The following is a 72089-nucleotide window of genomic DNA, read 5'->3' on the forward strand; positions in this document are numbered from 1 at the left end:
AGTGACCATGCTGTACATCAGGTTTCTGGAAATCTCTCATCTTACAACTGAAAGTTTCTACCCTTTGACCAACATCTCACCCAGCCAACCCCAGTAACTAGCCTTCTACTCTTTGTTTCTATAAAACAGACCTTTTTAGATTTAACATATACTCGGCATAACATCCTCCAGATTCATCTCTCTTGTTCCAAATGGCTGAATTGCCTTCTTTTTCAAGGCAGAATAATATCTCATTGCAAATATGTATACACACACAAACACATACATACATTTTATATATATATATATATATATATATCATAATTTATTAATCCATCAATAGGCATTTAGGTTATTTTCCATATCTTGGCTATCACAAATAGCACTGCAATAAAAATGGGAATGCAGATATCTCTTCGAGATAGTGATTTTACTGCCTTTGGATGTACACCCAGAAGTAAAATTGCTGAATCAGGAATTACTCTTGCAAATGTTTCTTTTAAAATGATATGAACATAGCTTTTGAGCCATAATATATAACACATATTTTACATAGCAAATCAATAAAGACTAAAGTTCTCTTTTAATATGTCTATTTTTTTCTCTTTAATACTAAATTTGGTAAGTGAAATACTTTTATATAATAGCTTTCAGTTAACTGGCATTTAGTGAATGCAAAGATAAACTGTAAAAAAAATTTTTTCTTCCTTTTTATAAGGTGAAGGAGCAAATCTTTGAATTATGTAATTAATAAATTAGAATTATGATGTGTACATTGTCATAATTACTATCCAGATAAAGTGCATTAAGCTTAAAGCTAAATGTAAAAGCTGCAAATTCATTTATTTATATAGTTGTATATTTGTATATGTCTACCTAAATATATAAGGTGTGGTAAGATTAGTTAAAAAGCTTATGGAAAATTAAATTAATTTTCCCAAAGAAAATTTGAGACATAAAAAAAGTCTTCTTAATATGCGGATTCTGAATATGAGGATTGAGTTTTAGAAAAGAAAGATTAAGGAGAAAATACTTGAAAATAAATTAGAATTTTTAAAGATTAGTAAATAATTAAATGCAACATTTGAAAAACAAACAATTAATAAAACTGATTATTACCCTTTCTTTCAAAAATGAGGAAACATTGAAATGATTCAAGACACTATGAGAAATAGAGAGTTAACATATTTTGAAAATAAAAACTTTTGTTGTCTGGGTACAGAATAACTTGGTTGCCTCACAAAAGACAAATGCAAATTCAATTTCTTCCCATTTTATATATAACCACGTACAATTTAAAGAAATAATTTATCATTAAATATTTTCCTTATGAATAGACTTTTTATATTGAGTTGATTTTATTAAGAATTTTAAGATATTTTATTTTTTAACTTTATTTTTATTATTCATAAGCTTTTGAGCTAACCTTACCACACCTTATACATGTAGATAGACATATACAAAAGTACAACTACATAAATAAATAATAAAATTAGAGTTTTTACATTTAGTTTAATTACCTTTATCTGCATAGTAAATAAGACAATGAACATATTACATTTAAATTTACAATTTTATATGTAGCGAATCTCTAAACAAACTGATATATGGTATTTGTTACCTTGTATCAAAAATCATATTTTTCTGTAATTATTATACCTAGCATATTGTTAATCATTATGTAATCACTTTTAACCAAAGTGACCATCTCTTGTTATCTCTTGACACAAAGAAAAGTAGAAGACAGGAAACCAATAAATATCTAGCTGTTTTTTTTCGATGAGCACACATTTCATGTTAGCTTTCCAAATTTAAAAATGGCAAAAACTCCCACATAACTAACATTATCCAAAATCATTTGCACATCACCTGATTGCTAACCATTTAAAAATGTAGAACTAATTTAATTACAAAGTTATATATCAAACTTATTTAAATATTTATAAATCTATTAAATTTAAAATGTGTAATGATATTAAAGTGAACTAAAGATCTACAAATTACAAATGCATTCAATTAAACACAATTTTGTTTTTATCATTTTAATTTGTAAGACCAATAATAACTTGATAACATAAAGCTGATATAGACGTTTAGAATTCTTAAAGAAATAGGAGTTTGACTCTACTTCTTCAAAACCTAGAATGTTATGTGGACTTTAGATATATACAATTAAATGAAAGAGAAGACAGATAAGATTTTGGTCAAATTAATTACCTCACTGTAAATTTTCAAAACTTCCTCTATTTATCATGGATAACAAATAAAAATTTCTAACAAAATTAATAAGCTTTAACCCTGGTCTTTAATTTTTAATTCTTTAAATATTGTTTAAAATATCTCCTTATCATCTAATCTTAGAATTAGTAGTCTTATAACGAGCAAATATATTACTTAATTATATTTCTTAGTGAAATTTTAGAATGAACAATTTCTTGCAGAGCAAACATTTTTAAAGATCAAAACTAAAACTATTTATTTTTACTTACTCCTTTTATAAATTTTTAACACTGTCTTGATCATTTCTAGCATGTACAAATATTGACAGTCTTTCATTTGATTAATCTTCAGTTTTCTAAGAAATAGGAGTAGAAGATAGAGAGGAAGAATACAGGTGATATAGATATATATATATAGAGAGAGAGATATGGAGGAAAAGGGAGAAGACAGTGACAGAGAGAGAGAATGGAGGAAAAGGGAAGGAAAGTGGAAGAGGGAGAAGGAGAAAGGAACAATCAATTACAGCTAGGTTAAATAATGTCCCAGGGCCTTGACAATTTTATCAAACCACAAGATTACAAAGTCATTGTTTATTCATCGAGAAAGTATAGAACCTGAGGAAAGAGAAATTCCCATAACAAGCAGTGTCTTAGATGGACAACCATCTCCCCATGAAAGTTTCTTTCTTCTTTTTGTTTTTTCGGCCTAAGGTATGATAATTGTTAACGTCAAAAGTGTTCACAAAATGGCCACACTATAATGGCTCTTCATTTTTCTTGGTGATATTGTACCCAAGTTCAAATATTTGATACCATTATTTCCGTGACAAGTGAGGACATGTATAACCAGATACCTTCCAGAAGACATTAGAAAATTGTGTGGGCCTTTCTTTCTCCCTCCCTCCCTCCCTTCCTCCTCCTCCTTCTTCTTTTCTTTCTTTCTTTCTTGCTTGCTTGCTTGCTTGATGGGAGTTTCACTCTTGTCACCCAGACTACAGAGCAATGGTGCAATCTCCAATCACTGCAATCTCTACCTCTTGGGTTCAAAAGATTCTCCAGTCTCAGCCTCCTAAGTAGCTGGAAATACAGGTGCCCACTACCATGCCCAGCCAATTTTTTTATTTTTAGTAGAGATGGGGTTCAGTTGTGTTGGCCAGGCTGCTCTCAAACTCCTGACCTCAGGTGATCCACCTGCCTTGGCCTCCAAAAGTGCTGGCATTACAGGCGTGAGCCACTGTATCTGGCCCATTATTTCTAAAGAAGCTGCAAAACAAATAATCAGATCTCACAAATGCTGTATCTCACCCTACACTTTATTAAGGAGCTCTGAGAGATAAAAGAAAGTAAAAAAATAAACCATAAAGGTATCAGCAAGGAAAAATAGAATTAATTGACATTTTTCAGTGCTCAAACAAAACAAGTCAAAGCTCAGATACAGAGCAAGATTTGCTTCAGAGGCTGAATAAAAGAATCTTGAGAAGAGGAGGTAACAAAGAACCTCTGGCATTCACAACCTTTTCAAAGTTCCCTGGCTCAAACAGTGGGAGGGTCTAGACTATTTCTGGGGAAAATGCAGATGCAGACATTGTACTTGTTAGATATCCTAGAATAAGAGCACCAGAATGTAGGTGAGAAAAGGGTTTTATATTTATTCTAATTGGAAAGTGGATTCGTCTGTTTTCACATGGCTGATAAAGACAAACCCAAGACTGTGAAGAAAAAAAAGGTTTCATAGACTTACAGTTTCATGTGGCTGAGGAGGCCTCACAATCACGGCAGAAGGTGAGAGGCACATCTCATATGGTAGCAGACAAGAGAAGAGAGCTTGTTCAGGGAAACTCCCCCTTATGTAGTCATCAGATCTCATGAGACTTATTCGCTATCATGAGAACAGCACAGTAAAGGCCTGTCCCCATGATTCAATCACCTCCCACCAGGTCCCTCCCACAACACATGGGAATTCAAGATGAGATATGGGTGGGGACACAGCCAAATTACATCATTCCGCCCCTAGCCCCTTCCAAATCTCATGTCCTCACATTGATAAACCAATCATGCCTTCCCAACAGTCCCCCAAAATCTTAACTCATTTCAGCATTAACTCAAAAGTCCACAGTCCAAAGTCTCATTCAAGACAAGACAAGTCCCTGCTGCCTGTGAGCCTGTACAATGAAAAGCAAGTTAGTTATTTCCTAGACAAAATGGGAGTACAGGCATTGTGTAAATACAACCATTGCAAATGGGAGAAATTGGGCTAAACAAAGGGCATAAAAGCCCCATGTGAGTCCAAAATCCAGCAGGGCAGTCACATCTTAAACCTGCAAAATGATTTCCTTTTACTCTGTGTCTCATGTTCAGGTCACATTGATGCAGGAGTTGGGCTCCCATGGCCAGAAGCAGGTCTGTCCCTGGAATTTGCAGGGTACAGCCCCCTGACTGTTTTCACGGGCTTGTGTTGAGTGTCTGCAGCTTTTCCAGGCACACAGTGCAAGCCGTCAGTGGCTATATCATTCTGGGGTCTGGAGGACAGTGGCCCTTTTCTCACAGTTCTACTAGGCAGCGCCCCAGTAGGGACGCTCTGTGGGAGCTCCAACCCCACATTTCCCTTCTACACTGCCCTAGCAGAGGTTCCTCATAAGGGCCCCGCCCCTGCAGCAAACTTCTGCTTGGACACCCAGGCATCTGAAATCTATGCGGAGGTTCCCAAATCTCAGTTGTTGACTTCTGTGCACTTGCAGGCCCAACACCATGTGGAAGCCATTAAGGCTTGGGGCTTGCACCCTCTGAAGCCAGGCCCAAGCTCTACATTGGCTCCTTTCAATCCTGGCTGGAGCAGCTGGGACACAGGACACCAAGTCTTTAGGCTGCACAGAGTACAGGGATCCTGGGCCCAGCCCACAAAACGAGTTTTTTCTCCTAGCACTCTGGGCCTGTGATGTGAGGGGCTGCTGTGAAGACCTCTGAAATGCCTTGGAGACATTTTCCTCATTGTCTTGGGGAATTAACATTTGACTCCTAGTTACTTATGCAAATTTCTGCAGCTGGCTTGAATTTCTCCTTCGAAAATGGGATTTCTTTTTTATTGCATTGTCAGGCTACAAATTTTCCAAACTTTTATGCTGGTTACATTTTAAAACTGAATGCCTTTAACAGCACACAAGTCACCTCTTGAATGCTTTACTGCTTAGAAAGTTTTTCTGCCAGATAACCTAAATCATCTCTCTCAAGTTTGAGGTTCCACAAATCTCGAGGTTGGGGCAAAATTCTGCCACTCTTTTTGCTAAAACATAACAAGAGTCACCTTTGCTCCTGTTCCCAACAGGTTCCTTATCTCCATTTGAGACTGCCTCAGCCTAGATTTCAGTGTCCATATTATTATCAGCATTTTGGTCAAAGCCATTCAACAAGTCTCTAGGGAGTCCCAAACTTTCCCAAATTTTCTTGTCTTCTTCTAAGCCCTCCAAACTGTTCCAACCTCTGTTACCCAGTTCCAAAGTCGCTTCCACATTTTTGGGTATTTTCTCAGCAGTGCCCCACTCTGTCATGAATATTTCCTCCTTATTTTGTTAAAAACATGTTTGTGCATGAATACACTTGTACTAATAAATTATCTTCATTTTATTTCTTTTTTCCTTCATCACATGACATAACTTTATTGAGTTCATATCAAAATTAAAATATTATTAGCTTTATGTAACAGCATTTGGCTTGAGGATTGGTGGGTTTCCAGTTGTACGAAGGATAGTTAGTTGTATTATGTTAGGCATAATTAGGACCTTATTATTGTCTTTATTTGAAGAGTATGTAGAATCTCAAGAGATGTGTATGGATTCAAGTTGACAAGGGGTGGACTTGTGATGGTTAATACAGAGTGTCAATTTGATTGCATTGAAGGATGCAAAGTACTGATTCTGCTTGTGTCTGTAAGGGTGTTACCAAAGGAGATTAACGTTCCAGTCAGTGGGCTGGGAAGACAGGTCCACCCTTAATCTGTGTGGCCATCATCTAATAAGCTGCTGGCACATATAAAGCAGGCAGAAAATCCTGTAAAGGCTAGCCTGGCCTAGCCTCCCAGCCTACATCTTTCTCCCATGCTGGCTGTTTCTTGCCCCCAAACATTGAACTCCCAGTTTTTCACCTTTCAGACTTGTATTACATTCCTTGGAGACTCGGACTGGCTTCCTTGCTCCTCAGCTTGCAGATGGTCTATTGTGGGACCTTGTGATTGTGTGAGTTAATACTACTTAATAAACTACAATATATACATGTATTAATCAGGGTTCTATCCCTCTAGAGAACCCTGACTAATACAGAAAGACATTACGAAAATCGGACTGCTCTAGATTTTTGACATTTGGCAGAGATTTTAAATAATTACGACAACAGCAATTAGGTAAGCAACTAAATGATGGGAAAGAGGAAAACAAAAACTGGAAATGTGGGTGGGGAAGCAATAAGTTACACTACTTGAAAAGATGGTTTATGTCCAGGGAAGCGTATTGATGAGATTTGTTAAGCATTCTCAGTTCTAGAAGATGACACTCTAAGAGATAAGTCTAGGAAAAGTATCTTCTCTTTTTCAAGAAACCGTGTCTTCGTTTTCTTAAGAAAATTGGCTATAAAAAGTTCAAAAGCTATCTCACTCCAGTTAGAATGGCAAACATAAAAAGAAAGGAAAAAACAGATGCTGGAGAGGATGTGGAGAAATAGGAACAGTTTTACACTGTTGGTGGGAGTGTAAATTAGTTCAACAGTTGTGGACACAGTGTGGTAATTCCTCAAGGATCTAGAAACAGAAATACCATTTGACCCAACAATCCCATTACTGGGTATATACCCAAAGGATTATAAATCATTCTACTATAAAAACACATGCACACATATGTTTATTGCAGTGCTGCTCACAATAATGAAGACTTGGAACCAACCCAAATGCCCATTGATGGTAGACTGGATAAAGAAAATGTGACATATATACACCTTGGAATACTATGCAGCCATACAAGAGGATGAGTTCATGTCCTTCGCAGGGACATGGATGAAATTGGAAACCATCATTCTCAGCAAATTAACACAGGTACAGAAAACCAAATACCACATGTTCTCACTCATAAGATGGAGTTGAACAATGATAACACATGGACACAGGGAGGGGAACATCACACCAGAGCCTGTCGGAGGTAGGGGGCTAGGGGAGGGATAGCATTAGAAGAAATACCTAATGTAGATTATGGGTTGATGGGTGCAGCAAACCACCATGGTACATGTATGCCTAGGTAACAAACCTGCATGTTCTACATATGTATCCCAGAACTTAAAGTATATATATAAGAGAAAAAAAAAAAGTTCAAAAGCAAAAGACAATTGATGACAGCAGCATAGCATGGCATATTAGACTGTGAGAAGTTGGGTCATCAATGCAAAAGAAAATATAGGTCAATACAAGCTGTGCTGTAACACTATTTTAGTGCAATTAGAGTAGTGATATAAATTGGAGCAAAACTGGACCAGAGGTTCTCTTAGAATTTATTTGTCAACTCAGTCCCAATATGTGGAAATTGTTTACAGTTTCTGCAATCACTGTTATTACTCTAATGCAAGAACATAGGCACAATAATTCTGAGGATAGATATCTTTAATCCTGGGAGAGTTTCATAAAAATTTTTAGGGCCAGCAAGCTTGAATTCAATACCAAGAAAGGAGATAAATCTGAAGAAAGTAAACCAGCAAAGTAAGAAAGGGCCAAGTCTTTCTAATTTGACAAGGATATATGGAAGTTTCAGTGCCTGGGTACTATGGGCTGAATTGTGTCCTTCTAAAGTTTATGTCCCGAAACCCTAACCCCTAGTTCCTCAAAAGTTGACTATTTGTGAGGATACAGCCTGTCAAGGGAAGGACTAAGTTAAAATGAGGCTGTTTAGAGTGGGGCCTAATCTAATCTGATTGGTGTCTTTATAAGAAGAGGAAATTTGCCCACGCATGCGGGAATGAGAGAGAGAGAGAGAGACAGAGAGAGAGAGAGAGAGAGAGAGAAAAACTAGGTATATTTGTGCACAGAGGAAATATCATGTGAGGAAACCAAACCTGCTGATGTCTCGATCTTGAACTTTTAGTCTCTAGAGCTATGGGAAAATAATGTTTTGTTGCTTAAACCACCCAGTCTATGGTATTTCCTTATGACAATCCTAGCAAACTAATAAACTGGGTGACTCATATTGCACCAGCACTAACATGCCATTATTGTTTTTTCTTATTATTATTTTCATGATTCTCCAGATCAGCAGTTTCTTTGTATAGATAAATAGTATCAGATAAACTTGTATAAAGTTTAGCTTCCTAGACCCAGTCCCAGAAATATTATATGTCTGGAGTAATGCCCAGAAATCTGAAAATTTGCAAGCACCCAGCAGTGATTCTGATGTTGGAGTATTAAAAGCAAACTTTGAGACAAACTTCTTTAGATGTATGTGAGGAATACTCACATCTTTGGAAAGCTATGCACGAAGGTTTCTCTAATCAGTTTGAACTATTGAACAGGAGAATTAGTAATGCAGGGATGTCTTTGTACTCATCCTTTAAAATAATAGTTGTAGAGTGTTCGAGATAATTTTTCATGATTTTATGATCCCTCAGTGTGATTCATTTAATAAATTAATACATTATACTTTTTTATTAGGTAACAATAGGTTAAGATCAAGCACTGTGTCATGACTTTTATACGGAGATTTCTGTGCAGTTTATTTCTTGCTTATCAGTATGGTACAAATGTGGATAGCTTCATGAGTGTAGGTCCTGCACAGTAACACTGAACATAGAAGTGTTGCCCCCTTGGTTTAAAGTTTTGTTGTTGTCATCTTAAAATTCTCAATAATTTTTAACAAGAAGTTTACATATTCATTTTGCATGGAGCCTTGCAAATTACATTCCTGATCCTGAGTACCAAATCAGGTTTGAGGTTTATGATTTATGACACCGATGTCTGTATTTCCCTCAGGTTTCATTTATGATTTTAGCCTCAGAAATTCTCAGAGTTGAATTAAAAACCCATATGATAGAAGTCACTCTTCATGTTTCATTGATACTAATGAGAGGGGAAATGTAGCTGAAGAGTTATACTCATGTCTTTTAATGATTTTCACATATACTAGCATTCACTACCCCACACAAAGGCATGCAGAGATCATGGGGAAGACTGAGTTTTTAACAACTGTCAGGTGAATCTGGTATGCTTCTCCTTCTTTCTCTTTGTCTACAATTGAATTATTTTCTAAGCACAGCTCATTTCTAGTGCTTTAAAAATACCAAGAAAATCACACTAGGAATGTCTCTCCTCCATTTCAAGCTTCATAATTTATTTTATCCTTTGTTTTCCTTTCTGTATTAAGCATAATTATGGAAAACAAGATTTTTGTCATGTCAAAATGGTATGTTTAGAGAAGAATTCCAGTATCTCTTAAAACAGTCTTCGATCCTTTTTTTGGTTCCTCTCACTTCCCACTTGTTATACTCAAAGAAACATAATTATGTATTATAATTTAGAGAAAATTACCCCTGCAAGTCTATATTCTATACATTTAATTCCAGAAAACTGATTAAGACTTAATTATGGATTAAAATGTGTATTAAGAATTATAATTACAATGTGTAATAAGAATTATAATTACAATGATCTCTAACATATATTTTGTATTCACTGTGTTTCCAGCACTTTACTAAGTACTTTACATATATCAATATCTTTGATCTTCACAAAAATTATATGAGGTAGGTGCTTCCAGGCATTATGGATGATGAAATTAAGGCACAGAGAAGTGTGGGTGATTGTCCCAGCATCCAGGGTTACCCATTGTATGGAGGAGACTCCTAAACTATAATATTAGGTAGAATAAGACAGAAATTTTCAAATACCCTTCTTTTGGTTCTTATAAAAAAAAATTTCTTGTTAAGACATGTTTGGTCTTATTTATAAATTCTTGAATAGCAACATATATTCTATCACTCAAAACAACGTATAGCAAAATTCCAATAATTACCTCTGCAAAACTTGAGCAGCACATACAGAAATTCTATGTTAATATTTTTAATACTGTGTTGAATAAATATGTACAAAGCACCATTATTCCTCAAAGTAGATTACATGTACACAGTGGCTGTTTGAAATAAGAAACTCTTTGAGAAACAGTGAAATGTCTTTATTGTGTGACCTTTAAGTCACTTATATCCCCTAAAATGGGACAATTTCCAAAACATCAGATTAGATGTGTGTAGCATCAGAACTATGAACTTAACACTTATCTTGCTGTCATTGAGCTTTAGGGGGTTCCAACTGTGAAGAATCAGCTGTGTGTTTGTATTCTATGAGAATGATTTTATTCACTCTATATCTAGATCAAGTGTGAGAAGATGAGAGTTGAAACTCTGTTCAGGTAGAATATCCAGGAAGCATGGCTCATATAGCAGGTCACTTGGCTGAGCAATGAAGTGATGGTTCCCAGAAGCACAGAGAGCAGAACTAGAGAAGGGTGGAAAGAAAGTCCTATATTAGAGCCATGTTAGTGATCCAAGGTGATTTCTCAGATCTTTAGAAAGGAGGCAATGAAGGGGAAGTAAAAGTATGAATAAGACTGAGATCAGAAGAGGTTGAATAAATATAAGGATGATGTCAGAGTGGGGCTGTAGGTCATGGAAAAACACCTGGGCTGAGGTGAAGAGCTAGGAAGGTTTTAAAATTTATTTCCACCACCATAAACTAACTGAGTCATAGATATAGCTAATGAAGCAGCGGACTAAATACTTTAGCACAGCAGGTGGATTGACAGAAGTCCTATAAATAACATTCTTTATCTCATTTATAAAATCTTAGATGTAATGTAAGCAGCCTTCTTAATGTCTCTTGTGTGTGTGGATACATCACAACTTGCCTTAACACCATGATTTTATTACCTGAAATTAAAAACAAAACAAAACAAAAAACAAAAAACTAAATCACAGAAAATGATGTAGTCACTTAATGAACAAGTATTTACTGAGCACCTACTCAGTGCTGGGACTGTTCTAGAGCTCTGGGAACAAACCAAGGAAACAAAATTCCATGCTCATGGAGAATGCACATCAGTTCTGATTGGTAGAGTGGATGCTTGGGGTGCTGTATGAGGAAGGATTCTAAAGGCATCTTTGCTCTCCAGAAGGAATGAACCGTGATTGATAAGCAGTATCAGTCACTGACTGCATGCATCATGTAAATATTCTGCTGAGAGCTAGGTCTGACCTAGAGATATCGATTGGCATCTGCTTATTGATGTGGAATGGTACAAGTTGTGAATATCCACCCACCTGTCTCTTATTTCCAAGTATGTTGGATTTTCCTAGCTTCCAAAGATGAAACACAGGTAAACATTTTCCCCAAACAAAGTAATGTAAATGGCTAATTTGTGCAGGTGAACTAAAAACTGTTAAACTCATGTTAACAGATTTAGGCACGTAGAGTTTTCTTTTTTTTTTTTAATTACTCATTCATTTCAACAAGGGGAGGCATTTGAAAGATTTGGAATAAAATTCATTGTCTTTGTTAGTTCACTGGCTAGTAAAAGCAGAGAGCTAATTATATATTCTCACCAAATTCTTTCCAATCATCATCATCCAGCTCCACCTCAACCCCAACTTGGATACAAATGCTACTAAAACTTTTCTCTCTAGTGTATACAAAAGCAGTCTTTTTTCTTGTCCAAATATTTTAATGCAGAGACTAACACTAGTAGCCAACTAAATAAGTATTTGTATAACAGACTCTTGTCCAAACGCCTTACCTAAATTAATCCACTTAATCTCTAAAATAATTTAATGAAATAAATAGTAGGTTCTATGATTAGCTTCATTTTATAGAGGAAAAAAGTGAAATACATAGATGTTGAATAATTCGTCCAAGTTTGCACAATTAGCAAGCTCAAGAGTCAGGATTTGAACCTGATGTGGGTGTCTTCCACTGTCAGGGTCTGTTGCCTAAATAATACATACACATGCTCCTTTTCCTACTTTAAATAATCGTGGCTTATCTTATTTTAATTGCAATGTTTCTATGTTTCCTGCTGCTGATGAAAATGAAGCAAAAAGATAAAAATATGGTAATGAAATTGTTTAATTGATTCATTTACTCAAAAAATATTTATCATATACCTACAATGTACTTTGTACATTTTTAGTGATGAAATACAAAGAAAAATCAATAAGCAAAAAAACCTACGTCAATTTTTGTAAGATATTACCATCTAGTGGGCAATAAATAAATAGATAATTGATATTTTCAGGTAGTTGAAAGTTCTATGAATAAAAATAAAGTACTGTAAGGGGATTGAGTATAATATGTGGTCTGAAAAGGTCTTTCTAAGAGATGTTTAATGAAGTGAGGATGCAAGCCATGCAAATATCTGCAAAGAATTTCTTGACAAAGAGAAGATAAAGTACAAAGCAATAAGGAATACTAAGGAGGATACTTTGCAGAGGGAGGGCAGATGGATTGATAAAATGTATCTCAAAGAAGCAGCCAGAAGCTACATAAACACAGTGACATATAGGGTGGAGTAAGAACTGAATTTTATTCAGATATCAAAAAATATCCTAAAGCAAGAAACAAAAAGACTTCTGATATTAAGTGGCCAACTTAAAAAAATTGCTGGCAAAAAGACTATGGTCATGAATTAAGGTAAAATGTCTTTTATTAAGTCTCTTTGTGATTTTGTAACCAAGCTTCATTATCAGAGATCATGCAGTCTTATTGGCTTAAAGCTTCAGCAAAGGCATCTATTTGGGCTCAACATAGCCACTGGGCATGTGTTTGAAAGACAGAAAAGTAGATATGTTAAATCTGTACCCTGCTGTCCCAAGGAAATGCAAATAATAGCAACCCTTGCTAAAAAGTCATGTTTTGCATACTTAGAGAGGCTCCCATTCTCCATAAGTACCCTCTTTTTATAATTAACTCTTGTCTTAATTACCCAAACACATTGATAAAGTTTTGGACATAATTATGAATTGTGATGACTGTGCATATCTGCCCTCAAAAGGCAGGTAACAGAAGGCTCTATTTCAATGTGTTCTGTGAATGCCAAAGATAACTACTGAGCAAAATATTTACTTTTTAAATGGTTATAGATAGAGTTACAATAAAAATTTTGAAAACCATCAGCATTTCTATTGTATATATTGGCATTCTGGAGAAGAAATCATAAAAAGAAATAGGCTATTGGACTCTCACCTCAGTTCTACCCTGACCTGGTAAGTGTTTTTGTAATGACAAATCAAAACCTTAAAATATAGAATCCTAACCTCCAATCGCTAAAAATGACCTTAAAGTTTTATAATATAGCTCAATGCACTATTGAACTTCAAATTACAAATAATTATTAACTCATTAAATTCTTATCTAGAGACAACTGAGACAACAGTATTTATTATCAAAGATACTTTTGCCAGTCCAAAGACCTTAGTGACTTTCTGTTTCATGAGAATATTTCTTGTGATGGTTAAAATAAGAGTGGTTTACTAGCTACATAGAAGTTATAGTGCCAGTGTTCATGCTGATTAAATTGAGGCCATATCAGCATTTTTTTTCTATGAACATTTTTTCCAGAGTTTTATAGTGCTATAGTTCAACAAAAGGATATAGGGTAAGTAAACAGCTTCCAAAATCTTACAGAAAAAAAATCATGACTCCATCTCCTTATTTCCTCTCTCCAGACATCTAACGCAAGAGAGCAAGGGTAGCACTAAATTACAAACAAATCTTTGGGTACCAATAAAGGAAGCATAAAATCTGACTGCATATGTAGCTCTACAAATACAAATCTGTCTTCAGAACAAAAGTTATGAATCATTTGTAGCAACAGCAAAAGATTTCTCTTTGAAGGTTGCATGAATTCAATGACCAAAGCAAAGCTAATAAGAGTTTCTAAAGTTTGTATTTCAAAAGTTGTTTAATGCTGAATCTTATCTGAGATGTATGATTCTTGATAGTACCTTTCTTTCCTTTCCTGTGGATAAAAGGTAACCATAAGGGAGACTTTTGCTATATAGCTAATGCATGAAGGGAAATAAAAGAATCAGTAAACATAATCTTGGTGTCGACTGTGATGCTGAGTTTTTTAGTCTTATCACAACTATGATCCCATAAAAAAAATCCTCAAATAAAGCAGAAAACCCCTATGCACATAGAACTTCAAAGTATATCATGACCTGAAACAGAAGCAAACGTCTCTCTCACCCCAGGTAGTGATTAATTTATACCCTCAGGTATAAAACCTATTCTCACAAATACAACTACATACAATTTTTATAGGATTGGGCCATTCTCCCACTTCATGTCTACAATGCGGCCTGTGATGAAACATTTAAAGTCAAGAGGAGATCAATGCAGAGTGGTGAAAAATATGAATAAATGAACTAAAACCTTTTATTTATCCTGTCTCTAAAAATGGAAAAGCCACTTGCCTCAGTCATATCAGATATATTAAACCAAATATGCTTCCACAAATGGCCTTGTACAGGGAACTACATAAAGCAAATTAATATTAACAAAGTCACTGGTGCTTAGATACTTAAGCCATACACAGACAATGCTTATTATTTACCTAGTAATGGTCTAGTTGCCTGAAACACTGAATTCGTGAATACTGAATTTTTACCCCATATGGAAGATACAGGGTTAAGTAATTGAGAGCCTCTAATTACATTTTCACAAACTGATGGATAGATTATTTTATGCCTGTTTCTCTTTAAAGACACATTGTTGAACAATTAACGTTGAACACACAGTCAACAGCACCAGAGCTCATGCCTGAAGGAAGCTTCTCTAACATACATAATTTCACCATGAGATACATTATATAGCCTTCTTGAGTTCAGGAAAACTAGGCGGCACTTCAGCACTACATTTGGAGGACATTTCAAACAGTGAAATCCAAACAAAATGAACAGAAACACAGAAAATGTGGCCCTAGATAGATGGAAAAAAAGGACATGGTTTATAGTACAAGGGCTGAAATAAATGCAAAGCTTTGCCTTATTTGACCTCAGACTTTCCTGACATATTTTTTTGCCATCTACAAATGTGCCTGCCCTTGAATGACCTTGAAGGCACTGTAAATATTACTTTTGGGGTTAAAAATAAATTGTAGCAAGTAGACAAAATTGAAAATACAGAAATCACCAATTATGAGGATCAACTATATTATGTTATTCGGTTAGTTTCTTAAGAAAAAAGTCCTCAACAGTAAAGAAAATAAGTTTGTAAAATTTACTCAAAAAGCCCAGCATCACCTTACTGTTATTTTAAAATCAATACTAATTTCAAATTAAAATGCCATTTAAATTAAGTTACATATATTATTTAAAGTAACCCAAGATTGACTTAATTGACTTTCCTTTAAAGTCTCCATCTTAAATATGTAGATTATGTAAAATATCTCCCCAGGCTATTTAACTAATTAAAAACACTATTAATAGTGCACATGGCTAAAGGAATAGTTGCACCATGTTCATATGTCCCCGTATAATGGACCATTAAATAAAAGCTAAGAACTTAACACTCACGCACATGCAAAAATCTGTTTAAAATATTACTTTATTTTTTCTTAAAAGAAATCTGTCTCAAAATACCTTCTGCTTCAAGTCTCCTAATTGGTAGGGCAAGTGCAAGAGTACACAGTGACCTGAACTACAACTTGTGCAAATCAGAAGATATGTAAAGCATGGATTCAATTGAAATCATATTCAGGAGTAGTTAGGACAGGTGAGTTGAAGAAAACTCTAGATATGGACCTTGATCAGTTTTGCCAAAGCTACCTTATATGATATGATATATGAAAAGGGAGGTTTCCTAAGCCTTTAATAAAGTGATAAAAACACCTTTAGAAAATATTGGTGTTTTTAACTGGTCTATGTGTGTGTATGTGTCTATTATCTATCTATCTATCTATCTATCTATCTATCTATCTATCTTCTAAATAATGTGTTTTTTATTGTGTAAACATAGTTTCACAATATGAGTAAACTGTGTAACATATGTGTAAACTGTGTAAACATAGTTTCAAAATAAGACCCCTACTGCCTTGCTTCCAACTAAATTTTTATCCCTAAAAATAGTATGAAAATTCTTCATAGCTCATGAATCAATTCAGAGATTAGAAGATATACTGCATCCATTTTCAAAAGAACTGAACACCCAAAGATTCTCTTCGGCCAGAAGCATGTGATAAATTAGAATCCATGATGTAATTTTAAAATAAGCTTTTAGAAAATATATTACATTGTGTATCACAGCCCCGGGTCATGTTATTTGATGGAACATCCTAAATACATATTTAAGTCATGAAAGAGGAACAGCTTTTCTCAAGTAAATCGAACAGTCCCAACCACTTCATGCATCCAATTACCATAAAAGAATAAAAAGGGAATGAGAAAATTAAACAGAAATCATTATCCTCTCAACTAAGAATTCAAGGTCACAGATAGAATGCTACCCTACTTTGAAGGGGAGCAGCAAGCTGGCTGTCTACTGTGAGGGGCTTCACATTCATAGTCGGGGCATCTTTAATATGGATAAGGCCCTCAGGAGTTTGTTGAAGGCAAATCATTACTTAAATCTAGTCAAGATATCTAATTGCTGTATAAAAGTTGCACATTCTTTAGGGCTGAAAGAGATCATATTATACAAATAAACAACTAGGCAAGAACAAATACTAGGTTGTATACGTAATAAGGTAAAATCTCAACCAAATTGTATTTTTGATATATGATATCAGTCTGACATTAAATTCAATATGCATTACATAATCAGATTTCTTTAACACCGATATTCCTTTATTGCTTATCTCAATCTTAGCCAGAAGTAAGTATTCAACAGTATATAAAGAAGTCACATCAAGAATATTCACTTCCTTGATGGAAAATCTTGGTGTTTATAAAAAAATGACAAGTTAGCAGTCAGAGTGAGCTAGCAAATAGAAGGCTTAGGATGCATAAGTGATATAGTTTAGGGGTTTCATATAAGAGAAGACCTCCTGTTCCCAATATTTATTCCTGCTATTATAACTGAATTGAAATTTCACATTTGGGAATTAATGAGAATCTCAATAGATCAATGATCTCCAGAAATTATTTATTAATCTGTGATGAATCTTAGGGTAATATCTGAAAACACAAGGAGGGTAACAAGCTAAGAAAATGGTGCTATTGGTGTAATACAGAACATAGGTGGCTAAAAGGAATGGTGTAACAGGAGAGCCACCCTAAAATAATGTGTGGACTTCTAAACTTTGCCTAGAACTGCCTCTGAAAGCTGTGAAGCTGTTTTTGAATGTGGCTTATAGAGAGAGCGCAAAGTTGAGTTAATCACATGCATGCTGTTAGATAAGGATATTCTAGGAAGAGAGGAGAAAAATGTCCATATGAATGTTTAAACATTAAGAATTTAAAGACAAAACATGCTGCTAAATTGCATCCATATCTTATCTTCTTATTTACATACTAATGTCTTAGAGAATTTTCCTTCTCGATTAGTTACTTAGGTTGAAAATATAAGAAAACAGACACTAAAGCAGAAATGACCAAGGTATTTTTCTTAGATTTAAAAGAGCTAGAGCTCTTATATGAATAAAGAAAATAGTTATTACTTTTTTAAAAAAGGTCAGATATGCCTCTCCAAAAATTTTTTATTCCTACCCACTTCTCTTTGCAATTGTAGCCTATCTGTAATGGAAACAAGTATAGCTATAGGATATTTGTAGGCAGAGAAGATACTTCTATACAGCACACATTATCTCATTTGAGTGTCAAAATCATCACTGAAAATGAGCACCCCCCATAGCATTGAAGCAAAAATCATATCTAAAAGGTTAAATGTTTTGCCTAAGGTCATTTAATTCCTAAGTAAAAAATAGGACACATATATATATATACACACACACATATATACACACACACATATATACAGGAGATATATATGATATATATGACATATATATATATGCATGCTTACGCACACACACAGGCAGACATACACACACAGACTAGAACTCCAGTCTTTTTGTCTTTCATATCTGTTCCTTTTCTTCTAGTCTGAGCCATCACATAATATCATCTTATTCTTACCAACTGAGACTCCTTTTGCCACCACCCAATGGAGATTTCTCCATCTCCTTTTGTAATAACATTTATTGGCTCTTTCTGCAGCCCCAAGTTATCTGTAGCCCAAGTTCATTTTCCTATTCAAGTGCTGAACCAATCATTATGAAGCAAGAACAAATAGAAAAATAGATAAAAATCCCACTTACTTCACTGCCCTCATATGCTGCTTGACTTTACCCGACTAAGTCATAAGAAAGGCTATCATAAATAAATAATAATTTCTACAAACTAAAGATTGCAGCTAAATGAAAGGAAAATTTTGGTTTAGGAATCACTCTGGAAATGGACTTTTCTAAAATCTGTATAAACTTTTAAATTATTAAAATCCTCATTCTATTTAACTGGTTATTTACAATCTATTCAACCATTGGAATAACAAGATACTGCTCAGGGCCACTAAAGGTGAAATCAGGATATTCATTAGGGGCCATATACCTAAAAGTATTTGCAATAGACTTGGATTCAGGCTCATTTGATTGATGGCCTCGTTATTTTCACAGAATTCTCCCAAACTCCCCTTCCCCTCACATCAGGACTGCACTTGTTCATATAACTAATCTTTTAAGTGTTTGAGAATACAGCCTTTCCTACAGCATTTGGACAATGTCTACATGTTTGGTTAATTGCTTCTTCCTTGTATAAAAAATAAAGTTTGTTAGTTGGATCTAATACATCAGAAATAAAAGAAAGAAGTAGTGTAGGTCACTAATATTTGGAGATCAGTAAGCTTGAGCTACAGGTTGATCTCCTTTCCTGAAGAAGAATATCTGGGGCATACAAAGGGGTGAAGTCATGAATTAGTTCTGAGTTGCTGGATACATCCACGACAGGTTGATCACAAAAAAAAATTAACAAAAAAGAACAAAATCTCCAGTTGTTCAATGGGTATTACTTAGTGCTGTGATATTTCTTATTGTCAAAGGATAATGTATGCGCGCACACACACACACACACACACACTCTCTCACCCCCTGGATAATGTATTACTATAAACAGCTTTCAGAATAATAGTATATTAGTCTTTGAAAAGCACATTACTAAAACGCTGATTTTATAACAGAAGCACTTGCCTGTACAGTTTCTTAGACTGCCTCTGCTGTTTCTAGAATTATTTTGTCATTTGTTTTATTTTTACCCTTCTCCCCATAAATGAAAAATGTAAAAGCCTCATCTTTTAACTTATCTAAAAGTCAAATGAAACAAACATGAGGAAAAAAATATCAGAATCCATTAATATTAGGTTGGCCTCAATTTTTTTTTGTTTATAAAGAGAGTTATTCAACTCAATGGTAAACTTTGTCTATGCCAAACTGTTCTTGCTTTCTCTCTCTCCTCAATTTACCACAACAATGAGTCCTGGAGTAGGCTTAATCTGAAAATTAAAGTTGTATCACTTCCTAAAAGGTTGAACTGGACAAGATACTAGAATAAAAAACAAAATAGTTCAAACGTTTATCCTTTTGTAGTCTACATCAGAACATTGTTATACTATTTAGAGTAGAACTGCTTCTTATAAATCACAGTGAAAAAATCTCTCTCAGACCAAATATCAATAATTAATTAAGAATTGGCTAGCTCTGTGGAAGAATGGAATCAGGCACTTTGAAGTTATAAAGGAAGTTACTAGAACAAACTCTTTCAGTATGCATTGAAGTAGAAGCAAGAAACAGCGAAAGAGCAAAGGTTTCTTAACGTGTGTGGAAGCCTGCCTCTCTTTCTGCAGGGCAGATCTGAGAGTCTGAAGGTATGTGCAGGGTCATGAGAGAGCAGCAGTCGATCAAGTGAAAGCACATTATCTAGGAGGTATTCTGCTGTTGGATACCATACTAAAACATGCCAATATTTCTAGTACTAGTCTATTATTTTAAGGGAAGCAACTGGTCCTGAATATACACTGATGAAGAATATGCGGGTTGACATTTTAAAACACAGGCAGAAGAGCTGTGCTATCATCTTAACTGATACGCAGCATCTATAGGGCTTCTTCTAAATGCCATTGGAATTATAGTTCTCAACACTCTGATTGTAAGTCAAGAGGAAGAGCCATCTAAATATTCTCACCAGACTAGCTCATTTCAAAAGATCCCTTAAAGCCACAACTCAATCTGTGAAATGGGAAAGCAAATCATATTTAATCTCATTTTCCTGTAATTTCATTTGGAACCCCTCATACCATTTTTATTGGCATATCTATTCAAGCTGACCCTCTCTTGCCAAATGCACCAAGCCCTCATTATTAGAGAGATAATAAAAATTCATAGAATAATTTGAATATTACCTGATATTTATTTAGGATTTTAAAAAAATATTTCACCCACATTTTTAACTGGCATTAACTTCAACAACACAACATGATTTTATTGTCTTCATTTTACCGAAAAAGACATTAAGATTTCGATAAACTAGACAATTTAACCAAGATAATAGAGTGACCTATAACTGCCATCTCACTCCCTGATTCATGTAGAGAATCTCCTCGGTATTTTTTTTTTATTAGTTTGTTTATTGGCAAAGGAGCCCTCTACATAAAGAGCAATGTATCCACCAGAAATGATAGACCTAAGTATTTGCAAACTGCCTTTATTCTTGTTGGGAATCCTTAAGAATGAATCTATTTAAAGCAATTCAAATTGCATTAAAAAGTCACTAAAAAGATACACATTAAAGGGAAGCACACAAGTATAGAGTGTTTGGGAAAGACATACGTAACTACTCAGATTTTGTAAAGATCACTTGGACTCGGGAAGGGGAACATCAGCCAACAGGGCCTATCATGGGGAGGGGGGAGGGGGGAGGGATTGCATTGGGAGTTATACCTGATGTAAATGACGAGTTGATGGGTGCTGACGAGTTGATGAGTGCAGCACACCAACATGGCACAAGTATACATATGTAACAAACCTGCATGTTATACACATGTACCCTAGAACTTAAAGTATAAAAAAAAAAAAAAAAAAAAAACAGATAGCAGGAAGCTGCTGATGGCACCTCCAGTTCAACAGCAAGCCTGGGTTTGTGGACATTTTCACTGGATAAGCAAAGAGAATATAATTTGCAGCAATATTAAGCATTTGTCAAGTTCCTCTTGGGAATAAACATTTTGTAATAGCAGAAAACTGTTTTAAGAAGATCCTCTTTTTAGACTATCTTAAGGTTTGTAAGGTATTACAGAAGAGAATTTAGGAGAACTAATCCTCATCCCATCACCTCTTTATCTGAGTTTTAACTTAGGGGCATATACTTATCTCAAGCAAATCAAACATTTCCCACAGACCTTGCTGAAGGTCTACTTTGCTCAGACATCTTAAATGGAAAGCAGAGTCAATATGATATCATGTTTCAACGTCTGAGCATCACAGTCACAACAATATCATGCTGGGAATTATCTTAACCCCCTCAAATAATTTTTTAAAAAGTGTCACTGTCTTCTAAGCACAGTCTTCTAATAATATTTTACAATGCAAATATTATTCCAGTAAGAAGACTAAGTTTTCTAGAATTCACAAAGATTACATAGTAGCTATGGGTAGAGTAAACTGAATGCATATGGTTTCAGGTCTTTTTGAGTAGAATTATGTTCAGAATTGAGTGTCAAGGAATATACTTCAGTTACTTTCAGCTAGATAAATTTGTACACATAAAAAATAGGCACAGTGGCTGACACATGTATTCCCAACACTTTAGAAGGCCAGGGTAGGAAGTTGGCTTGAGCCCCGAAGTTTGAGACCACCTGGGCAACATGGCGAGATCCCATCTCTATTAAAAAAAAATTAAAAATTAGCTGGGTGTGGTGGAGTATGCCTGTAGTCCCACTTACTTGGAAAGCTGAGGTGGGAGGATAGCATGGATGTGGGAGGTGAAGGCTGCAGTGAGCTGTGAACCTGCCACTACTCCCCAGCCTGGGAGACAGAGTAAGACCCTTTCTCAAAATAATAATAATAATCATCATCATCATCATCATCACCGCCGCATTTCTAAGAATAATATTCAACCATGAACTACATAGTGAATAATAATCCATGATATATAGTAGAGAGAGTGATGGAACATTATAGATCTCTTTTCTGAATACCTAACATGTTTGAATTATTGCCTAGCTTCAATAAAAATCACCAAGCTATGTTCTTGCTGGTTCACAGCTATATTTTGAATCCTGGGCAATAAGTGGGACACATGATCATTACATAATACCTGGTTGATAGATTATTACAAAATTGAAATATGAAAGACTAGCAAAAGAGAAATAGAAGCAGTCTTCTCTTCTTCAAGTCCTGTGGCAGACAAAGTCTTGCACCTTCCTCTATACCATGACTAATCGATCATGCTACTATAACTTGGAAATAATGAATCTTCTATATAGCTTCGCTGTGTGCTCTCACAACTTCCTTCCTCTACTTCTTTTAAAAATCCAAATTCCTTAATACCAAGAGATGAGATAATTATTAAGAAAGTATAATGCTGATCATGAATTAGATGTTCCACTATGAAGTCTTTTTAATCACAATTAAATGGCCTTGGATATCATACTTTAATAGGAATATGTGTTCATTTAGAAGTCTAATGTTTGCCTTTATTAATTAATTACTCATGAATTTTATACCCAGCAATTTTACTAATCCACTGGATATTCTAGAGAAACTGGCTGCCCATGTGAGAGGAGACTAGCCAGTTACAAACAGCAGGTTTTATTTGACCTATCTCCCCCTACCAAAAAAGTAAACAAAAACAAAAAAAACAAAACCCACAAACTTAATATTTCACTTTTCATTTATAATATAGGCATTTATGGATTCTTTTTAAAAATTTTAAAACAGTTTATCTTGTAACATTAGTCTCGAATTATAATGTGGGGATAATCATTTGGACATGAGTTTTGGGCTTACTCTTTTTGTGTCTATGCTCTAATATCTCTACAATCCATCTTATTGCTTTATCTTATTTACTGCCTTCCTCTTGCAGCCATATGACTTTATTATCTCAATACATAAATAACACTAATAGGAGTTCAAGAGTTGACTGTCAGGTTTATTTGGGTAGAAAAAGTTTCCTAATAAAAAATTACCTAATGGTAAATCTTCTTGAATTACCTTTGAGTATATATAATGCAGATTTTTTATGCAAAAAAAAAAAGAGCTTGGTAAACATGTTCTAGGGAACAGTAAGTATGAATATTCATTATAAGCTTTCTAGAGAATTCATTTGTAATCCAAAGAAATATTCAAAATATCTGCCCTTCTTTATATTGTATTATTTCATTAAATATTTAATGTTATTAGATATGATATTATAAAATTTATTTAAACAGAATGCATGTTTCACACAGCCTTATCTTTAGAAAATATAATTTAGAAAAAATGTTTTTAAAATTTCCACATAATGGCTTACTTCACAATATATTTATATACTTAAATCATAGTTATTAAGAAGCTCAGAAGCAATTTAGTTTGAAACAGAGATTGCTTCAATAATATTCTGGTACTGAAAGTAGTTATCTCTCTTGTTTTAACATGTACACATACATATATATAGAAAATACCATTTCATACTTTGACTATATAAATAATATGGGGAGTTTACAAAATGTAGTTTTTGCATAAAGAAGCAAAAGCCAAGAAGCTTTCTAATTCTTTCTCATATAATTATTCAACTCAGTATTGCTATAGTCTGAATGTGTGTGTCCCCCAAAGAATTATATGTTGAAACCTAATCCTCATGGTGATGATATTAAGAGGTAGGGCTTTTGGAGAAAGCTAGATCATGAGTGCAGAGCAGTAGTGAATGGAATTGGTACCTTTATTAGAAAGGGTCAAGGAGCTAAGTCCTCATCAGACAGCGAATCTGCCATTGCCTTTATCTTGAATTTCCCAGCCTTCAAATTGTAAGAAATAAATTTCTGTTGTTTATGAGTTACTCTTTCTGTAGGATTTTGCTATAACAGCCTGAATAAACTAAAACTAGTATTATTGAAGTAGTTTAGAAGTTCAGGACATACTGATATATTTTAATTAAATTATTTTAGCCAAGAATAAATCTTAAACAATCCAACTACTCTCTTGAGATGAAGCATATCTAAAACAAATTCTGATAGATATTGAAAAAATAAAAATATAAAATGCAAAAGAGATGTGAATAATGTCTACACACCCAATGATTCCCCTCTTTTGCTCCAAACCTCCTTCTCTATATCCATCATCTGAAGTTCAGAAAGAGGATAAAAAAGCTGAATGAGGATAGATGAAACATCTTATGCAGGCCTGGCATCCATATTTTAATAGCTTTGTAAAGAAAGGATTGCCTCCAATATGCTCATTGGGATGTCACAGTTTCAGGTTCCCATCATTTTGTTTCACCTTTAGAGGTTCTGTTGGATATATATAAAACAATTTAGAGGACTGTGATGATACAAACATATCATTTTCCCTTAATCACATTAGAGGCAACACATCCTCTTATGACAATTTTTAATGGGTAGTGCAATTTGATAATATTCTTCCTGTGTCTGCGTAATGCACTCTATTGCTTTGCTAAATTGAGTTTGACGTTTGCTTTGTCTGAGTTATATGTTCATGATAACCGCTTAGCATGTTTGAGTCAAAGCATTATCTTTCATGGAAATTTTATGAAGCTAACCATAGACATTTTGAATAAGCACACTAGAAGAAAACCAAATTTTCTGTACTGATAAATCTGATAAAATATGTAATGCAAAATGAATTAAGTAGTAACAGACATTCACACGAAACTTGTGGATAAATTCGGGCTCCCTTATCCACACTATAAGGAGATTCAAAATAAGTCTGCATTTTATCACTATAATTGCAACCTGTGCTGTTTAGTTTGTGGCATATTCTTAGACTGTTGTAAAATATTGTTATTCAATTTATGTTTTACAAATGTTAACTTGTAAAAAATAGAGAAATGCAATATAGTTTCTACATAATAAAATGAAAATGAAACAGTGATAGGAAGTTAGAATATTATTAACTTTAAATTTGCCTTCACATGTGAATGTGTGAAAAAAAAAGCTGAGCTGACATGCATTTTGCAAGATAGATAGAAATGGAACTGGAATATGAGACACTGCCTGATAATTTATCTTACCTTGGCCCACCTCCCTGTTCCTATACTACTATCAGACTTCAGTCCATTACTACTTACTACCTGAGATATTTTAATAGCTTTTTAAATGATCTTCTCATTTCCAGTCACTTCCCTTCTCAGTTTGCTTCACAGATTACTGTTAGGCTTAACATCCTGAACTGCATTTGTGTTCATGACTCATTTCAGTTCCCAAACACTAGGAGTTTCACTTTCCAACAGTTTGAAGTTTAAATCTTTAGATTGAATCAAATATTTTAATACTCTGATTTAAATCTATTTGTTCAACAAAATTACTAAACATTTCAAACATCTTCTCTTTTCAAGCAAATCAAACTAATCACTATAAAGTAATTACTCTTCCATTCATTACTGGAATCGCTTTCTCTCCTCCATGACATGTGTAAGTCCCAACAATCTCTTAGAGACAACTTAAAGTGCCACTCACCTCGTAAATGTTCCCAGAATTTACATCTCTTCTGGAAGCAAATTTTTCCTACTGTAAATAGAGGTGGAACTCTGTCTGTCACTGTTGGATAAAAGTGATTTATTCCTTAAAATACTTATGAAGTAACTAACCATAAGTGTTTGTTTAAACATATTTTTGAATGTACACAAACACAAAAATATGTATTCCTTCATCTAGCAGAATATCTTTCTAATTAGGTACACAGTCAAGTATATTTTTCTTCTCTCTTATTTCACTGCTGTATGGTCCATGATTGTTTATCATAGCAATTTCCTTAGCATCTAATCTAGTATCTTCTACACACTGAATCCTTCATAAATATTGGTTCAAGTAGCATGTGGTCTACTTTCAACCCTTTATTTTTTAAAAAATTGTCACACTAATTATACCAAATACTGTTTTGTTATGGTTCATATTATGAAAATGTCCAGTGTCCTGGATACACTGTAAGGCACAAGTGGAAATACTTTCACTTTCCAGGATCAAAGAACCATTTCAAGTATTCGTATTTTATTAGCTTTGCTAACCATAATAAATAAATATTTTCAAAGAAGAAATTAAGTGTACTCTCTTTTTCCAAAAGAGAATATATCAAAGCTGAAAGTGTCATAAGTACCTAACAATGGAAGCTGTTGTTTCTTTTATTAGACTTAGCAAGGGAGCAGTTCCTCCATGTTTATATTCGATAGCTTTGCATTGAACAAGCCAGTTAGCCTTACATACAATTATAAAGGGATTGCAATCATTAACCCAACATCTAAAATTATTACACTCAAAGATATATGTATCAAATAAAAATCAGGTATGGTAGATTACTAATTATATGTGATTTATTCCAGAATACAGAAGACAAAAGCACTTCCCACACGTTGGGTAGACACAGCTTGGGGTGGTCAGGGTACATGTACATTTAGGAAGAGGAGTGGCTCCTTTCCCAAAGTGGCTCAGCAGAGGTTGATTCTAGCGGGAGGTTATAGTTGTATATCCCTCTCTGCGATTTCATAGTGGAATGGTTGCTGGTTACCTCAGTGGCATACGACACCAATATTCTCTGTGGATCAGGACGCAGAAGACCACAATGGTTCCCACTGCATGGCTGCTAGTGATAGCCTCTATTTCTCTTCTTTTTTACTAAGCATCTGGCACTGCAAGAATAATGAGCTCTCCAGAGTTTCTTTTGGTGTGAATATTCTGGGGTTGGTTTGTTTGGTTGTTTTTCTCCACTGTGTTGCTGTATATTCTTTAATGGGCTTCTGAGCCTTCTCAGGACTAATTTGGCTTGCGGATAGCTATACTTCTTGTTCTTTATTATTATTATTACTACTACTACTATTATTATTATTATTATTATTTTGTAAGGAGGTAAAGCCTGGTATCTCCAACTCCACTATCTTGGTGACTTCAATCTCTCAATAGCATTTTTATATGCTGACAATAAACACGCAGAAACTAAAATTAAAAACAAAATACCAGCTGAGTGTAGTGGTACACACCTGTAATCACAGCACTTTGGGAGGCCAAGGCAGGAGGGTTGCCTGAGCTCAGGAGTTTGAGATAAGCCTGAGCAACATAGGGAGTCCCCATATCTATCAAAAATAATAATAAATTAACCAGGCATGGAGGCATGTGCCTGTGGTCCAACCTACTCAGAAGGCTGAGGTGGAAGGATTGATTGCTTGAGCCTGGGGGTCGAGACTGCAGTGAGCCATGATCGCACCAATGCATAGAGCCTGGTAGAGCAAAACTATCAAAAGAAAGAAAAGAAAAGAAAAGAAAAGAAAAGAAAAGAAAAGAAAAGAAAAGAAAAGAAAAGAAAAGAAAAGAAGAGGAGAGGAGAGGAGAGGAGAGGAGAGGAGAGGAGAGGAGAGGAGAGGAGGGAGGAAGGAAGGAAGGAAGGAAGGAAGGAAGGAAGGAAGGAAGGAAGGAAGGAAGGAGAAAAGAAAAGAGAAAAGAAAAGAAAAAAGGAAGGAAGGAAGAAAGAAAAAGAGAAAGAAAGAAAGAAAGAAAGAAAGAAAGAAAGAAAGAAAGAAAGAGAAAGAAAGAAAGAAAGAAAGAAAGAAAGAAAGAAAGAAAGAAAGAAAGAAAGAAAGAAAGAAAGAAAGAAAGAAAAAAAGACAGACACTTGCAGTTGCTCCCATCCTCTCCAAAATACTTAGGTATACACTTAGTAAAACATGTACAGGATCTGTATTTGAAAATTATAAAATACTGATGAAAGAAATAAACAAAACCTAAGTAACCTGAGAATAAATTGTGTCTGTGTATCAGAAGATCCAACATAATAAAGATGTCAGTTATTTCCAATTTGACTAGAGTTTTGATGTAATACCTACCAAAATTAACAGATTTTTGAATACATATATAAGCTTATTTTTCAATTTGGAAAGATGAAAGATCTGGAATAGCTAAAACAAAAATAAAAAAGAAGAAGAAGAATGTAGTTGTGAGTGTTACTCTATCAGATAATTTTTTTAAAGCAGTAAAAGCAATTCAAATAAAAAAGGATAGCCCTTTCGACAAATACTGCTGGAATAATTGGACATTCATAGGTAAAAATATAAAGTTCTACCTAAATCTCAAACTTTATAAAAAAGTTAACTCAAAATGGGTTACAAACTTAAATCGAAAATATAACTATTAGAAAAAAAATACATAGATGAAAACTATGGTAAACTATAGTAAATCCAAGAGTTCTTAGACTTATCATTCAAAGCATAATCCATAAAATAAAAAAAATGTTGAATTTGACCTCATGAATATTATAAATTCTGGCTCTTTTGGCAGTCATGTGAAGAGGATAAAAAGACAAGAAAATACATTTAAATTACATATCTAACAACGAACTAATATCTAAAAAATATAAAAAGCTCCCAAAACTCAACAGTTAAAAATAATCCAATAAGAAAATAAGCAGAATATGAGACCAGACATTCCATTGACAAGAGTATATTGGTGACCAATAAGCACACACACAAAAAATGTTCAACATAATTAGCTATGTGAAAAATGCAAATAAAAAACATAAAGGATGTAACTACACACTTGAAGAATTGCAAAACAGAAAAATAATGACAATAACAAATGTTGCCATGGATTTGGAAAAACTGAATCCCTCATGCATTGCTGGTGGGAATATAAAATATTATAGCCTAAAAGTGTTATACCCTGAAAAACAGAAGTTTCAGATAAAACTAAACACACAATTTCCATTCAACCCAGTAATTACACTCTTGGGCCTTTATTCCAGAAAAAAATTAAAATTTAAGTTCACATAAAAACATGTATATGAATGTTTTTGACAATTTTATTCATAAGAGCCAAAAACTTATAAAAATATAATCAGCTCATATATACTTCAGTGTTTTTTTCTTGGGGGTTGGAGGAGACAGGATCTCACTCCATCACCTGGGCTAGAGTGTAGTGGCAGGATTATATAGAGTGCAGTGGCAGGATTATAGCTCATTGCAATCTCAAATTTCCGGGCTCAAGCAATCCTCCTGCTGACAGTACAAGCATGTGACACCATATCCTGTTTTTCACAGTTGCCTATTACAGAAACTGTGTAAATATATACCATGAAATACTACTTAACAATACAAAAAGGGGCTATTCAGGTATACTACAACTTGTATAAATCTGCAGGAAATTATACTGAGTGAACACATCGTTCATCAAGACACCTGATTTACTAACGAGTTCAGCCTTGGCTTTCATCTTCAGGCCAGAGTTTAAATATGAAGAACTTATAATACGTGAACTGAGAGCTGAACAATAATATAGGACTTAAAATTATGCTTGAATTTATAATCTTCATTCATATTAACTATTAAAATTGTTGTGAATGAAAAATTTAATATATATACATATATATTTAATCATTGCAATTCAAAGTATGATGCTAGGTTCAGCTGCAGTGACATCATCTGAAAGCTTACTGGAAATGCAGAAAATTGTGCTCCATCCAAAGCCTACCTAATCGGAATCTTCATTTTGCAAGACCTATACGTTAACTTTTGAGCATCTCTGCTCTAGAGTAATAACATTAAGTGAAAGACGAGTGAAAGAAACATTTCTCCAAATATAATATGAAAATTGCCAATAAGTACATGAAAAGATGCTCAAAAACATTAAAGAAAATGAAATTTAAAACCACAATGAAATATCCCTTCATAATCAGTAGAATGGATACTGTAGGAAACTAACAAACATGCAAATAGCAACAAAACATAAAATAAATGTTGGTGAGAATGTGCAGAAATTGGAAATTTTGTGCACTATAGAATGGATTGTAAACTTTTGCAGCCACTGTGATATACGGTATGAAAATTCCTCAAAAAATGAAAAATAGTATTTCTATAAGATCAAGCAATATTACTTCTGAGTATATATTCAGAATAGTTTAAAACAGTATATTGAAAGTTAATAGCAGTGCTATTCACAATAGCCAAGAGGTAAAAGCACCTAAAATGTCCACTGATAAATGAATGGATAAACAAAATGGGATATGTGTGCATAGGGGTGTGTGTGTGTGTGTGTGTGATATGTGTGTGATATATATATAACATTTATATATATATATGTATATTTTCTGATTCCACTTACATGAGGATTATAATATAGTGAAAATCATAAAAACAGAAAGTAGAATGGTGATAATCAAGGGCTAGTGTGGGAGAAACAGGTATATCTATAAATTTGTGTATGTAAGTATATATATGTATACTTAATAAAATATCTTTTAGCCTGAAAAAGGAAGAAAAGCCTACACATGCTACGACATAAATGAACCCTGAGGATATTAAGCTAAGTGAAGTCAGTCAGCCACAAGGTGACAAATATCTGATTCCACTTACATGAGGTTTCTAATGGTCAAAATCATAGAAATAGAAACTAGAATGGTGATGACCAAAGGCTAGTGTGGGAGAGAAAGAGTTGTTTAGTGGGCATAAAACTTTTGCTTTGCAAAATAAGAAAGTTCTGGAGATTGATTGCACATCAGTGTAAATGTACTGAACACTACTGAACTGTACACTTAAAAGTTGTATAAAATGGCAAATTTTATGTTGTGTATTTTTACCACAATAAAAATGTGAAATCTGCATACACAAATATTGAAAAAAGTTGGCATAATCTTTGTTATTCAAAAGGAAAAATACAAAGAAGAAATAAAACAAAATATAAAATCTAAAATACCTTCTAGAATCTGGTCACAACCAATCTTGACTACATCATTTCCCACATTTATATATTAATATTTTATTTTAGTCAATATCTCATACATTAATATGCAACCATCTTAATGTTCCTTCATCTTCATCCTTAGTGGAGATGATGACTCTCAACTCAATTGTATTTTGTTTACGATACATTATAAATCATTGTGCTTGAATTAGTCTTCCCACTTTTTATGGTAGGAATCAGGTCTTATTAATAATTATACATTGGCCGGGAGCAGTGGCTCACGCCTGTAATTCCAGTACTCTGGGAGGCCGAGGCGAGTGGATAACAAGATCAGGAGATCAAGACCATCCTGGCTAACACGGTTAAACCCCGTCTCTACTAAAAAAATACAAAAAAATTAGCCGGGCGTGGTGGCGGGCGCTTGTAGTCCAGGCTACTCAGCTACTAGGGAGGCTGAAGCAGGAGAATGGAGTGAACCCGGGAGGAGGAGCCTGCAGTGAGCTGAGACTGCGCCACTGCACTCCAGCCTGGGGGACAGAGTAAGACTCCATCTCAAAATAATAGCAACTATTATTATAAATTATTATACTAATAATATAAATAATAATAATTATTATATATTTAGCTTAACATATGGCATATAGGTCTTCAGTGTCAATTAAATTAATAGAAATACTACTACTTCAGAACCTTTGACCATGTATTTCTCTGTGTGAAACACACACATACAGGTACACGCACACGTCATGTGCATGCATAAACATACACAAATTCACATATGTACATGCACATACCTAATGTGTATGTCCCCTCCAAAATACATGTTTAAACTTAATCCCCATTGTGCTGGAGTCTCTTAGGAAGTGAATGTCATGAAGGCTCATGACATTCAATACCTTATATTATAAATAAATAATATAAATCAATACCTTATATTATAAAAGAAGCTTCAGAGAGAGTTTGTGTCTCTGGTTCTTCCACTCTGCCTTGTGGGGACACACCCCTCCTTTCCCTCCAGAGGATGCAGCAACAAGGTGTCATCTTGGAAACAGAGCAGTCCTCATCAGACACCAAATACTAGTGCCTTGCCTTGGAATTCCCAGTTTTCAGGACTTTTAAAAATACACTTCTAGTATTCATAAATTACATAGTCTGTGGCATTTTGTTATAGTGACCTAAACTGACTAAGGTAACACCCACACTGTATTCTTTATCTAGCAAAATCCTACACATTTGTTAACAGCATGATTGAATTTGATTTTCTTCCCTAATTGTGTTGGCCGAGGAATGTGTCTCATTTCTTCAAATTCTTACTATCATTGCGATATGACTGCAAGCTGATGACATCACCATTTAATGTTTACTTCTGTATAGCTTCTCTTTAAAAGGGGATGGTGGAGAACTATTCTTTGTAAGTTTCCACCTGGCTCCTAGGTGAATTATATGACTCAATTATTCCCTCATATATAGAAATAAATATGGATTTTTCATTTAGAATTCCATTAAGATGTTCAGTTTAATTTTGGTTAATTGATTCACTGATAGATTATATATCATACTTTTTCTTTGTAATACAGCAACTACAAATTATTTACAATGTTTTGGAATAAACTCATTGAAGGGTGAACTTATGGATTCACTGAAATTTTGTTTTCATTCAGGATCCAGAGAATCATGGCTGTTTAACTTCGTTAGGCTTTTAAGAAAGGAAAGAAGCACTGCTCAGAGATACCATTTTCCAAACAACCCTGACATGCTGGTGTTTGCTAGTGGACTGATTTGGCAAAAGACACCTCCAATGAGTTATTTTTGGTAAAATAAACAACACAGTATCATAACTGTGTGCTTGTCAATCCCACCAGCAAAATAATTTACTCAATAAGATGGGCAAATTAGAATTCAAAAGTTCATGGCATTGAAGTAAAATCTCCAGACTAAAAAGACTCAACAATGTAACAACACTTATGCAAGGACAAGACTTGGATTGGTAAATTAATTTATGGCTTTGCCCTTTTCTTATTAATGGTTAATTCTTGTCAATATTAAATTATGTAGGTTTTTGTGCTTAATTAATTTGAGGATAAGCTCATCACTGTTTCCATGGAATAAATCTGGTTAGAATGGTGATTTTTCTGACGTGAGTTTAATATATGATAATATTACTAACATTTCCATAAATTGCTTTTAAATATCACTGATAAGTTTAAAATATTTTATTACATATTGAATCATAAAAATGGTATTTTTAATCATGAGAAAATATATTAATAAAGCATAAATATTTTTATCCATTGTAGAAAGTTAGATTCCTATGTTTTCATGACTAAAATCATTATCAGCTGCAGCAGTAACAGCAGCAGCATCTTTATTTTATCATCATCATCCTTGTAATTCAAAGTATGGTCTTTGGACTAGCAACATCAGTGCCACTTGGAAGCTTTTTAAAAGTGATTAACCTCAGTTCTTACCCCAGCCTTCTGAAGTCTAGTAAACTCCCTAGATGATTTGCATTTACATTAAATTTTGACAAGACCAATTATCATGATCATCATCATAAACATCCTTCAGTTTGCTACAATAGAGCTTCTGTGCACTTTTAAGTGTTTTTCATTTGTTTGATTTTGTTTGTTGTTTTCCACCCACTATATCATATGTTGTGCTCTAAGGGGGCAGATAATTAATATGTATCACTTATAAAATGAAATGACATTGTAATACTATCAACTATTTTGGTTTTCTAAAAGTAGTGAACACCCATCCTTTGAACTGTTCTCCGGCTTAAGGTATAAGCAACAACAGGAGGAGTTTGTCAGAATGTACATATTAGATTGGTGGGACTTGGATGAGCTTGAGATTCTCTTGCCTTCTTTGTGTTTTTATGGATCTAATGTAAACAACCTGATATCACTTATGAGACTGGTTTCCTTACTGCAGAATATAATTATTTCAGGGTTCAGTGTTAGTCTCAATTATACATGGGATGTGCACTTAGCAAAACAATCAGACTTGGTAAGAGGCAATCCATGTTGAGCTCCTTTGTAAGCTGCATCTCTGCCATCATGGCCCCTTTGCACGTAAGTCCACTGATAAGGCACCTACGTTTCTGAGAAAATAAAGAGGCTAATTTACTACATAATCCATGATGTCATCTTCTGCATAGGATACAATGTTATAATTTATCTTAGACACAAACTTCTTACTCTGTATAAAATTTTAACGATACATCTATATATCTTTTTCCCTTACCAACTTATTACCAATTTTCCAATCTTGTTACTTTCAAATCCCTAACATGGAGAAAAATCATTACTCAGTGTCCACAAATCTATAAATAACTGCATATCTCTCCCTTTATCAGCCCTAAAAATATGACAACCACATATACTCTCTGAAGTTTTGGCTACTGAGAGATTTTCTTGCCTTTATCTTTAAGGAGTATACCTGAAAGTGATGATATTTTGGCAGTCTACTTCTAAATCACACAAAACAGTTGGGCAAAGCCATGTGTGTCAGGCAAAAGAATAACCTCCAAATACATTCACATTCTCATTTAGAGAATTCATCAATATATTATGTTACATGGTATATATGTCATTTTATATCGCTCTAACAAAAGTACTATAGACTCAGTAGCTTAAACAAGAAACATTTCTCACAGTTCTGGAGAATAAGGAGTTTAAGATCAAGACACCAGACCATTTGGTTGTCTGGGGAGGGCTCGTTTCCCAGTTCACAGAATGCCTCCTTCCTGATGTATCCTCACATGGCAGAAAAGAGGCCAGAGAAGTCTTTAAGGTTGCTTTTCTAAGGGTACTAATTTCATTCATAAAGGCTCCACCCTCAACTAATTTTATCTCCCAAACCTTACCTACCTCCTAATACCATCAAACTGGGACTTAGCATTTTTACATACGAATTTTGGGTGACACAACATTCAGTCCATTGCACTTAGCAAGGGAGAATTAAGATCACATACATAATCAAGCTTGTTATTCAGTTTATCTTGAAATTAGAAGAGTATGTTGGATTGCGCAAGTAGGTCTAGTATAATCACAATGGTCATAAGAGAAAGGGTGGAACAAGATGGTCACAGTCAGAGAGATTTTAAATACTATGTTGCTCTGCTGATTTTGAAGATGGAGCAAGAGACCATGAGCCAAGGAATGCAGAAGTCCTGTAGAACATAGAAGAGACAAAGAAATACATTCTCACCTGAAGCTTCCAGAAGAAATAAACTCTGCAGATACTTTTAGCCCAGCGAGAACAATTTTGAACATCTCCAGCACTCTAAAATAACAAATGTGTGTTGTTTTAGGACACTATGAAACAGGACACCATCTTACTTTGTTTGTTTGTTTGTTTGTTTTCTGTTTTTTGTTTTCCTCTGCCCTCTGGTCAGAGAGAACTTCCCATGAGGATGTAAGAATCAATGGCAGGAGGAGTTCTAAGAAGGCAGAAGCGGTCACAGTGGAACTATAAGAAGCTTGGTATGCAGTTTACTCGAGCGTTCAAATCTACTCAGGTCCAATGTCAAATATACGACTTCCTTCTTAAAATTGGGCACTACTATTTTCATCAAAATGTATGACTTTGTGGATTAAAAAGATCCTATTATAAAAACAAATCAGTGTCAATGGCTACTTGATGTTTTATGATTAATATTCCATTTCTACCAATGCCCAATATCAAGATAGAATCTCTCCTTAAGGGATTATATTTAATTACCGAAGAAGACATGTACTTCAATATCCTACGGTGTTCTGCCTAGATTCTCTTATTGGTATTTTCCAGAGCTCCATACAACAAGCTACCTGCTATTTCAGCAGAGCATAAGAAAGAAGCATGAGAAAAACTACCACACGTTAACTACTTAAATCCCAGTATTTCTACCAAGGATCCTTCAGTCTAAACACAAATTTAGTTTTCCACATCCCTGAGAAAGCGCTAGGAATTAGTGAGTAGAGTAGGTAGCTGAAGAGGTCTTGTATGAGCTTCATTCCCAGTACTTCTACATACAACATTAGATATTGAGAGAAAGATTGCACAGGTCATTTACTCATTGCATACTTTTTGCTTCTATTAAGTTTTCCATCATCATATCTCTTGTACCTGATAACTAATACAATAAAATAATTAAGAAGAGGAAGTGATATGACAGCAACAAAACTGTACATACATACACTACGTAATACACTTTATTTGTTCATCTTTAAAAATGCCCATAAACAAATTTCAAATTCTATTTTTGAACAAGCACCTGTGCAGTTAAGAGAGACTGTCATATTTCTTGGCTTTTAAAATTTCTCTCCAGTGGGAATAATATTTTACAAAACAAGTTAGGGAGGCATTTTAGAGTAGGCAACAAGTTTATACCAGAAAACTAATCAAAATTCTTCTTAGACAAAACTACTAAATAAATAAATAAATAAATAAATAAATAAACTACATAATTTAGATAATATCCCAGGATATATTTCAGAGTTCAAAAAAGAATAATGAGTGCTTTGACATAATATCATATATGTTTAAGTGGTAGGAAAATAATGACAAATTCTATGTTATGAATGCATAGATATAATTTTTTAAATATATGCACTGCTTTGAAATTAGACTCCCATTACTTTACCCAGGGTGCTATGTGTATAGATTGTGTCTAATTTTGAATGGATATTCTCAAGAGCAAGATTGCCCTTAATCATTTCACATGGCATAAAATAAAACAAATGGTCTCAATAAATTATAAATCCTATTAATTATAAAGTAATGAATAACCGACAAGCAAGGAACTTTTGCACTTTATTTTTTAACTCATTATATCTGTCTCAAAAGCTTAAAAGACAATTTTCCTATTTTTAAGAAGTTAAAACAATAGCTCTCCAAGAAAAACATTAGTTTCACATCACAGCCATCCCTAACCTTGACACTATTTAGTTGACTTAGTTTGAATCATAACCTCATTAGGTTCTTTGAAAGTCTAAATGTAACAGGAAAAAAAAAGGAATCATGTAAATACTCTCTAACTAAAAAGAAGTAAGTGACCATCATTCAAATAAAGAATCAGCAGCCTGCACACTAGAGAGTAACATATTTAATCCAAAAAAATAGCAAACAGTTTAATCTGAGTGAAATATAAGATTATAATATAGAGAATGGTACAATTCACTAGAAGCACAAAAGGATTAATAGTAACTCTCTGGTTTAGGGATAAAATATGATAGAGTGAAGGGGTAATTTCAAATATTATTGAATATAACCACAAGTCATTATCTGGACTTTTTTGCTTTTCCCACACGGGAAACTTTGCAAAGGCTAGGCTGTGCAGCTGATAGCAAGGCTGGATATAGAGATTATAGCTCAGCCTAGCTAAGAACCTAGAGTCAATGTCCCTTAAATTTAAGGTTTACAGACGAGTATGCAGTAATAAAGAGAGGCTTAGTATCAAATAAGATATCTAAATGGTTAATAAGCAAGTGCCACTATGCTCAATATTAGTAATCATCCATAGGAATGCAAAATGCAACTATTAAATACTACTTCATACTCACCTGAAAAGATTAATGAAAAAGAACATACAAAGAGATAAGTTTTAGAACACTTGGGATGCTCATATGTGGCTAGAAGTATAAACTTGTACAATCACTTTAGAAAACTTTGTCATTGAAGTAGATCATATGGACATAGCTTGCTCGGTGACTTCTTTCTTAGGAATATACTTGTATTATTTTTACAGGTAGGGCTGCTATTAAAAAATACCACAGACTGGGTGGCTTAAACAACAGAAATACATTTTGTCACAGTTCTGGAGGCTGGAAGTCTGAGATCAAGATTGTGAGAAAGTTAGTGTCTTCCAAGGACCCTGAGGAAGAATGTTTCAGGCCTCTGCCCTTGGCTTGCAGATGGCTGCCTTTTCCCTGTGTTTTCACATTGTTTCCAACCTCTCTGTATGTCTGTGTCCAAATATCCTTTTCTTATAAGGACAACAGTCGTATTGGATTAGGGCCCATTTGGAACCTTATTTTAACTTACTTACCTCTTCGTAGACCCTGTATTCAAAGACAGTCACGTTTTGAGCTACAGGTGATTAAGTCTTTGACACTTGAATTTGTGGAGTGGAACACAATTCAGCCCCAGAAATACTCAGATAAAAATTTATTTATGTTTATGAAAATCCTGCACAATAATGTTTATTATAGGACCATTCATAATATATCCAAAGTCTAAATTACCCAAATCAACATAACAAATAAAATGAGCCAATAAATGTTGACACATTTACACTTTAGACTATTATACAGCAAGGAACATGGATGGGTGAATTTCAGAAAAAGAACAGAAAGGGCAAACATAAAAAGGTAAACATTATGATTTCATATATGTAAAGTACAAGAATAGGAAAAATAAATCTATAACATTAGAAGTAAGGATAAAAATTACTTTGGGGGCAGTGGGGTAGGATTGTCACAGGAAGGAGCATAAAATGAATTTTAATGCACTATTTCAGGATTTTGTTGTTGTTGTTTTAATCTTAGTGTGTCCGGTTTGTGAAAATATATTAAGTCATTCCCTTAAGAATCCTGCACATTACCAAATATTTTTATGCTGTGATACAATTTACAAAAAGAGTAACTGAATCCCCAAGTTGACTGAAACAACTGATGTTGGTATTTATAACAGATTATTACACTCTATTATTTTCTACTACCTTAGAGGAGAGTGGGGTGATGACTAATTAAAATTTAAAATGAAAAACTTGATGAACTATTTTTGTGTTTCAGCTCTGACCATTCACTGGGTTCGTAATATTGAAAAATCTTTTTTCTTCATTGAGTCTCAGATTTCAACCCCTTCAACTAATGATTTCTATAGTCTTTTATTTTGAAGATCTCTTTCAACTTTAGAATTTTATACTCATTAATTTCAGAGTCAAATTATTGAAATTTGAGTAAAATTCTTTTTTAAACACTTGATTAGGAGAATTTGCCATCATTGATGATAACTATTTCTTATTTTACTATAATTGAACTCTTAAGATAGCTTAATTTCTAGAATTAAGGTTAATTTTTAGTTAGTAATTTTTATTAATTTATTAATTGTGACAAATGGATTGTATGTCTTTCCAAAGAAAATGTATTTATTTAAAAATAAGATGGTAACATTTAAAAATGTCCACTTTTTGATAACTGATAATATTGGAACTTGGAAAACTTTTCCCAAAAATGTGTATTCTTAAGTAATAGAAAATATTGGAAATTTTACTAAGGCACAAGAAAGAAACCATGCCAAAGGTCAGATAACTAGCAAAGGATGCAGAGAGTGGCAGAATATTATCAGTGGCACTGAAAGAGAATTGGGGATAATTTGAAGTCAGAGACTGATACAGTTAAATTAACTAAAAATAATGGGGGGGGGTGTGTGTGTGTAGTAAGAATGTGAAGGGAATTAACACTTTCACCCATATATAAATTATTTCATCTTCTCATTTGTTCAGTTACATATTCACTAAGCACTTAAAATGTGCTCGTCCCCTCTGATGTTGGTGCTTAGCATACATCAGCAAACACACTAAACAAATGTCTTTCCCTTTCTAATCTACCTCCTAGTGAAAGATGACATCAAATAAATAACAAGGACATCATACCATGTGTATAGGCAAATTTCACTTTTTAGTATGCTCATGTTGAATGATTTCTGTAAGCTAACAAGAACTAGGACATTTCAACTTTAGTATTGTCTCATGTATTGCACAGCAAAACTAAAACTGAAATGGCTATATTGAGCTTTTTGTTTTCAGTACCCATATTGTGATACATTACCTTGAAGACGTCTAGTGCAACAAAAATAATGCCTATGTCCAAAAACAGCAAAATATTAATAGGAAGAAAGATGAACTAAATCACCCTTCAGCAGCAGTTGCCTGATATTGCTATACTGACTTTCAAAAAGTATTCATAGAATACAATTGATGTTGGATTCATCAAGATTATTGTGTTTGATGACAAGTGAAGAGAGAAAATGTGAAATATAATGAATAGCTTTCTGTTTCTAAATTCAAGCAGAGGTTTAAGTATTTTAGGCTTTCTTTGAGTGGTCATGAGGTAACCTTTTCAAATTTGATAACAAACAACCTCACAGTCGGGCAATACTATTGGCCATGTGGAAAATGCCAAAACACTTAGAGGCAAAACTTACTTCTCGTATTTCAACAACTGAATGTTTTTTTCATCCCCGCGAACTTTAGTTTACCTTTCATTGTTGAAGAAGTTTTTTAAAAAGAGAAAATAGTAGTATAAATGCCTGTAATTGTTTAAAAAACTACATACACTATTAAAAGATTTGAGATGACTAGAGTGTCTTATAATCTGACAGACGTAAATACTTCCATTTATTTTCTATCCTTGAAGCACACCATTCGTCCTTGGATAGGTCACTTAATCCTTCTTGAATGATTTTTTCACTATGCAATTACCTCAATAGTAATAATTACCTTCTTAGGAATGATATGAAGAATAAATCTTGAATTATATAGAATTGAGCAGAAAATGTGATTAGTATAGCAGTCATACAAGGGGTTTGTTGTACTGAGTTTAATTCAGACCGACCAATCTAAAATTAACATTCACTCTTAACATATTAAGACAGTAAATGTATGCAATCTTTCCTTCAAAGATTAGTAAAGAATAAATACCGATGGGTAGTGATGAATTTTTCTTAGTATCTGTAGCCCAGATTTATAAAAAACAGCTTGCAATATATAATGGAGAAAAATTACTTCTCTACTCTGAATTCATTATCCCCAATACCCAGACTTATTACTTAAATACCAGTGTATTATGTGCAGATTCCATTGTCCTGGGGAGACCTTACAGTATTGAAATGTCTCCTGGTGCATACTCCAAGTCTGTTATAATGCTGACGTGAATGATGTGTTATACACCAATTTAACTATTAACTATTAATTCAAAAGTGATTGTTTGATTAGAATGTAGAAAGGCATGAACAAAGTTTCAGGAGACATTCAGAATGAATATTTTCACCCATATAAAAATACATTTATATCTTTATTGAGTCAGTTAAATATTCACTAAGCACTTACCATGTGCCAGCCCCTTCTGTTTTTGGTGCTTAGAATACATCAGCAAACATATTAAACAAATGTCTTTCCCCTTCAAATTTACTTCCTATTGAAAGAAGACAGCAAATAAATAACATGAGAAAATCATATAGTATGTTAGTTGTTAATAGATGGTATGTGAAAAAGAAAAGGTAGCGAAGAGTAAGGAGTACAGTAAGTATGAATGGTCCATGGGGAGGAGAAGGTTGCAGTGTTAAACAGGGTGGTCAAAGCAACCTTGATGACTCTGAGCACCTTGACAAAAGCAAAGGAGTTAGAAATGCAGATATGAGTGAAATGTGTTCTTATAAAAGGAAATGGCCAATACAAAAGCCCTAAAGTCATAGCATGCCTGCTGTGTTCAAGGTCAAGCAAACAAGCCAGTACAGCTGGAGCAGGGAGAAGGGCAAGTCATGAGGTCACACAGTAATGCCAGCCAGTCCGCGAAGGACCTGGGAAGACACTGACTTTTATTCTTAGGGAAATGAAAGCCATTAGAGATTATGAGTAGCCATAGATCTTTGACTGGTTGTTTTGAGGAAAATAGATTATAAGGAAGCAACGCAACAATCTATGCTAAAGACGATGTTAGCTTTGTACAAGGTGGTCCTGGCAGACAGATGATTAGGGGTAGATTTTTTCATATATCACAATAAAAGAACTTTCTGATGCAATGCACATGAGGTGTGAGGAAAGGAGACTGATCAAGAATTAAACAACGGTTTTGTTCTGAGTAATTGGAAGGATGGAATTGCCTTTAGGTGATGTAGGGAAGAATGTGATTAGAACAACCCACGTTAGAATCTCTCAAATCCCTATGAGTTTCTCACAGTAACATGATTCAGGAGAAAATCAACCACCTTAAAACATCACAAGACTTCAGACTAATGTCATGACACAAAGGTATTTATCTTAATTTCCATAAAAATGACCTTATTGCACAAATAATAGAAGAGATAAAATATTAAAGGAAAATAAAGAGAGGGCAAGACAGAAATAGAAACCTTTTAGGAAACTCTTCAATGATGCCTTTAGGGAAACCACAGATAAAAACTGATCCTTGCCAATTCTGACAATAAGCACGTATTTTCAGACCATTTTAGTTTTAAAGAATAAGCAAAAACAGGCCAGGTGCGGTGGCTCACGCTGGTAATCCCAGCACTTTGGGAGGTCGAGGTGGGTGGATCACGAGGTGAAGAGATTGAGATCATCCTGGCCAACATAATGAAACCCCGACTCTACTAAAAATACAAAAATTAGCCAAGGGTGGTGGCACATGCCTGTAATCCCAGCTACGCGGTAGGCTGAGGCTGGAGAATCGCTTGAACCTGGGAGGCGGAGGTTGCAGTGAGTCGAGATCGCCACTGCATTGCAGCTTGGCGACAGAGCGATACTCCATCTCAAATAATTAAACAAATAAATAAGCAGAACCAAACTTAGTTACAACTCCACTATAACAAGCAAAAAAGAAAACATATTTATGGAACAGTGCTTTTCAAATTGCTTTGTAACACTTCAGGTTTCTCAGCGATTAGGGTTTTTAAGGGAAGAATCAGGCAGGGCGTAACTTCATGTTTATTGTCTTTTTGTTTGTTAGCATTCTATAAATGAATTTACATACACAAAAATACTGCTGTCTTTTGTTCAACCCTAAAACCACTGTTGTAGGGGAAGGCTTCTCATTTTATACTTCCATTTAAAATGTGAATTTATTTTTTCTTCCACACTACCATAGATTTTGTATTTGAAGTTAAGTAGAAATAGCAGTGTTGGTAAGAGGAAATGCACACATATTGTTGATACTATATTTGACTACTTTTATCGTACAAAATGGTCAAAATCCAGCAATAATTCTTTCTCTGTTTTTATAAAGAAAAAGCAATTGTGTATCAATATTATGAAATATAATTGTCATTGTAGTACTTTAAGTTATTTATACCCTATTTGAATTTAAAATTTTCCCACTAAGAGTTTTGGAGTGGTTATTTTAAGTATACTTGATGTTTACTTCCTAGGAACTTTGACCATCATTATAGAAAATGTGAACAGCATGCATATGCTCACCCAATTACATCACATGCATGTATTTGTTCATTTCAAAACTCATGGGATAACTTTTATTTTAAAAGCGATTCAAGAAAAAGAAGCTAATTTATGTTTGGAAAAGCTATTTTCTATTGAAAATAAAATATAAATAAAAACCCAGCTAATTACTAAATTTTCAAATTACATAAAACTGATATTATTAACAAGATTTCATTTGAAACAGAAAAGCACATAAGCATGTTTAATAAAATGGCTCCATAAAATGATGCTTACCTTTGAAGATTCAACTCTAGAAATTTTAGGTCAGTTCATTCAGATGAAATACTATGAAATTGTTGATTATTTTAAAAAGTGACCCACTGACTTGTATCTTAAGCAAGAAAAATTAATTGTTTCAGGTCAACTAAGATTTAACTCCTCTATAATGCATATTCTTTTGGTAATAGTTCACCATCTTGTAACTGTCAACTGTTTGTATGTTATATATTAGCTATTTTGACAGCAACTGTAGTTCTCTGCATAATTTTTAAAAATTTTTTTGAGACTGAGTTTCACTTTTGTTGCCCAGACTGGAGTGCAGTGACACGATCTCGGCTCACTACAACCTCACCTCCCCAGGCTTAAGTGATTCTCCTGCCCCAGTCTCCCGAATAGCTGGGATTACAGGCACCCATCACCATGCCTGGCTAATTTTTTTTGTATTTTTAGTAGAGACGGGGTTTCACCATATTGGCCAGGGTGGTCTGGAACTCCTGACCTCAGGTGTTCCACCCACCTCGGCCTCCTAAAGTGCTGGGATTACAGGTATGAGCAACCACACCTAGCCTCTCTGCATAATTCTTTATACTTTAATAAAAGTGTACCTTCTGAAAATTCTCATGTCTAATAGTGTTTAATGGATGCAAAATTTGTACTTATTCAATTTTTGTTTATATTATAGATTGCAATTTTTTATATGTTATTAGTAATTAAGAATGAAAGTTTTACAATTATTTTCCATGTAAACATTGTACATATTGTTAACTTAGATTTAAAAAAAACTTTTTTTACAGGAGAGGGTGGGACATTCCTTGGTGAAACTTCTCCTCTCATGAATTGTGGCCACACTGTTTATGCCAGGATATATTCATTCCACAATGTACTAACATATTATGAATATTTTACCAACAATTGTGCCTTCATAATATTTTTGACACACTGTAACATTTCAAACTTTATAAAATTTATTTCAACAGTACAATTGGCCATAAAATACTTATTTTCAGTGGAAAAAAAATGCATTAAATGTTTTAGAATTCATTTGTACTCAGTAATCTTTTCACATGTTTTGGAGATGGCATAAATAATTAGGGCTTGAAGATCAAACAGTTAATGTACCAATAAATATTTGTATTAGTCTATTCTCTCATTGCTATAAAGAACTACCTGAAACTGAATAATGTATAAAGAAAAGTGGTTTAATTGGCTCACAGTTCCACAGGCTGTACAGGAAGCATGGCTAGGGAAGCGTAAGCAAACTTACAACACGGCAGGAGGTGAGAGAGAAGCAGGCACGTCCTACATGGCTGGAGCAGGAGGAAGAGACTGAAGCAGAGGTGCTACACACTTTTCAACAGGATGCCGTGCTCACTCATTCACTATCATGTGAATAGCAAGGGGGAAATGCACCCCCATGATCCAGTTGTCTCCCACCAGGCCCTTCCTCCAACACTGGGGATTATAATTCTAAATGAGATTTTGGTGGGGACACAAATCCAAACCATATCAGTATCATAAACTTCTATTAATCAAAGAACAACAACAAGATAAGAGGCCTCTGCACTGGAGGTGACAGTGAGTAGAGACCTGAGTATTGTGGGAAATTGATAGACTGACAGAGGTTCATTTATTCAGGACCGGGTGTACTCAGGGACCTCTGCTTTGATCACAGGGATAAGTATGAACACACATGCGGTTGGAGGAGCCTCTGTCTTAGTGTTATATTTAAAAATCTGGACTTTATTTTGATGTAAAGATCTAAGAGATTATTTTTTAAGATTATGACATCATTATATTTTATTTTTAAAGTGACTATTCTGGAATTGTAAAGATGATAAAGATTACTTCTTTACTTCTTCTGCTATTCCACAATGGTCGGATTACAAGTGTGAACCACTGTGCCCGGCCTTACAATTATATAAAAGATAGTTGATAGAAAGAATGACAGGGCTTTGTAAGTTTGACAGAAAATGAATGAAATGTTGTGTCTTATCTCTGTAATGCCAGTACTTTGGGAGGCCTAGAAGGGTGGATCTCTTAAGCCCAGGAGTTTGAAACCAGCCTGGCAACATGTCAAAAATCCCATCTCTACAAAAAAACTACAAATTTTGCCAGAAATGGTGGCTCGCACCTGTAGTCCCAGCTACTTGGGCAGCTGAGGTGGGAGGATCACTTGAGTTCAGGAGACTGTGGTTGCAATGAGCCCAAATGGGGCCACTGTACTCCCACCTGGGTGACAGAGGAAAACCCTGTCTCACAAACAAACAAACAAACAAACAAAACAAAACAAAAACTGCTTTGGGGAAAAACAAATGAATTGAGAATGACATTTCTGGATAGACTCCTCTCCTACCACCACAGATATGATAGCTGGGAAACTGCAGATGAGAAGAGGGAGAGGGACTGAAAATTTCTAGAAAAACCTCAGCAGTTTGGGAATCAGTGTGGATGAGGCAAATGTAAGAGAGGCAGTTGCAGCTTTGGATTTCTGGATGACAGAATAAAGCAAGAGCCGGAGAGCAATATGGTACTCAACAATGACTGCACCTCCTTATAAAATGAAGGCATGAAATTTGCAGAATTTTAAAACTCAGAATTTTGTGTGGAATGTGACTTCAAAACTACTGAAGATTTTCATTTACATTTCTGTGATTCATTTGTCATTTCAAAGACATATCTAAGGAAGCAAGATAATGAATTCCCAGCAGTGCTTAGAGATGAACTGATACCTAAAAGTGTGAATACCCATCAAGCTAAATATGCTAAATATCCTTTCCTGTTATTCTAAAAGTAATAAAAATTGGTGGACAAATTGCCTGGATTTGAATCTTAGTTCTACCAATTACTTTATTTGACATATTATTTAACATTTTGGTCCTCAGTTACTAGTTCCATAAAACGAAGGTGGTGTGACAGTTACATAGATTGTGAGTTATATATGACATTTTAGTTTTCAATAAACTTAGCTATTGTTATATTCTTCATTATAGTTGTTATTATTTATTTCAATTATTGTTCAAAGGTGAAGAACATCTTATTTCAAATTGTTAAGTACTAAGATGGTTAAGTTTCTATGTACTGTTTGTACTCACTCAATTCTACCTGATCATTTCACACATTTCTTTTTCATATGAAGAACTGAAATATATATTCCAGTATAGCCCACTTTAAATGAAGATGCCTTAGCCCTGAATTGCATATGTTATAGTATTTAAACTACCTGAAATAGTGATAAAAATTAATATAATTAAAGGCAATGAACTATAGATTATTTATAATAAACACAACTGAATACATATTATACTAATTTATCATTCTGAAATGTAAGTAATTTTGGCCTTATTAATGAGAATCATTTGGGTCATTTGTGCGCAAATGATGCATTACTTATGCATAAAAAAACACTACAGCTATTTAACTCTCAAGACATTAAGTCCTTCTCCCAGATGAAAACAAACATACACACGTGTGCACACACACACACATGCTTACACAGAAATTTATATATATAAAATGTACACACATAATTTTACCTGGATGTTTTTTATTACATAATTTATTTTGTATCATGTTCTTTTTAGAGAAAAAATAAAGTATTTCACAAAAAATACTCTTTTTCCCAAGTAACATAGTGAAAAATCACAGGAAATCTAAGACCAGATGCAAATAATGATACTACCAAAGTTTTTAATTGTGGGCCACTCAATTGAGGGATGTTTTTCAAAATAGAACATAATTTTAATTATACTAACATTTAAGTTTTTAAAATTTAAAATTATTTTAATTTACATTTGGAAAAATTTTAGTTTTCCCCCACTATTTGTACATTTATATTGACTTCTATAGTCAGTTAATCTAAAATGTAACTGAAGCTTAAAATTCAATTACTCAGTCTTTGTTCTAGATTAAAATATTGTAGAAATATGTGGCATAATTTGGGCATTATCAAGTATGATTCATCCAGATTACGTCAGGTTCTTGTTATGTTTATTAATCACTCTTTATGTAGGTTCATTAGTATATAGTACAAATCTTATAAATTGAAAATAAAAAGTAGCTTTTAGAATCCTATCTCTCGTTGTATATAGGAGGTCACCTCTATGGAAAGAATCATTATACGTTACACATGACAGAAATTTGCTAAAGCAAATTCAATAATGAATATATACGATGAAGAGTTTCAATGGCTTTTCTTCTGATGTGCCTTTAGTTCTGACATTGAATCCAAATAATACTACCTAAAAGGTGTTTCTATCTGTTGTTTCAGAGTGTCCCATCATTTTCTTTGCTTGTTATCTAATTCTCACTCCTATACTTCCTTCTTAGAGAACATGGTTGCGCTCTGTTCAGAGTCTGCTTTGAAATTGTTTCCCAGGAAGGCTCTTGATACCACTTTCTGGCCATCATTGATTGGACTACAGGTATTCACTGTCCCAAGTAAGACTATTGAGATTCTCTTTCCTAAGAAGAAACTACGCACCTGACTGCATTCAGGCTTTGTTGAACATTAAGTGCAATATAGTGCCAAGCAGCCATTTTTTACCATGTGCCCAAAGGAGAGAGACCATGTCTAGTGAGGAACACCAAGAGAGTAAGTGTCAGAAGATTAGAGTGCTGATGTTTTAAAATAATTGTATTTCAGAGGTCCAAGAAGAACTGCCAAGGAATCAACAGAATAAACTCACTTCAAGTTTAAAAGTATGGTTTAATGTGAGATACTACTTTTGGAGATCATCATATATATGTATCTTTTAGGAAACTGTGAAAAGAGATAAGAGAAGAAATTTAAGAAAACACCTTAAATATCTCCAATATTTAAATTTGAGAGAGAGAATGATGTGCTGAGAGAACCAGGAAAGCTGGTGGTGGAATTTAATCCAAATACAAAGATCAAAAACTCAGAGAAGCTATAATTTAGCTTCTAGTCTGAGGCTAAAGGCTGGTGTACGTCCCAGAGTTCAAAGTCCTTAAAACCAGGAGCTTCAATTTGAGAGCAGGAAAAGATGAATGTCTTAGTCATGATAAGAGAGAAAATTTGTCCTTCCTCTATGTTTTGTATTCTATCAGGACCTCAATGGATTAAATGATGCCCTCACATTGGTGAGGGAAGATCTTCTTCACTGTTTACTGATTTAGGTGTTAATTTCTTCTAGAAAGATCCTCACAATCCCAACCAGAAATAATGTTTTACCAGCTATGTGGGCAGCCCTTACCCCAGTCAAGTTGACATATAAAATTAACCATCATAAGTTGATCCCCTGTCAACGTGGCTCCTGCAAACATCCCTTTAAGCCAAAATTAATCCTCATATAAACAAAATAAAAAGGACATAATTTCACTTAGTATTATACGGTATCATGCATTCAACTGAAAACAAAATGCACAAATTCCTTCCCCAGAAGAAGAGGTAATTGCCTTGAGTAATGGTTACTTTTCTCCAGATACCTCATACTTTAAATACTATGATATAAAATGAACAATATTTAAATACTGATATAAAGTTAATACATCTTACATCATAAGGAAATAAAAATGTAAAGAAAACAAAGACATTACTTAATACATATATTATGTACATACAAATAGATATTAAAAATAAACAGAGGACTTAACAATTATAGTGCTCAATTCTTTAACTGTTCACATGGTCATAGCTGGTACTTATAATAACCACCTTCTTCGACCACCCATTCTGTATTTCCTATGCCTTTTGCAAGAACCTCAGCTTGTCGTGATTCACCTGGTGGGAAAACTGAAACATTCATCCCTGAAGATTCCGTGCCATTCATGGTCTTGCCTAGATTGAGTTGTTGTAGTTTTTCATTGACCTTAATTTCAAGACATGATAACACTTAGAGATCACCTAAAAGAGGTCTTCTATTTTCCAAACACACTCTTTCTTACCTCCATTATGGAGTAGTAGTTCAAATTCTTCTTGGTACTCAGGAAATTCTTGGGACTCTAGTCAATATCATAGCCAATACCATAACTCGCTTCATGGCCTGTGGACTCAGAGGCTTGAGGAACCCAATGTGGCTGGCAGTCTTAACTTCAAGTTCAATAGAATTATTATTGTGTTTTCTAGTGGAAGTATTTTTTTCCTCTAGAGTTAAGACTTATAGGACAGCAAAACATAAAGCTACAGGAACAGAAAACAAAAATTTTGCTAGTGAGTCGCTAGGAATACTAGTAATGCCACTACTATTTTTCACCCTTTGATTTCTGAACTTATGAATCCTGGCTATGGGTGAAACAAACACCATATATTAGACACTGATTCAGAGAATACACAGCCTTCTGGAAAACCCTGAACCAGCCCTTTAAAATATTGTACCTAGCTGACACTGTAACTGAGTCTTCAAAAGGCCATTCTACCCTTCTATAAAGCCAGCTACTTCAGGATGGTAGGGAACATTGTAGGACCAGCACATTGCATGAGCATGACTCCACTGACATACTTCTTTGGCTGTGAAGTAAGTACCCTGGTTAAAAAGCAATGTTGTGTGGAATAAAATGACAGTGTAAAAAAGCATTCTATAAGTCCATGGATGGTAGTTTTGGCAGAAACACTGAATGCATGGAAGACAAATCCAGATCCAGAGGGCCTATTCCAGTAAGGACAAAATGATGCCCCTCCCATAATGGAAGCAGTCCAGTGTAATTTACTTGCCATCAGGCTGTTGGCTGATCACACCAGCGGATGGTGCCATACTGAAGTTTTACTCTTGGTCTCTGCTGCTGCCACACTGGGCACTCCATGTTTGGCATAGCCAGGCTAGACTGGTGAGTAAAATTCCATGTTGCTGAGCCCATACCTAACCTCCATCCTTGCCTTCATGGCCACTTTGCTCATGAGTTTATAAAGTAATGGCAAGGCTGGGAAAAGAGGATGACTAATATCCAGAGAATGGGTCATCCAATCCACTTGATTATTCAAATTTTCTCTTGAGGTCATTCTTTGGTGAACATTATCATGAGACATAATTATTTTCACTTTTGTTGTCCATTCAGGGAGGTCCATCTACATACTTCTTCTCCAAATTCTTTGTCACCAATTTTCCAAGTTCCTTCCAAGTCCCTAATGATCCAGCCATTTCACTATAGCCCATTAACCACTATACAATTAAAAGTCAGGCTTTATTTTTATATATTTTTTGTTTTAATTGCAACAAGGGGCGACACTATTCAAAGTTCTACCCACTGGGAAGATTCCCCCTTTCACCACTATCTTTCAGAATTGTCCCAGAAAGTGGCTGTGGTGCTATAGCTAACCACTTTTAGATGGTGCCTGCGTAACATGCAGAACCATCTGTAAACCAGGCCAGCGTCTTCTCTTGCTCTCTCAGCTGACCATAGGGAACTCTTCATGAATTGATTTGAATATCATGTTGAAGTATTGTATATGATCTAAGGAAAAACATTTTTTTCTTTTTTCTCACTTATTAAAATATTATATTAATATGTACATCAAAGTATTCTTATGAAATACCATTGGCATACTTACCTAGTACTCAGTTGGTCCTAAAATGCACTTTTCCCTTGCTTTTTAAATTATATATGCATTCTAACTGAATGACCTCGTTCACTTTACTTGTGAGCTACTTATATACTAATGCCTTTCAAATGGCAAAAGTCTCCTTCCAAAGTTTTAGACCTGTATTTCAATCATCTATTAATTACACCTCCACCACATGTTCTATGGTTACTTCAAATCTAAAATTGACTTAGGATTTATTTCTCCCAAATCACTGATAATTCCACTGGCTGAGCTTAAATCTTATAAAAATCTTGTACTGCCACAAACATGCTACAATATCATGCCTCCAAGTCTTAGCATGTTCTTCTCCTTTCTTAATGGTAAATCTAAAACATTTTGAATATTAGTTTCTCTTTGATGCTTGCCATGAACATCCCAAAGACATCCTAGGTAGTGTAGACTTTTATATTTTAGTAATTTATTGATACTCACTTGTTTTTATCTCTGCCAGGCAAAATGCCCCTCTCTAAATACAACCCTTATTAAACCAAACGAAACCAAAACAAAACAAAAATTTAAATCTGTTTTTTGACTCAACAAATCAATCCAGGTTATTCTCCCTAGGCTATACTTGAAATAATTTCTTCAAATATCTCCATATCCCAATTTATTTTCTTATACTTGGATTCTACCTCTCTCCAAAATCTCACAAGTAGAAAAGTTTACTTAATCCAGTTTCATCCTTGAACGGAATTCTGTGCTAGCCACTTCCAAAATGTACAATTTAACAAAACCCTGTGTACACTCCCAACTGAAGTTCTTAGGCCTCTAGATAGAGATTGCACTACATGTTTTTACTTCTCTGAAAAGAGTATTTATCAGGCAATGCATTACAAACTACTTTTGTACATGTCACTCTTCCCACTGAGCTTAACTTCTTAAGTTGTAATGTGTATATCTTAAACATTTTCCTTCCAGTCATTATAATGCAAGTTCTGTCGTGATGCTTAAATAATTTCTTTTTAATAAAAGAGTTAATAGAAAGGAAGTAAAACTCCTGCACTAATCTTTATTGAAAACTGTACTGGCAACAGTTGAGTTTCTGGTTTTATATTAAGCCCTGTTGTATTAGTCCGTTCTCACACTGGTATGAAGAAATACCCAAGACTGGTTAATTTATAAAACAAAGAGGTTTAATTGAATCACAATTCTGCATTGCGGGGGAGACCAAGGAAACTTCCAATCACGGCAGAAGGCAAATGAGAAGCAGGCAGCTTCTTCACGCGGCAGCAAGATGAAGTGCGTGCAAGCAGGGAAGTGCCAGACGCTTATAAAATCATCAAATCTTGGCCAGGCGTGGTGGCTGACACCTGTAATCCCAGCACTTTGGGATGCCAAGGCGAGTGGATCATGAGGTCAGGAGTTCGAGACCAGCCTGACCAACATGGTGAAACCCTGTCTCTACTAAAAACACAAAAATTATCCGGGCATGGTGGTGAGTGCCTGTAATTTCAGCTACTCTGGAGACTGAGGCAGGAGAATCACTTGAACCCGGGAGGCAGAGGTTGCAGTGAGCTCAGATCACACCACTGCAGTCCAGCTGGGGTGACAGAGCGAGATTCCGTCTCAAAAATAAATAAATAAATAAATCATCAAATCTCATGAGATTAACTCAATATCATGAGAACAGCATGGCGGAAACTGTTCCCACGATCCAATTCCCTCCACCTGGTCCCACCCTACACACGTGGGGACTATGGGGCTTACAATTCAAGGTGAGATTTGGGTGAGGAGGCAGAACCAAACCATATCACTTGGTATACACCCACATGCCTCGCCCAGTACCAATAAGCTCAATTCCTTAAAATGCATGAGTTGCATCTCAGGATGTGAGACATGTATTAGCTACCGGTCACCCTCTGAGCGGCATATCTTCAACTTCTCACTGGTGAGTTCCATTTTTATATTTCAAACGTGTAGAGTGACAAGCGAGATTCCACAGGCTTTTTGTTTTCCATTGTGATAATACTTTCGACTTTCTCTCTTCAATTATAGTTCGGCTTGGTAGAAAATTATAGCCTCAAAGCTACTGTGGTTTTCACAGCACGGTCACTATATACCTCTTCTTTACCTAAATTCTTTTATTCTGATTAAAAATCCAATGCTAATTTTACAATCATTTTTTCTAGGAATCTGCTTTTTCTTTTGTTTTAGGTTTTATTCATTGTTTTCTAAATGGATTTTATTTAGAAATAAATAAAAGTGTTTTATTCATTGTGTTTTATTCATTGTTTTCTAAAACACGATGATATACCCATGTGTAGACATATGTGCTATTTTATTTCATTTCACTCTAACTTGGCAGTTATCAAGATATTAAACCTGATGACTAATGCCTTTTCCCAGTTCTGGGACATTCTCAGTCAATATCTCTTCAAAAAGGATCTTTCTATTATTTTATTTTTTAACTGATTTTTATTTTTTAACTTGATTTGAAACATTCTTAGTCATATGTTGATTTTTACTGATCTTTTCTTTTTTATTTGATAGTTTCCAATTCATCTCTTTGTGCAATATTACTGTAATTTTCAATGGGGTCACCTTTTCACCAATTTGTTAGTCACTTAGTATTATATGCTATTTGACCCCTGCAACAAACATTGATTCCAGGGCAGGCCAGAATGTCTGCCTACAAATCCTTGATCAATTTATTTAAATTATATGTGCCTCAGTTTCTCTTCTTTAATGTGGACAATTATATTAAATACTTTATCTAATTATTCTGAGCTAATGTTTGTATTTACATATATTTCTTTCCTTTTATTTACTCAAATAGCTAGTCCAGACTCTCAACCCCATTTTTCTAGATTGTTCTAACAGTGTTCCATTGCATCCTTTGAAAAACATGTAACTTTGTCTACAGTATATATTAATCTAACATATCACTGCTCTATGCATGTTATTATTTTGCACAAAATCAGTCCTAGATTATATTCTCAGGCTAAAGTCTATATATCTGTCAGACACATGGTACCCTTCATTATATAGACTTATTTCTATCTATTTATTTTTTTTACTATTTCTCTACCCACACACTTAATCTAGACACAGGTTTCTATTCACAATCCAACAGATATGTCATACACATTCTGCTCTGCGTTTGTCTTGTTTATTAATTCAATTATTTGTGGATTAATACAATCATTTATGATTTTATATTTTATTAAAAGTGTTGGCTGGGCGCAGTGGCTAACACTTGTGATCCCAGCACTTTAGGAGGTCGAGGCAGGCAGATCATGAGGTCAGGAGTTTGAGACTAGCCTGACCAATATGATGAAACCCCGTCTCTACTAAAAATACAAAAATTAGCCAGGCATGGTGGTGCATGCCTGTAATCCCAGCTACTCAGGAGGCTAAGGCAGGAGAATAGCTTGAACTTGGGAGCAGGAGGTTGCAGTAAGCCGAGATTGTACCATTGCGCTTTGCACTCCAGCCTGGGGTAGCAGAGTGCAACTCCATTTAAAAAAAACAAAACAAAACAAAAGGTGTTGAGTACCCAAAGATGAAAAAGTCATGATTTCTTCTGTATGCTGAAGACACAGACATAAAACTATGTAAATAATTTTAGTATAAAGTGATATGTACCATAATGAAGGTTTTATACCTCAGCCTGTACTGTAAAATAAGTTTATGCTTCTTTTAAATTGTGAAATTTTTCATACATACAGTGAATAATATAATAAATACTCTTTTTACTACTTTGAATTAGAAAATGTCTACATTTTATCATATTTATTTCAAATCTTACCATTCTGTAATCAAATTAGTTTGGTCCATTTGTCTAGTCACTAGAGATAGCCATCCTTGTAATTCCCAAAGACATTTCTGAAATATTCATTTGCTACTGTAAAATATGAAAGAGGCTGTGGATACTTTAGCTAATTTTCTACAGTATAAATGAGCCTAAGTGTAAGTAGCAATGACATTTTTCTGAAAGTTTGGTAATAGATAAGCCCATATTAATAGTCTCCTTTAGGTTGGTGCTGACTCATCTTCGCAATCAGAAATGCTTCAAGATTAACTGGCTCCTTGCATACAATTCATTTTCTAAGACCTGCCACATTTCTTGGCAAAAATTAAACCCTTCCCAGGATGACTGATATAAGGAAACTCTTTTTCCTTCAGTAGATACTTCCATTCCCCTCCCCCAGTAATGTGTCTGTCTCCAACTAGCCTGACATATGGCCTAAATATTCATAATAAAACTATAGGTGACTGAGATTTTGAATGATTCAATTTTAAATAATACTATATTTGATATATTACCATCTTTCCTCTAATAAAAATGAAATGAAGATGACTGTCTCCATATCTTATCTGTTTTTAGTTCAGGTTTTCCTTACCAGTATCTTTCCTGCAGCTATTGATCAAAACACACAAACCCAAGAAAGTAACAAACATGCATTCACATATACCAAGACAGTGGAAAAAAATAAATAAAGCAATATATTTTAGGCAAAGTATTCTCTAAACCAAAATATTGGTAGTGTTTATTTTTCTAATAGAATGTTGAACGACTTAGCTTGAAGTGTAAATATTTATTATAGGTGTGATGGCTCATGTTTGTAATCCCAGCACTATGGAGGCTGAGGTGGAAGAATCACTTGAGGTCAAGAGTTCTAGACAAGTCTGTACAACATAGCAAGATCCTGTCTCTATGAAAAGAAGAAAAACAAACAAACAAAAATATTTACTAGATTGGACCATGTGAAATTAATATATTGGCCTGTTTTCTTTCTTTATGTTTTCTCTTGTTTCTTTTTATCTTCCTTTTAGCCAAACAATAGATTAACAGGAACATTTTCAAGCATTTCACGTAAGAATTGGATTGCTTCAAAGCACCTAAGGTTTTCTTGACAACAAAGATTTAGAACACAGTGTGTAAAAAATGTTATTGGGGATCAAACCTACCCAAAGACAAAGTAGTATGCATTCTCTTTTAGAAGGCAGAGCATACATTTAACATTTGAAGAAATTTTATAGCTTCAATACTTGAATTATGTCCTCATCAGGTATTCTGTCACAGGCAAGTATACAAGACATTACTAGCAAAGTACACAAAACATATAACAACGATAAAGTATATTTTAAAACATGATATATGATACTTAAAAACAAAATATACACCTATGTGGACCAAAATGAAATTGAAAGACAATGTGGTAAACGGGCTAAAGACATAAATCTACAGGGTTTATAGAGCAAGCATTTAAAATGTGTACGTTTCAGGTGAAAGAATTCAAGCTAGGCAGAAGCCAGAAAAGTTGCATATATTACAATAAACAAAGCTATATCAGGGAAATATTATGCAATAGAGCGATAATAAAGTCATGTTAATATATAAAACACAGAGTATAATACAAAGGCCACCAATAAAAAAAGTGACAATCATGCTAATAATGTTATGAATTCTGAAACATATATAAAAATCTCTAACCTGTAACATCAAACAACATATATCTGTTAGATACAAAGTACAAATGACAAAATTATAACAAAAATATTTAAAATGTATAACCACATGTAAACTTTTAATATACTAGTCTCAGAAGTATTTGTGTTTCAAGGAAACAGAATTTTGAATTGTATTTGGGATTATGGAAAGCAATATTTTAATGAGTAAGATGTATTAAGAACATATAAGACCCTTAGCAGGTATGGGCCAACAAAACTAAAAGCTAGTTTATTTTAAGAGTAATTGTTTAGACACACTTACCAAAAGACTAATTCAGAGGAAAACATATTATTCAAGTGAACAATATTTGAACAAAAACCCAAACATCATCAAACAAAATGAACCTAAAAATAAAGCAATCATCATAAATGTCACTTATTCTGAAATTGTAGATGAGATAGTCAAATTATGAAGAAAAAATATAACTTCACATTGTTTAAGAAGAATAAACATTGAAATAACGATAAAAATGAAGTTATTTAAAAATTGGAGTAAAAAAATTCCCTCCATCCTCCAAGAAAAACTTCAAAATCAAGTGATTTTACTGAAGCTTTATAAAAATTCAAAGAACTTAATCGAAAAAATGTGAGATTTGTATACAACTCATTTTATGAATTATAGTGTGATGAATACTGTCCTCCAAAAATTCACACCTATCCATACCTCAGAAAGTGACCTTATTTGGAAACAGGGTCATTGTAGATGTAACTAGTTAAAATTAGGTCATATTGGGTTAGGATGGATCCTAAATTCAAGTGACTGATGTCTTTGTAAGAGAAAGAAGAAGACTCAATTAGATGGTCAACACTGACACACAGCAAAGAAGGCCACATGAAGACAGAGGCAGAGATTGCAGTGATGAAGTTACAAACCTAACAACACTAAGAATTGCTGACAACTATCAGAAGCTAGGAAGGGGAAAGGCAGGAATTTTTGCAGATTCTTCAGAAGAAGCATAGTCCTGCTGACACCTTGATTTCATATTTCTAACCTCCAGAACTGTGAGGGAATACATTCCTCTTAAAAATAACACAATTTTATTATTATTATTGCTATTGTTATTGAGACAGAGTCTCACTCTGTTACACAGACTGGAGTGCAGTGGCACAATCTTAGCTCACTACAACCTCCGCTTCCCAGGTTCAAGCTGTTTTCAGCCTCAGGAGCTGCTGGGATTATAGGCTTCCACCACCATACCCAGCTAATTTTTTTATTTTTAGTAGAGATGGGATTTTGCCATGTTGGCCAGGCTGGTCCCGAACTCCTAACCTCAGGTGATCTGCCTGCCTCAGCCTCCCAAAGTGCTGGGATTACAGGCATAAACCACCATGCCCGACCCTTTTCTGTTATTTTAAACCACCTAGTTTGTAGTAATTTTTTTTTTTTTTTTTTTTTTGTGGTAGTCACAGGAAGCTAATGGGAGAGGGTAGCATGGCTATTCTTTTAATATAAGAATATAAGAATAAAACGAGAAAAGTGTAAGCTTATTTTACTTATGATACTAGATGAAAAAAATCATTTTTTGAGGTATTAGCAAATTAAGTTCATTATGTATTTTAAAACATCATGACCAAATGGAAATGAGGCATAAAGATAAAAATAACATTGTCCATTGTAAAGACAAATTGAGAGTAACAGCTGAAATGGTTATCTCAATAAATTTGGAAGTACAAAATTCAACATTTATTCATGATTTGCAAAGGAAATCCATTAGCAAAATAAGACTACAGAAATATCTTAACCTCATAAATTATGTCTACCAAAAACTCTTCTAGGCCGGGCGCGGTGGCTTAAGCCTATAATCCCAGCATTTTGGGAGGCCGAGATGGGCGGATCATGAGGTCAGGAGATCAAGACCATCCTGGCTAACACGGTGAAACCCCGTATCTACTAAAAAATACAAAAAACTAGCCAGGCGAGGTGACGGGCACCTGTAGTCCCAGCTACTCGGGAGGCTGAGGCAGGAGAATGGCGTAAACCCAGGAGGCAGAGCTTGCAGTGAGCTGAGATCTGGCCACTGCACTCCAGCCTGGGCAACAGAGTGAGACTCCATCTCAGTAAACATAATACTTTACATGAAGTTTTAAAGCCAGTGTCAATAACACCAGGAACAAACCAAGAAATTTTCTTATCTCACTATTATTCAAAAATCAGATGCCATGAACAATAAAAAGTGTTTACGAAAAGAAATGGGAAGTATATAAATTGGAGGAAAAAACAACAAAATTATCTAATTGCAAACAACGGTGATTTTCTAGTGAGTCAAATTATTTCTCACATCGCCCTCTCAGGAATTTAGAGAGAATCTACTTGTAGTATTAAAGCATTCAGCAAGATTGCTGAATATAACTTTAAAAATTAGTATCATTCATCTAAATATACCACAGAAACTGAAATATTTTAAATGATATAATTTATAATAGCCAGAACCAAAAACCTGCAGAGTTTCTTGGAGTAAATTGAAGAACTGTATAAGAACTAATAGCAAAAGTTTAAAAATATTGTGCATAAAAGAGAACCTAAATATTCTGAGATTCTAGATTCCTGCAGATAAGAAGGCACAATACCGTACATGTGATGGATTCATAAAGTCATTGATAAAACTAATGTAATTTTAACTATAATTATTAGTAGTTTTCAATGAAAGCAAAAGAATTATTTTAAATTCACATAGAAGCACAAAATAATTTTGAAAAGCAAGAGCAAGGCAGGCAAATTGTCCCTGCCATATATGACAAAGATTGATACCACAGAGGTACTGTGGGTTCAGTTCTCCACCACTACAATAAAGTGAATACTGCAAAAAAGTGAGTTACATATTTTTTTTTGCTTTCCTGGTGCATATAAAACTCATTTATATTATACTATAGTCTAATAAGTGTGCAATAGTATGTCTAAAAAAGTACACACTTTAACTTAAAAATACCTTATTGATTTAAAAGGCTAAATATTATCTGAGACTTCAGTGAGTTGTAATCCCTTTGTTAGTGGAGGGTCTTACCTAGTTGATGACTTCTGACTAATCAGAGTGGCGGTTGCTTAAGGCTGGGGTGGCTTTGGCAGTTTCTTAAGACAACAATGAAGTATGCCACATTGATTGACTCTTCTTTTCATAAAAGATTTCCCTAGAACACAGCATGCTATTGGATAGCATTTTACATACAACAGAACTTCACTTGAAATTGAAGTCAATCCTCTCAAACTCGGCTGCTGCTTTATCAACTAAGTTTGTGTAATATTCTAAATTTGTTGCTGTCATTTCAACGATGTTCGCCTCTTCATCGTAAGTAGGTTTTGTTTCAAGAAACCACTTTTTTAATTCATCCATAAGAAGCAACTCCTCATCGCTGAAGTTTTACCATGAGATTGCAGCAATTCAGTCACGTCCTCAGGCTCCACTTCTAAATCTAGATCTGTTGCTATTTCTACCCCATTTACAGTCACTTCTTCTACTAAAGTCTTGAACCCCTCAAAGTCATCTGTGAGGGTTGGAATCAACTTCTAAATTCCTTTTAATGATGTTGATATTTTGACCTCCTGTCCTTCACAGCATCTTGAACGGTGAATTATTTCTAAAAACTTTTCTATTTATTTTGCCCAAATCCATCACAGGAATCACTGTATGGCAACTGTAACTGTGTGTAATGTATTTATTTAATAACAAGGTTTGGAAGTTATATTCCTTGATCCAGAGAGTGTAGAAAAAATGTTGTGTTAGTAGTCATGAAAACAATATTAATCTCATTGTACATTGAGTGACTAGGTGCGTTCTCAATGAACAGTAATATTTTCAAAGGATTTTTTTTTTGTCTGAGCAGTATTTCCCAACAATGGGCTTAAAATATTGATTAAAACATGTTGGAAATAAATGTGCTGTCATCTAGGCTTTGTTGTACCATTTCTAGAGCACAGGCAGGGTAGATTTAGAATAACAGTTGTCTAGAAATTTCAGAAAGGTAAATGAGCATTCGCTTCAACTTAAAAAATACCAGCTGCATTAGCCCGTAACAAGAAAGTCAGTCGTTACTTTGAAGCTTTGAAGCCAGGTATTGACTTCTTCTCCATGGCTATGAAAGTCCTAGGTGGCATCTTCTTTCAATAGAAGACTGTTTCATCTACATTGAAAAACTTGTTGCTCAGCGTAGCCATCTTCAGTAACTTTACTACTTCAGCAGCCTCTACATCAGCACTTGGTCCCTAACACTGCACTTTTATGCTATGAATATGGCTTCTTCCCTTAAACTTGATAAACCAACCTCTGATAGTTTCTGACTTTTCTTCTGCAGATTTCTCACCTTTCTCAACTTCCAAAAAAGGGTCAGTGTGTTGCTCTGGATTAGGCTTTGCCTTAAGGAAATGTTGTGGCTGGTTTGATCTTCTATTCAAACCACTCAAACTTTCTCCATATCAGCAATAAGGCTGTTTTGCTTTCTTATAATGCATGTCTTCACTGGAGTGGCATTTTTCGCTTCCTTCAAGAATATTTGTTGTTGTTGTTGTTTTGTTTTGTTTTGTTTTCTTTTTTGGCTGGACATGTTTGCTCACACCTGTAATTCCAGCACTTTGGGGAGGCCGAGGCAGGGAGATCACGAGGTCAAGAGTTTGACACCAGCCTGGTCAAGTGGTGAAACCCTGTCTCTACTTAAAATACAAAAATTATCTGGGCGTTCTAGCAGGCACCTGTAATCCCAGCTACTCGAGAGGCTGAGGCAGAAGAATCCTTTGAACCTGGGAGGCGGACCTTGCAGTGAGCCAAGAATGCGTCATTGCACTCCAGTATGGGCGACAGGGTGAGACTCCATCTCCAAGAAAAAAAAAAAAGAATATATACATAGCCTTGACAACTAGGCCAACTACTTGGTACAAGAGGCCTAGCTTTTGGCTTCTCTCAGTTTCTGACATGCTTTCATCACTAAAGTTAATCATTTCTAGCTTTTGATTTAAAGTGAGAGATGTGCAACCTTTTCTTTTACTTGAAAATGTAGAGACCATTGCAGGGTAATTACTTAGCTTAATTTTGATATTGTAGTGTCTCAGGGAAAAGGGAAGCCTTAGGAGAGGCGGAGAGATGGGGTGACAGTCGGAGCATTCAGAACACATATGTATAGATTAAGTGAGCTATCTTATATGAGTGTTGTTTGTAGAGCCCCAAAACAATGATAATAGTAACATCAAAGATCTCTGACCTCAGCTCACCATAACAGATATAACAATAATAATAGTAACAGTAAAGTTGGAAATATTACAAGAATGACTGAAATGTGACACAGAGACATGAAGTGAGCACATGCTGTTGGACAATTGTGCTGTTAGACTTGGTTTATACAGGGTTGCAGCAAACGTTCAATTTCTGAAAAAATACATATTTGTGAAGTACAATAAAGCAAATTATAATAAAACTAGGAGATCCTGTATATGAATTAAAATATCTATGTTTACTAACACAGATATAGACATATAGTTCAATGGGAGAGAACAGATTGTTGAGAGACAGAAACATTTCTAGGATATTGGTATATGATAAAAGTGGCAAAGCAAGACATTAGGAAAAAAGGCAGATTAATCAATATACGACATTGAGCCAGATTGAGTTACTGCATGTCACATACAGAATTACTATGTGTTTGTATTAAATACTGAACATATTAAAGAAAGAGGAATAATCTGTATCATAAATATCTAGTAGAATATTTTTGGAATATCAGAATAAGTATGTATTAGACATGATTGAAAAATAATTTCTGAGTCACACTACCTCGAAATAAGACACAATTAACACCAAAAATTTAAAAACCTGTATAAACACTATTAAAGGACAAATAGTACCTTAGAAGAAGGTATTTATATTGTATAAAACAGAGAAAATAGTAGAATCCAGATATGTGAATAGCTTCTACAAATCAAGAAGAAAAAAGCAAACAAGTATTTCCGCTAAAGTAGACAAATTTTTGACCAAAATATATATGAAAATATGTTCTACCTGATAAATAATAAAGTAAATGCAGATTAAAAGGAGTCCTTTTAATCCAAAAAAATGGGCAAAAATTAAATTTCTTACTGCAATTGTTTAGAAAGATCAAAGGAGCAAAAGATACTAGCCTCAGAGTGAACAGGCAACCCACAGAATGGGAGAAAATTTTTGCAATCTACCCATGTGACAAAGGTTGAATATCTTGAATCTACAAAGAACTTAATTAAATTTACAAGAAAAACAAATACACAGCCCCATCAAAAAGTGGCCAAGGATGTGAACAGGCCCTTCTCAAAAGAAGACATCTGTGAGTCCAACAAACATGAAAAAAAGCTCATCATCACTGATCATTAGAGAAATGCAAATCAAAACCACAATGAGATACCATCTTATATCAGTCAGAATTGTGATTATTAAGTCAGGAAACAACAGACTCTGACGATGCTGTGGAGAAACAGGAATGCTTTTAAACTGTTGGTAGGAGTGTAAATTAGTTCAACCATTGTGGAAAACAGTATAGCAATTCCTCAAGGATCTAGAATCAGAAAAACTCTTCACCCAGCAATCCCATTACTGGTTATATACCCAAAGGATTATAAATTATTCTGCTATAAAACACATGCACATGTATGTTTACTGCAGCACTATTTACAATAGCAGAGACTTGGAACCAACCCAAATGCCCTTCAATGATAGACTAGATAAGAAAATGTGGCACATATATATCATGGAATACTATGCAGTCATAAAAAAGAATGAGATCAGGCCGGGCGCGGTGGCTCAAGCCTGTAATCCCAGCACTTTGGGAGGCCGAGACGGGCGGATCATGAGGTCAGGAGATCGAGACCATCCTGGCTAATACGGTGAAACCCCGTCTCTACTAAAAAATACAAAAAACTAGCCGGGCGAAGTGGCGGGTGCCTGTAGTCCCAGCTACTCGGGAGGCTGAGGCAGGAGAATGGCGTGAACCCAAGAGGAGGAGCTTGCAGTGAGCTGAGATCCGGCCACTGCACTCCAGCCTGGGTGACAGAGCAAGACTCCGTCTCAAAAAAAAAAAAAAAAAGAATGAGATCATGCCCTTTGCAGGAACATGGATGAATCTGGAAGCCATCATTCTCAGCAAACAAACACAGGAACAGAAAACCAGACACTGCATGTTCTCACTCATAAGTGGGAGTTGAACAGTGGGAACACATGGACACAGGGAGGAGAATATCACATACTGGGTCCTTTTGGGAGGTGGGGGGCAAGAGGAGGGAGAACATTAGGACAAATACTTAACACATACGGGGCTTAAAACCTAGATGATTGGTTGATAGGTGCAGCAAACCACTATGGAATATGTATACCTATGTAACAAACCTGCACATTCTGCACATGTATCCTGGAACTTAAAGCAAAATAATAATAAAAAAAATTTAAATAGAAAGATTAGGTGAAACTGCACCTTACATACACTTCCAGTAGTATTGTAAGTTATTAGAATTGCTTTGGTGAACACTTTTGCAAAATTTAGAAAAAAATTAAAGTATGCTTACTCAGCTATTATGCATCTAGGAAGACATTTTTTTGTGCACTAAGGAAACAGGTATATGTCTTTTAATGTCAGAATAAACATTATAATATAAAACTAATATATATTCACATATACTTTGGCTTAAGGAAATATTGTAGCTGGTTCAATCTTTTGTCAAAATCACCCAATAGTACATATTGCAATATAGTGAAAATGAATACACTATGTTTAAATAGATTATTTTTACATATCATAGAGGATATATTTTCTAAATCTCAAATGTTGAGTCAGAAAAGCAAATTGAAGAATAAGACGTATAATTTTTTTCCATTATACACATTTTAAAATGCTATTTTTAAGATTTTGTATATATACACAAATTCATAGAAAAAATATATTCAGCATAAACAGATAACTTCCAATTCATCGTTATAATTTCTTCCAGTGAGAGATAAGGTAATAGGGTTGTACTTAAAGGGAAACAAGGAAAAAATCAAGCTGATTTTTAAAATAAATTTTAAAAATAATTCTAAATTTTATATTTTATGTTCTTCTCCCTCCATATGTATCTGTGTTTTAGCTTTTCATACTACACTAACTTGCTTTTTATATAGATTTTAAAGTATTCTCTAATTTCATTACCAGTTTTAATCACATTTTCCCACAACTGACTCATCATTTGAGGCTCTGTGACAAATTTACATTTCTTGTAATTTCCCTTTGAATTCGGGATTTTTCCTCTCCTTGAGTATACATAGTTAATGTTATTAAATCCTCTTTTCTGTTTTCCTTTAGATTTTTTAAGTCTTTACTGAATTTCTACTTAAAATATCAGGAGGGAAAAATAAAATATGTGCTAATTTTCAAATGGCTAATACACCAGGGCTTACATTCATAAACTTTGAGAAAGACTGTTTTTGAGAAATTATTTATACCCTAAGGAGATAAACAGAGAGTACACAATTGACAAAAATAAGTGACTCTTCGGGCCAGGCGCGGTGGCTCACGCCTGTAATCCCAGCACTTTAGGAGCCCGAGGCGGGAGGATCACGAGGTAAGGAGATAGAGACCATCTTGGCTAACACGTCAAAACCCCGTCTCTACTAAAAATAAAATAAAATAAAATAAAATAAATAAAATAAAAATAAAAATAAAATAAAATAAGACAAAACAAAGTAAAGTAAAGTAAAGTAAAATAAAATAAAATTTAGTGCCAGCTACTCGGGAGGCCGAGGCAGGAGAATGGCGTGAACCCCTGAGGCGGAGCTTGCAGTGAGCCAAGATGGTGCTAGGGCACTCCAGCCTGGGAGACAGAGCAAGACTCCGTCTCAAAAAGAATAGAATGGAATAGAATAGAATAGAATAGAATAGAATAGAATAGAACAGAATAGAATAAAAATGTGACTCTTCCAAAAAGAGATGCTCGAAGTTTAACCTACCTTAACACATGTGTACATAATGAATGCATATCCTACAGACTACATTTCCAAAATTTTCATTAAAAAATTACAACATTCCTGCTGGGCATGGTGGCTAACGCCTGTAATCCCAGCACCTTGGGAGGCCAAGGGGAGTGGGTCACCTGAGCTCAGGAGTTCAAGACCAGCCTGGCCAACATGGTGAAACCCCGTCTCTATTAAAAATACAAAGAATTAACTGGATGTGGTGGTGGGTGTCTGTAATTCCAGCTACTCAGGAGGCTGAGGCAGAATAATAATTTGAACCCGGGAGGCAGAGGTTGCAGTGAGCCAAGATCATGCCATTGCACTCCAGCCTGGGCAAAACGAGTGAAAATCGGTCTCAAAAATAATAATAATAATAAAATAAAAAATAAAAGGGGACATTCTTTTAAATGGCCTAATAGGAAAATGTAAGGGCTCCCAAATAACATTTTATCTTCCAATTTAATTATTTCTAATGGTATGAATAACTTTTTATTTATATATAATCCATTTTCTGTATTCTGTTTTCTTTTAAACTCAGATTTATTTTTCTTGGATCCAAAGAGTTGCATGCCACTTTATTTCTATTCATCAGTATGCAAACCGTGGCACCAAGTAAAAACGTGGTCATTCAAAACATTTTTTCTACCAATGTGCCTAACTTTTACCGTATTTTCAAAGCAGGATAAGGTTAACTGATTAGATATACTATCAATGGACCAGAGTCACTATTTAATCTTGGATTCTAACAAAATACATGTTAATCAACTACTTGAGCCACAAACAAAATAAACTACCAGTTGTTTCCATTATCACAATTTCTTAAAATATTTTATGAAATCCCTTGTGTTTTCCCATTTAAGTGACTTTTTTTTTTCATATTAAAAGCATGAAGTTCTGTTGGCTTTCCTTCCTCGATTTTTCTATAATGTCTTCTAAAATCAAACCTGAAATATTATCTCAAATTATGGGCTATAGTGCTCTCAAAATAATTGTGCTAAAACTTAAATTTACACTAATATAATGCTTTCAACAATGAATTTATACTAAGCATGTCATATGTAAGCATATGGCTCAAACAGATTAATTTCTTTGAACAAGATGTTTTTCTTTGTCATACTTTATTACCTTATACTTTCCTACTTTATTACACTATTACCCTAAATTTTACTGATACCCATAAAAATTCTACTCACCTTCTTATTTTAAAATGTGCACTTTTTACCACTTATAACTAATCATCCTAGTCCCTCTTCTCTGCTATTTTCTACTTAGAATTATTGTGTTTCTTCTCCAGCCATGTATTTGTAGTATTTATTAAAATTTCTTGACCTGAGTACATCTCACTTTCCCCCTCAAGTATGTGTTTATCTTCACACTACACAATTCATGTTTTGCCAGAAGCTCAATTTTTTTTGATATCAGAATATATTCAATATTATTTATGATACCATCTAATGCACTCTTTATGCATTTTCCTTTCTAAAAACATTAAACAGAAAAGAGGTAAAAATACCACATGGATATCAAAGTCTTTTGATACATGAACAAGAATTCAAAGCTTGGCTTGACATTTACTCCTGTACAAATCAAAACACTATGTTCTGCAAACATGAGGCATTTTCTTCTCTTCAGACTTGTGCTTCTGAAGCTTATTTTCCATATTATGGACATATCTATATTTTCAAAAGGTTTTTCCAATACTTGTAAAGACATATGTATGACCACAGTGTATTCCACACATTGATCTAATTTTGCTCTAGTTTTATCCTTTAAGTTTTTCTCTTTACCACTTAATCTAGATTTCAAAGTAGTTTTGCAATTGTGAACAGTGCCTTACTATAATTTATATATCCCTCACACTTTTAGAACATGCTAATTGCCTTTAGATTTCTATGGTCCTTGGATGTTTAATAAGTTTTGGTAGGATATTGTTTTATGTTGCATTGCTTTATATGGCTTTTTAGATATATAATACAATATATTTCTAAACTCCCACATAAGAAATGATATCAGTACTGCCCAATTGCAGGTCCTGGTCCTGGCAATAACCAAATCCTATCGATAAAATGTTGTCACTAATCATAATGCTCTCATTATGGAACAGTAACATAGTTCTTCTATTCTGTCAATACCTATTTTCTTGTGACTGACTAAGAGTATTGCTGAATAAATGAACAAATGAGGTGGAATGAAGTGAATAAATGAGAGAATGTGAATCAGGTTAGATGGTGCTTCTTTCTCCAAAAGCTCCAATTTACTTTTTACAAGAAGATGCTCCTATCTTTGTATTAATCTGATTATTCAGATTTTTTTGTTTTTGTTTTTCATTCTTCTGCTGCCTTTGTTTATTTTCTTTCCAATGTTGTAAAGTTAAAAATGATGAAAATTGTATAAGTGACTTAAAAGGGCTCATGGCTCAGTTGTTCAAGTGGAAGAAATTATTTGAGTACACAATTAAAATATGACATGGAACCTACAATAAGGAGCAGGAGAAGTAAAGAGCATTGGAATATTAAAGATCGCCTGGAAAAGGCTTCACAGAGAAAGGAATATTTACAAGGTACCATGATTAAGAGTTCTGCAACCAGTTCAGAGGAACATAGATTCCATATAGACCAAAAGCATGCGCAATGGAGTGACAGAGAGAGGCATTCAATGACTACTTCAGTTTTCAATTGCTGGAACTAAAGTGGGACTTGTGAAATAAGAGGAGAATAGTTTCCACAGGTGATATGGGACAAGCTAATTAAAAAGTCAAAGAGTCTGAATATTATCTGTAGGCAACAAGGAGCTCTGAACATTTTACAAGCACGCAATGACACGATTTAGCTTTATGTTTAAGAAGATAGCCCAGGGGAAAGTACACATACTGGAATGGAAGATAGAGACCTTGAAAGCACATTGCTCAGACTACAGATAATAAAAATCTGAACACAGAGGCCAAAAGATTATGCTGATACTGATAAAGACAAAGTCTGTCACTAAATGACCAAATTAGAACTGTGTATAAATAAATGCAAAAAGACACTGAGAGAAAAACACAGATATTACGACATGTGCTTTTCCTAAATATACATGGCCAATTTTATTAATTACTTCAAACAAAAAAATCAAGCAAAACTGAGACTACATTTATCACCTCCCAATGTGAGATATATATGTATATATATCACATACATACATACAAATATATATATACACACACACCACACCCACATTAAAGCATAGGAAACTCCTACTTCTTGATTCCTTGTATTTTGAATTCTTTTGTGATTAATTCTACTTTCTAAATGATTAAAATAAGGTTAAGGTTGTATATCTGTTATTAAACCAGTATCATGTAGAGATAACTAACTGTTTAGAAAATAATAATTATTTTTAAAATCCTCTTAAGAATTAATATTTTATACTGGGTAGAGCTAAAATAGGTAATCTGAAACAAATGCTATTTTCTATTACTCCTATTCTGTTAAACATTCCAATACCTTTGAGCACTTGCTTATTTGTTGTTTGTCATTAAGCTGAACCCTATTTTAAATGCTTTCTGAGATTGAAGAAGTTCTCTCTGCTCTCCACAAAAACTTTAAAAATCTGCTTCTCTTGTGCTTCACAGTTCTATAGATATTTGCCTTCAGAAGTAGAATTTAATATCATTTCCTAGGTGAGGTGAAATTAAAACCTCTACCAGAATTTACAATTTGGACAGAAAATTAATGCATGTCATGTATGAGGGAGTCAGGAATTGTTTTTAATTTGGTAGATAATATAGATAGATGAATCAGAAATATCTTTAGCATATTGTGTAAAGACGATAATATAATTAAGAAAGTGCCTTTACAGATTAATGAGAGAGTTCACTCACACACTAGTCAATACATGGAAGCTGCTTATCAAAAGCATCAACTATAAAAGGAGAAAAATACTTAAAAGATGAAACGTGAAAATAACTAAGGAAATATTATATCAAGCTTAAAAAGTTATTAGTGGAAGGGGCGGAGCAAGATGGCCGAATAGGAACAGCTCCAGTCTCCAACTCCCAGCGCGAGCGACACAGAAGACCGGTGATTTCTGCATTTTCAACTAAGGAGCGCAGCTCATCGCCAGCAACGGATCAAAGCTGGACGGAGAATGACTTTGACGAGATGAGAGAAGAAGGCTTCAGTCCATCAAATTTCTCAGAGCTAAAGGAGGAATTACGTACCCAGCGCAAAGAAACTAAAAATCTTGAAAAAAAAAGTGGAAGAATTGATGGCTAGAGTAATTAATGCAGAGAAGGTCATAAACGAAATGAAAGAGATGAAAACCATGACACGAGAAATACGTGACAAATGCACAAGCTTCAGTAACCGACTCGATCAACTGGAAGAAAGAGAATCAGCGATTGAGGATCAAATGAATGAAATGAAGCGAGAAGAGAAACCAAAAGAAAAAAGAAGAAAAAGAAATGAACAAAGCCTGCAAGAAGTATGGGATTATGTAAAAAGACCAAATCTACGTCTGATTGGGGTGCCTGAAAGTGAGGGGGAAAATGGAACCAAGTTGGAAAACACTCTTCAGGATATCATCCAGGAGAACTTCCCCAACCTAGTAGGGCAGGCCAACATTCAAATCCAGGAAATACAAAGAACGCCACAAAGATACTCCTCGAGAAGAGCAACTCCAAGACACGTAATTGCCAGATTCGCCAAAGTTGAAATGAAGGAAAAAATCTTAAGGGCAGCCAGAGAGAAAGGTCGGGTTACCCACAAAGGGAAGCCCATCAGACTCACAGCAGATCTCTCGGCAGAAACTCTACAAGCCGGAAGAGAGTGGGGGCCAATATTCAACATTCTTAAAGAAAAGAATTTTAAACCCAGAATTTCATATCCAGCCAAACTAGGTTTCATAAGTGAAGGAGAAATAAAATCCTTTACAGATAAGCAAATGCTTAGAGATTTTGTCACCACTAGGCCTGCCTTACAAGAGACCCTGAAGGAAGCACTCAACATGGAAAGGAACAACCGGTACCAGCCATTGCAAAAACATGCCAAAATGTAAAGACCATCGAGGCTAGGAAGAAACTGCATCAACTAACGAGCAAAATAACCAGTTAATATCATAATGGCAGGATCAAGTTCACACATAACAATCTTAACCTTAAATGTAAATGGACTAAATGCTCCAATTAAAAGACACAGACTGGCAAACTGGATAAAGAGTCAAGACCCATCAGTCTGCTGTATTCAGGAGACCCATCTCACACGCAGAGACATACATAGGCTCAAAATAAAGGGATGGAGGAAGATTTACCAAGCAAATGGAGAACAAAAAAAAGCAGGGGTTGCAATCCTAGTCTCTGATAAAACAGACTTTAAACCATCAAAGATCAAAAGAGACAAAGAAGGCCATTACATAATGGTAAAGGGATCAATTCAACAGGAAGAGCTAACTATCCTAAATATATATGCACCCAATACAGGAGCACCCAGATTCATAAAGCAAGTCCTTAGAGACTTACAAAGAGACTTAGACTCCCATACAATAATAATGGGAGACTTCAATACTCCACTGTCAACATTAGACAGATCAACAAGACAGAAAGTTAACAAGGATATCCAGGAATTGAACTCATCTCTGCAGCAAGCAGACCTAATAGACATCTATAGAACTCTCCACCCCAAATCAACAGAATATACATTCTTCTCAGCACCACATCGTACTTACTCCAAAATTGACCACGTAATTGGAAGTAAAGCACTCCTCAGCAAATGTACAAGAACAGAAATTATAACAAGCTGTCTCTCAGACCACAGTGCAATCAAACTAGAACTCAGGACTAAGAAACTCAATCAAAACCACTCAACTACATGGAAACTGGACAACCTGCTCCTCAATGACTACTGGGTACATAACGAAATGAAGGCAGAAATAAAGATGTTCTTTGAAACCAATGAGAACAAAGATACAACATACCAGAATCTCTGGGACACATTTAAAGCAGTGTGTAGAGGGAAATTTATAGCACTAAATGCCCACAAGAGAAAGCAGGAAAGATCTAAAATTGACACTCTAACATCGCAATTAAAAGAACTAGAGAAGCAAGAGCAAACACATTCGAAAGCTAGCAGAAGGCAAGAAATAACTAAGATCAGAGCAGAACTGAAGGAGATAGAGGCACAAAAAACCCTCCAAAAAATCAATGAATCCAGGAGTTGGTTTTTTGAAAAGATCAACAAAATTGACAGACCACTAGCAAGACTAATAAAGAAGAAAAGAGAGAAGAATCAAATCGACGCAATTAAAAATGATAAAGGGGATATCACCACCGACCCCACAGAAATACACACTACCATCAGAGAATACTATAAACACCTCTACGCAAATAAACTGGAAAATCTAGAAGAAATGGATAATTTCCTGGACACTTACACTCTTCCAAGACTAAACCAGGAAGAAGTTGAATCCCTGAATAGACCAATAGCAGGCTCTGAAATTGAGGCAATAATTAATAGCCTACCAACCAAAAAAAGTCCAGGACCAGATGGATTCACAGCTGAATTCTACCAGAGGTACAAGGAGGAGTTGGTACCATTCCTTCTGAAACTATTCCAATCAATAGAAAAAGAGGGAATCCTCCCTAACTCAT

The sequence above is a fragment of the Theropithecus gelada genome, chromosome 2 (assembly GCF_003255815.1).
Source record: "Theropithecus gelada isolate Dixy chromosome 2, Tgel_1.0, whole genome shotgun sequence".
NCBI lineage: Eukaryota > Metazoa > Chordata > Mammalia > Primates > Cercopithecidae > Theropithecus > Theropithecus gelada.